Genomic DNA, 60,000 nt, shown 5'->3' with positions numbered 1-60,000 from the left:
TACTCTCATGAAATCAATTCCCCATACAAAACCCACCCACCATACCCTAATCCAAATTTTTGAATTAGATGTGGGTTTTGGCTGAAATTTTATAGGTAGTTGCATGAGGAGGAGTTTTTTGGATTGTTAATGGAGCTACGTTTGATAGGTGGCAATTTTAACACTTTTCTAGGAGCCTGAAATTTTGTCTTAACCTTTGAAATTGGTTTTTTGTGTTTTTTTCCAGTTTTTTAGAAAGTTGTTTTTTGTAGTAAATCCAAAATCATATTCTTGATTTAGTGGATTAGTTGGCAATTCATCATGCCTAGTTGGGGGCTTTTCTTGGAAAAAATTGGGATTCATAGGATGGGTTTTGGAAATTACCAAAAATGGAATTTTTTTTTTCTTCTAAAAATTTGCCAAATATGGTAACTTTTAGAATTGTAATAAGTAGGCATTTTCTTTCATTATAAGGTAGAGTAGAGCTGGAGAAGTTTAATAAAGAATCTAGTATTCTAAAAATCTATGTTGTGTTAATATTTTTGAAGTATTATTTTTGATAGGGTTTGGGCTACATCATTTGGTATCAAAGCAGGAAGATGGTGGGAGAGGAAGAGGAAGAGAAATAGAAGGTGTCACTCCAATGCAAAGATTTATGTTGAATATGTAGAGGTAGATTGAATGGCTCAATAAGAGATTGGATAGTCAAGGAATAGTAGTAGCACAAGGAGAGGATGAATCAACTAAAGATGGAAATCAAAGAGGTGTTAATCAAAATGAAAAAAATGAAGAACCCTTGGAAGAGTTGAGCTATGAAGATAGAGTACTTTAGGGTTTAGAAGAAAAAATGAAGAGATGAAGATCAAAGTCTTAGACTATGCTAGTAGTATTAAACTAGAAGAATTGATAGACTAGCTAAATGAGATGGGTAAATTTTTTGAATGGAAGTCTATGGTAGAGGGAAAGAAGATGAAGTTTTCCTGCACAAAATTAAAGGGACATGCAATGATCTAGTAGGATCACCTCCAAAAGGAACAAACTAGAAAATAAAAGGAAAAGATCAAAACATGGAGCAAGATGGAGAAAAAGATTTGAGAAAAGTTCTTATCTTTAGATTACTCACAAACCCTATTTCGTAAGTTCTATAATTTGAAGAAATTTTTTTCTTATGTACAAGAGTACACAAATGAGTTCTATAAGTTATCCGTGAGAATAAAGCATCGAGAAGATGATGAGCAAGTGGTTGCTAGATATATGAATGGCCTTAAATTCTCTATCCAAGATGAATTGAGCATGCATCATGTTAATAGTATGGAGGAAGCCTACCAATTAGCTCTAAAGGCTGAAGAAAAGAAGAATCAAAATACAATTAGAGGAATAGATGAGGAAGAAGGGGCCCCTCAACACCATTTTGAGGAGGTTCTAACTACAACAAAGGAGAAACCTCCCAAGATTTCAATAGAAATACAGATTCTAGACAAGATCCTACAAAATAGGAGAGAGGAAGGGGATTTTAGTTAGGACAAGGTTATGGTAGCATAAGATGATGGGAAAACCAAAGGAGGCCCTTTACCTATTCTAGATCTGGAGAAGAAGGATATCAAGCCCTTGAATGCTCAAATTATAACATGCTAGAAATAAATCAAGGAAGATAGCCTAGAGTGAACCTGGCTTAGCTAGAAGAAGAGGAGCAAAAAGTTTCACTAGATGTGGGAGAAATCCTCATGATGAGGGGATCAATGATCATCCCAAAAAAAGATGAAGTTCTTGTAAAGAACTTTGACAATTCATGGCTCTAGACCAACATTTCTAGAACTAGATGTAGTTCTGGTGGAACGGTAAGTCAAGTTATTATTGATGGGGGTAGTTGTGAGAATACGGTATCTAGAGAAATGGTAGAGAAATTAAATTTGCAATGTGAGAAGCACCCTGTCCATTTTCATATTGCATGGTTTAAGAAAGGGAATGAAGCAATAGCTGATAAAAGATGTTTAGTCAGATTTACCATAGGAAAATTTAATAAGGATGAGATATGGTGTGGTGTTATCCCTATAGATGTTTGTCATATGTTGTTGGGAAGACCATAGCAGCATGATAGGAAGTTCATCCATGATGGGGAGAAAAATACTTACACATGTTTGAAGGATGGCTCTAAAGTGGTTTTGTTTCCACTTAAGGATGCAAAGAAGAAAAAAACCATGTTGTCTGCAAGAGAATTTGTCAAAGAAATGAAAGTAACACTTTGTTGTTATGCACTAGTACTAAAAAGAGGAGAAGAACAAGAAAACTTGGTGCCACCCAAGGTAATGAAGGTGTTGGAGGAGTTTCCTAATGTTGATCCTAAGGGACTAGCTAATGGTCTTCCATCCAAAAGAGATATTCAACATCATCTTGATCTTATTCCTAGAGAAACTTTACCTAATCAAGCAACCTATCAATTGAATCCAACACAACATGAAGAGTTGAATAAACAAGTGACCAAGAACTAATGCAAAAGGGTCTAGTTAGGGAAATCCTGAGTCCATGTGTAGTACCAACATTTTTTACTCCAAAGAAGGATGGCACATGGACAATGTGCATTGATAGAAAACCAATCAATTTCCTATTCCTTGGATAAAGGACATGATGGATTAATTATTGGGGGCTAAGTAATTCAACAAGATTGATCTCCAAAGTGGCTATCACCAAATCTGCATTCGAGAGGGAGATGAATGGAAGACAAAATTTAAGACAAGAGACAATTTGTACGAATGGATGGTTATGCCTTTTGGGCTTTTGAACACACCTAGCACATTTATGTGGTTGATGAATATAGTGTTGTGACCTTATATTGGTAAGTTTGTTATAGTTTATTTTGATGATATTTTTAACTATAGTAGAAGCAAGGAAGAACACTTACAACACTTGAGAATCATCTTGAGTGTCTTAAGGAAGGAGAAGCTCTTTGCGAACTTGAAGAAGTGTAGGTTCATGCAAACTTGTTTGATCTTTCTAGGCTTTGTCATTTTGCAAGCTGGTGTTCAAATGGATCCAGAAAAGATAAGAGAAATCCTAAAATGGCCCAGTCCTTCTAGTATAATAAGAGTATAAAGTTTTCATGGATTGGAAACTTTGTAGTAAAAGCTTATCCAAAATTTTAGTAGTATTGTAGCACCCATAATAGACTATACTAGAGTAAGGGAGTTCACATGGACACTGGATGTTGAAGAGAGTTTTAAATTCTTGAAAAAAATGATAATTGAAGCTCCTATATTGACACTTCCAAATTTTGACAACTTTTTTGAAGTAGAGTGTGATGCTTCAGATATTGGGATAGGTGTTGTTCTTAGTCAAGTAGGTAAGTCTGTGGCCTTCTTTAGTGATAAATTGAATGAAGTAAGAAAGAATTATTCCACCTATGATCTAGAGTTTTATGCAATTGTTCAAGCATCAAGACATTGGAGGCACTATCTGGTCCCACATAAGTTTGTGTTGTTTATTGATCATATTGCTCTGAAATATCTCAATACACAAAAGAAGTTGAATATTTGACATGCCAAGTGGGTATCTTTCTTATAGGGATATAGTTTTGTCCTAAAATATAAGTTTGGAAAACAAAATTAGGTTGTTGATACCTTGAGCAGGCACGCTACACTATTAATCACAATGAAAATTGAGGTCACTAGTTTTGATGCTATTAAGGCCTTGTATGAAACTGATGATGATTTCTAGGAAATTGTAGAATAGCTAAAGGCTTCATCTTCTTGTAAGTTGGATCATGTGAAAGGTGACTATTTTATGTAGGATGGTTACCTCTTTAAGGGTAAACAACTATGTGTACAAGGCAGATCTATGCAAGAAAATATTATCATGGAATTTCATAATGGTTGACTAGCTGGACACTTTGGAAAGGAAAAACCAAAAAACTTGGTTGAAGATAAGTATTACTGGCCCAAGATAAAGAGGGACATCACTAAATATGTGGCAAGGTGTAGAATCTATCAAGTGGCTAAAGGACACTCATAGAATATAGGATTATACATGCCTTTACCAGTACCCATTGAAACATGGACTAATGTGAGTATGGATTTTGTATTGGGTCTCCCACACAGTTAGTGAGGTAATAATTCTATGTTTTCTAGTTGTTGATCACTTTATAAAAATGGTCCACTTTATTGCTTGCAAAAAGACCAATGATGCAACTAGAGTATAGCAGAACTATTCTTCTCAAAAGTTGTTTGTTTACATGGCCTTCCAAAGACCATTACCTCTAATAGAGACACTAAGTTATTGAGCCATTTTTAGAGGACTCTTTGGAGGAAATTACAAACACAATTATAGTTTAGTAGTGCTTATCATCCTCAAATAGATGGACAAACATAGGTAGTCAATCGAAGTTTCAGAAATTTGTTATGTTGCATTATGGGGGAGAAGCCTAAATAGTGGGACTTGGCATTGTCATGAGTAGAATTTTCCTATAATAGTTCTGTTAATAGATCCACCAAAAAATCTCCATGTCAAATTGTCTATGGTAGAAACCCTCAAGGTATTCTAGATCATGTGTCACTTCCCTTGGGAGATAGTATTAGTGATGATGGAGTTGTCTTCGCTGAATACATTCACCAGCTCCAACAAGATGTTAAATAGAAGTTGTAGGATAGTAATGTGGATTAAAATATTACTACAGATGCTCCTCGAAGACAACAAATATTTTCTATTAGTGACTTGTTGATGGTTTACTTGACGTGTGAACAATTTTCTACAGGCAACTATCATAAATTGAAGTATAAAAAGATTGGGCCTTACAAAATCATCAAAAAAATTAATAATAATGCTTATGAGGTCAGCTTACTAGAAAATCTTGACATTTCCCCTATTTTTAATGTTTCTAATTTATACACATTCCATAGAGATATTCCCAATGTAGATGATAGCTAGGGAGTGGATTGGAAACATCACCTCCCCAATAAGAAGAAGGAAAAGATTGCCAAAATTCTTGACAAGCAGACTACCTTCACAAGGCATGGCCATCATAACATATACCTGATATAGTGGGATGGTTTACCTAAAACAAAGAGTACATGGTTATCTAAATGGGCAATAATGTAGTTGGATCCAATAAAATTGTAGAAATTCATAGACAACCACTTGCAAGAGTTGTGTTTCTTTCAAGAAGGGGAGAATGATGTATTAACTTCTAGGAGTCATAACTTTTGACTTGGATGTGGGTTCTGGCTGAATTTTACATGCAGTTGCATGAGGAGGAGTTATTTGGATTGTTGATTGAGCTAAGCTTGATAGCTAGTTGTTTTGACATTTTTTGAAGAGCCTAAAATTTTATCTTGACCTCCAAAATTGGGTTTTCGTGTTTTTTTCTAGTTTTTTAGGAAGTTGGTTTTTTGTAATAAATCAAAAATCATATTCTTGATTTTGTGGATTAGTTGACAATTCATCTTGCCTAGTTGGGGGATTTTCTTGGGAAAAATTAGAATTCATACGATGGGTTTTTGAAATTACCAAAAATAGAAAATTCTATTTTTTCCAAAAATCTACCAAATATGGTAATATTTAGAATTGTAATAAGTGGGCATTTTCTTTCATTGTAAGGTATAGTAGAGTTGGAGAAGTTTAATGAAGAATCTGGTATTCTAAAAATTTGTGTTATGTTAATATTTTCTGAGTATTATTTTGACAGGGTTTGGACTACATCAATATATGTGTGTGTGTGTGTGTGTGTGTGTGTGTGTGTGTGTGTGTGTGTGTGTGTGTGTGTGTGTGCGTGCGCGCGCGTGCGTGTGCGTGTGCGCACAACTAGGAAACCTCAAACAAAGTTAAAAATTATCCTCTATTATGCAATTAAAATAGATCTAGATCCGATGTATTCTAAAGAGTTCCTAATGATGTAATCTACCTCATATACATATATGTATACATAGATGCACAAATATACAAATACATACACACACACATATGAAAGCATGTATAATCTATTACAATGTACTACTTACCCCATACTTGCATGTGTACAATGTGCATGTCTATCTTACATTTCTATTTGACATGTCTGATGTGGTTGAGGTCCAAAGAGTTGTAGTCATCTATGAGTCAAGATCTACACAATGTACTTCCTATCATTGTCTATGATATAGATATATATTTACATACATTCTTGTCTATTATACAGATTTATAAGTACCAGGCATCAAGTTCCTTGAATTGATAGGATGAGTGTGCTCTATCACAATATCTCAATGGTAAGAGAGGAGATAATATACAAACTCAAATCCTATCATAAACCATCATTGTCCTAAAATATGGAAATGTATTTGACTATCTACCTATCTGAACTTGTCAAGGTAAGATAAATTCATGAACCAAACCTTGAACATGATAGTCTTCTATTACATGATTATGTCATGTGAGTTTTATCACATGTTTACTTGGCAAAATAAATTTATTAAGATTAATTATAACTTAGGAATAATTAAATCTTATGACTACAAGACATTTCAGCATAAATGATTCATTAAATATCTTTATTTATTTTAAAATACTTTAAAATAAAAAATTTAATTATAAATTAAAAATATTTAGTTAATTATTAAATAAAAATTCCAAATTTAGTCATAATGATTTTTAAAATCAAGTTGCGTATTATATGTGGCTAGATTTTTTAATTATAATTATTCAATAATATTTAAAAATATTAATTCTAAATTAAGTTATAATTATATTGTTTAAATTCGTATTAATTAAATCAAAATTAATAATTAAAATTTCAAGTTAATACTTTGATTTAAGTGGTTATATTAAGTTTCATATTATAAAGTCATTAAAAATAAATAATGCAACTTAAATGATATTTATTATAAAATTTGAACTTAATATTTTCAAAATAAAGTTGAGATAACTTACTTAACTTAAGAATTAGATCATTAAAACATTATTTGTGTCATTTGAAGGTTGAATTCCATTTTTAGAAAACCTAATGAGATTTTTCTTTAAATTAGATAAGATTTTCATGTGAAAGGTAACCCAGTTCCAAGCTAAGATTATTTTTGAGATTTTCCTAGGAAAAAGAAAAAGGTAACATAGTTCTAAGCTAAGATTATTTTAGTTGAATATTTCTTCTCTCTTCCTTTCTAATTGTTTCATGGTTTAGTTAGGTTTTTTTCTTTCAAAGTTGATTTCTAATTTTTTTTTTTTTATGTATTACTTTTGAGATTTGTCTATGTGATTGTAGAAATAATTATTTTATTTTATTTAAAAAATTTGAAATTTCTATTTTCTTTTGAAAAAAAGATTGTCATGTGAAGGGTAACCTAGTTCCACGCTAAGATTATTTTTGAGATTTTCCTAGGAAAATAAAAAAAGGTAACACAGTTCTAAGCTAAGATTTTTTGTTGTTGAATATTTCTTCTCTCTTCTTTTTTAATTGCTTCATGGTTTAGTTAGTTTATTTTTTTTCAAAGTTGATTTCTAAGGTTTTTTTTGTTTTCTTAGCTTCTTCCTTTCTAATTGCTTCATGGTTTAGCTAATTTCTTTTTTTTTCAAAGTTGATTTCTAAGGATTTTTTTAGTTTTTTAAAACTTAAATAATTGTCTTCTTTGTGCCAAAATGAATTTTTATGTATTACTTTTAAGATTTGTACTTTTGAGATTTGTCTATGTGATTGTAGAAATAATTATTTTATTTTATTTAGGGTTTGTATATTATTTTAAGAAATATTTTATTTTATTTTTAAAATAGAAATTTCTATTTTCTTTTGAAAGAATTTATTTTTAGTGATTCTATTTTTAGAAAAACTATTTTTTAGAAGTTTCTATTTTTAGAAATTTTTTATTATAAAAAATTCTATTTTTAATAACTCTATTTTTTAGAAAAAATATATATATAAATAATGGGAATAATTGTATTTGAAGTTAGCAAGAGCCTACACCACAATGGTAAACTATGTGTTTCTTATTTGGGAGGCCTTAGGTTTGAGTCTACTCTAGCATAATAAATAATAAAAATAATTAATCACAACAATCTTGAACTAATTTGAACTTGTGAGAATTGTGGTTTTAAGACCCATATATATGAGAATTATAGTTGTAAGGATGGGAATGGCTTACAATAAGTGTTGGGGTCCACAAGTGGTTGGGATCACTTATTGGATCTAAATCAATAAAGTGGTAATATGATACAATGAATAAGGGGTTTTAAAATGAATTAACATGATATAAACTCCTCATCTATGTTTAAGTACTTAATTGAGGTCTTGACTAGGATGGTAGTGATAGAAGATACTTTATTGAGGTCTTGCATGGTTAGTAGCCTTGTTTGTATGAGAGGTTTATTGATGTTTTATATGGTCACTTGAGTGTTGTTGTCTAGATAAGATGAAATGTAAGGATTAGATGAAACTCAAGGATTAGCTTCCATCCATGTATTGTTCATTCTAGTTTAGTGTGTGTTGCCTATACATTTAAGTATTGATCTTGAGATTAGATAGACTAATAGGATCTCATCCTTTGATTTGTGAGATTGGTTTTGTGGTTGATATCTATATGGAGTCTATTTTTATCTCCTCAACACAAAGAGAGTGATCCTACTTTCGATTCTATGAGGTAGGGTGGATGGTAATGTAGCCTTTACTATTGAGATATATTTTGACGTCATGTACCAATACTAGATTATTCTGTAGTATTTACATTATCATGACTCATCTTTGGACTTTTTTTAATCTTCTTATCTTATTATCATGTGTTATTTTTACTTATTGATCATGACACTTTCATGAGATTTATATGTACTTTAATTTGTGTATAATACCCTACAACATGTGCAAGTGGATGTAGAGTTTTTTGTATTAATTTGGATATTGTATTGGTGAGATTTTTTAATCTCATATGTGATAATGTTCTTAGTCATTCATCTAAATTATATGAGATGTGTTTATTAATTATACTCAATGGAATTTAATTTATATCCTTGATTCTACATTTTGGAACCCTTACAAATTTGTAATCGATATTTTGAGTTGCATTTTATGCATGTATTATCTTGTCGTTACTTGCTTTGGCCTTGTCAATGAACTATATTATTTTTACATTATTATTAGTAAACTCTAAAAAAAAACTATTCAGTAAACTTAGTTGCATTATTTAGATTAATCTATGTTGGGTTCCCTAGTGGGACATTATATCATGTGGACTTCACTATGTGAACTTGAATCATAGCATGTGCATTCATGGCATATTAAAATATCCTTCAATTTTCAAAAAATATTGCCTCTAACTCCTTTTTTCTCACCCCCTCCCATATTTAGGCAATATATTGCCCCCATTTTAAACCCCCTAATATAAACCCGCACCATGTTGTATTGCCCCTTTAGTGAAGACTTTGTAGATTTTCAATTACCAATCCCATAAGATGTTGACACCAAATACTTATGAATAAGTGGTTAAGTTATTGTAACTTTATTACATGTCACATACATGGAAATGGTTAAATTTAAATAAATATTATTGGGACAAATTGGCTTCAAACCACCTTGACTTTTGATCAATTGTTTGTTAAAAATAAAAATTATATTTCACAAATTTCTTAATCTATTTTTTGTTGTGCTCTAATAGTTTGTCTTGCTTTATTTCTAATAGTTTCCCTCTCTTATTTTGTTGAACTTAATTGTTTTATCAATTTGTAACTTTGTCCTTATTATCCTACAAATTTCTTACCCCTTTCAAAATCTTTCTTTATTTTAATAAAAAATATATAATTTAATTTTTTTATCTACTTGTAAAATTTAAATATAAAAATAACTAAAATAGATTAAAAAATTACAATCTAATCTTTTAGAAAATCTAATTATTCAATAACTATTTCCATTTTTTTTAACTGTCTCATTATTTTTCATGAACTTGAAACTTTATATATATGAAGAGTAAGTGCGTCGGAATTTTATATCTAGGATCTTGTCTCTATATTATTGCATTATCTCTCATATTTAATCAACAAATTGTCTTAAAATACAAGGAGAAAAAATGGAATAAACTAATTGAGTTTTGCTGTTAGAAAATCTAATTATTCAATAACTATTTCCATTTTTTTTTAACTGTCATGTTATTTTTCATGAACTTGAAACTTCATATATACGAAGAGTAAGTGCTCAGGAATTTTATATTTATTTTATATCTAGGATCTTGTCTCTATATTATTGCATTATCTCTCATATTTAATCAATAAATTGTCTTAATATACAAGGAGAAAAGATGGAATAAACTAATTGAATTTTGCCGTTATAATCAAATAGCGATTGATGAAACCTAACCTTTTTAACACTTTCTGTTTATTCGTATTAATATGGCCATACGCATAAGTATTTCCTTGATAACAAGAAATTTGCCGTATGCATTTATCATCGTGGAGAACAAGGATTCTTGTCGTATACATTTTCAATTGCTTACAGAAATTTCCTTCGCCATTTCTATGCATTGTGAAGACCGTCTATAACGCTGCATTTCATCTTTGAACAAAATACTAAGCGGAGTTATCAAGATTGCATCAGAGTTCATCATGCTATTTATATAGGGAGTTTTATGTAGTGGTAATCATTACACTTACAATGGCCACCTTTTACATAAGCTATCTTCAGCTCTCCATGCTTTTCTTTCTGATAATAACTTATGCCCAAATGTTATGCTCTGCAGGGCAAGATGTAAAGGTATAAATTTGGAGTTTGTGATTATCTTATTTTATAATATTAGATTTATGTTTCTTATTGAAATTGTGAAAAAATTGTTTTATAATCAATATTTCAAATCACATTATATAAATAATTAGAAATTATATTCTTTATCAATTATATTTTACAAAATATGTAATACTTGTAACAATTCAGCTTTATGTGGTCTACATGGGCAGCACTCCCGCACAAGAAAATGGAGAGCCTTACACGGCAGGAGTTTCATTGCACCTTGAAATGCTTCATACTGTGCATGGAAGGTTATATTATATCTTATCTATTCTTATATGGAATTGTGATTTAAATTATACTTTTTTTTGTGTGTGGAAAGTTGTGATCTGTTAAGCTCAAACAAAACGGGGCTTCGAACCAGCCAGAAAAAACATCAAGTCATTAAAACAGTTGAAAAAAAATTGGATTTGTTATTATTATTGTATTATGACATTTAACATTCTTGATTATTTGTAGTTGTAATTGATTGTTTTATTCACCTCTTTGTGTAAGGTTTTTCGCCTCTGATTTATAACTTTGATAAAAAAATGTTTTCCATGATTAAAAAGATATTCTAAGATAATTTTATATAATTGTAATGCTGTTATTAAAGTCGGGAGGCAGCAGAGAAATCTTCGAAGCATAGTTATGGAAAGAATTTCGGTGGATTTGCTGCCGTGCTTTCTTCATCTCAGGCCAACCAGATCTCAAGTAAAAGAAACTATTAATTTATTTCAATGGCTATTTTTCTTACTATTTTGGAAAATATATACAGCCCTTTAATTAATCTACATATTTGGTGTACAGATATGGATGGCGTGGTCTCAGTGTTTGAAAGCAAGAAGCTGAAAACCTTCACAACAAGATCATGGGATTTTGTTGGCTTTCCTGCATCTGCTCAGAGCAATAATTTAGATTATCAGAATGATATCATCATTGGTGTTTTGGACACAGGTGAAATTAGCAACACAAGGAAAGATTTCTGGTTGATAGAACTTTTTATGAACATTTCAACATCCATTTTAACTAAAATTTGAATTACAAAGACTACTTTTATCATTGAAAAGACTAGTTTTAAAAAATGTTGTATTGTAGGAATATGGCCAGAATCAGAAAGTTTCAGTGATGCTGGATTTAGCCCAGCACCATCTAAATGGAAGGGTGGATATCACACAACATCAGACTTTCCTTCCTGCAACAAGTTAGACTCATTCATGCTCTCTTCTCTTTTGTTATTATAAACAGTATTAGTAATTCATTAATTTACTTATAGAATTAATGTATAATTTCTTTACATATATTGTGAATGTACATTAATATACATGTATGATTTTGGTCTTAGTTTCTACTTCAATAATAACCTCTCCTAAGTCTATATATCTCCTACTTATCAAATCTATATATATTTTTACCAACAAAAACTATACACCTTTTTAGTGCAATTTAAATTGGTTTATTACATTATTTTTCCTATGCTAAATTAAGTTTATATTATTTGTTTAAGGATTTTTTTAAAAACTATTACACAAATAATGTTTTTAATACAGAAGTCAATAAAATTCTACTGATGTAGCTGAAAATGAGACCAATTTATTAGGAAACTTGTGGGGGCAAAGTATTACCATAGTTTCTCAGATGATCCACCACCTGAAGGAGATTATTTGTCTCCAAGAGATGGAGATGGCCATGGCACACACACCTCCTCTACTGCTGCTGGAAATCATATAAACAATGCAAGTCTCTTTGGCATTGCTCAAGGAGATGCACGAGGTGGGATCCCTGGTGCAAGAATTGCAATGTACAAGGTTTGCTGGCTGGATGATTGTACTGAAGCAGACTTTCTTGCAGCATTTGATGATGCCATATATGATGGCGTAGACATTATTTCTGTCTCACTTGGCACATGAGATTTTCCTCTTGACTACTTTGAAGATGGCATTGCAATTGGATCATTTCATGCAATGAAGAGGGAAATTTTGGTATCAAATTCAGCTGGAAATTCAGGACCTTATAGGTCTACTGTTGCGAATTACTCTCCATGGTCTCTAACTGTGGCTGCAAGTACCGTGGATCGCAAAATGGATGCTAAGCTTCTTTTAGGAAACAACTTGTTTATACAAGTAAATATCTCTCTTCTATGAAAATTTCTCCTTGTCTTTGTTTTTTTAAATGGTTCTTAATGCTTAATTTCAATTGCGTTTAATCTATAGGGAATTTCTGTAAACACATATACTATGGATCAACCATGGTATCCTTTACCATATGGAGAAGACGTTGCTAATGTATCTGGAGGCTTTAGTTCTGGCGACTCTAGGTAATAAAAAAAATTTAAGTATACAAATTTTGAACGGTAAATTAAATTAAAGAATAGTATATTAATATTTTTTTTTCTCATCAATGAAAGGAAACTTTTTATTATAAATAATTTATATTTTGATAAGGAATTTATAAATATTGTTTTTGTATTTTTTAATTTTCAGCACTTGTGCATTAAGTTCTCTAGATAGCATCAAAGTGGTGTTGAAATATTAATTGTGGTTGGTCGTTTCTCCCTAGAGCCAAACGCCTACCTACCTCCCTAATAGCTTCCAGAATGATCAAATGAATTTATTGCATGGTAGGTGAAAATTTTAAAATCTGAAAAGAGGGGAAAAAATATGACAAAAGGAATGATTTGATTCATTCGACCAGACAAGAGCGAGAAGAAGAGCAGATCAGAAGTTGTAGAGAAGGAAGAAGAGAGAAGTGATTAGCAGATCCAAGCATCAGAGTGCGGAGAGAAAAGGAAGTTCATTTCGTGCCTGTAGTTGCATGTGTTTCTTCTCTGATCATTTTGTAAGTTGAATTTTTTATTGTTTCATTCATCCTGTTGAAGCAATGATTGCTCCAGGTGTTATTGTATACAACCGTTAGAGCTGCAAGTTTGAAGTTTAAAGTTTGAAGTTTTATCAATTTAAAGTTTAGGGTTATTTTAGGGTTTTCTGGTTGAAGCCGAATGTTCTCATATTTTGTAATAGTTTGAATCCAAGTTGAATAGAAAGCAAGCAGGCATACTTGAATCCATTTGTCTTCCTCTATTCATTGCATTTGAAAAGTTTTATTTGGAAGCTTCAAATACTGGCTCTCTGGTTCTAATGGTGGAAGTTGTTCACGTTATAAATCATCACTCGCTGAAGTCTTGTTAAAGTCTTTATTTTTCACAATGGTCACCGAGTTCACTCGATGCTTCCTTCTACCGAGCTCCACCCTGTAGTGGTTATCGAGCTCACTCGGTATCTTTTGGCCACCGAGTTATTGTTCTTTGGTTACCGAGTTCTCTCGGTAAGGTCTTCTGTCATTCGATTCCTTTGGTTATCGAGCAAGAAAAATTGTCACTCGGTAATAGTGTTTACCGAGTTGTTTCTTCATCTACCAAGTTGCTCTTCATTTACCGAACTAACTCGGTAAGCTCTCCTGTCACTCGGTTTCTTAAGTGCCAAGCAACTTTTTGGCACTCGGTAATAGTTGTTGCCAAGCAATTTTTTTAAGTTTAGGGTTGTGAGTTTTGAAGTTGTATTAATATTTCTCACATAGTATCAGAGCTTTGAGGGCCCACATCCAAAGTGAGTTAGGGCATTTATTTTCTTGGGATATTTATCATGGCAGGAGATGCAGGAAAGATATGGCAGCGGCCACCACCTTTCAATGGAAAAAATTATGATACATGGGCAAAGAAGATGAAGATCATTATGGTTGCTAATGATTTGTGGGAGTTTATAGTTAATGGATTCAATGATGTGACTGACCCAGTTTAGTATGTTGTCCTCACAAATGCACAAAAGACTCATTTAAAAGAGTTAAGGAGGAAGGATGCTAAGGCATTAAGTTTGATTGAAGCAGCAATGACAGAAACTATTTTTCTCAAGATTGCAACAGCAAATTATGCAAAGGAAGCTTGGGATATCCTTGAGATGAACTTCAAGGGGACTGATAAAGTTCGTACAGTAAAGCTGCAGAACATAAGGAGGGAGTTTGAGAACCTTCAGATGAAGGAAAATGAATCAATTGCAGACTTCAATTCAAGGACCTCTAATGTGATTAACCAGCTGAAGTCAAATGGAGAAGACTATCAAGAGCAGAGGATAGTGGAGAAGATATTGAAGATTTTATCTCATAAATATGAAAATTTGGTCATGACCATAGAAGAGGCAAAAGACCTCACTGTTTTGAAAATGGATGAGTAAATGGGTACACTTCAAACCCATGAGCATAGGATCAATAGATCTACTTCTTCATCTTCTCAAGAGAAAGCATTCAAGGCTCAATCAAATCCAAGAGGAAGGGGGAGAGGAGGAAATGGCTCAGGCAGAAACTCCAGAGGTAGAGGCAGAGTTAATGGAGGACAAATAAATGATGCAGCAGAAAGCTCAGGAAGAGCAAATGGAGCAAGTAGCTCACAAAATACTTCAAGAGGAGGCAAGAAAAATTACAACTCAAATAAAAGTAATGTAGAATATTACTACTGTTATAAATATGAGCATTATGCAAGTGAATGTTGGAAGAAGTAAAATAATTAGTTAGGACAAGCAAATGTGGCTGATGTGAATATGGGAAGTGGACCCAATGCTGCTACCTTCATCATGTGTAATGTTGGTGAAGAAGGAAGCCCTGAGGTTAGGTACCTCGACAGTGGATATAATAACCACATGAGTGGTAATGAAACCTTGTTTTCATTCATTAACAAGAGTTTCAAATCAAAAATTAAGATGGGTAACAATGGAACCCTACCAGTTGTGGGCAAAGGATCTATTATGGTCCACACCAAGAAAGATGAGAAGAAAGAAATACAAAATGTGGATTTCGCCCTTGGTATGAAGCACAATTTGATGAGCATTGGTCAGCTCATTCAAAATGGATACAAAGTGTCGATGGAGAATGACACGTGTGTCATTCAAGAAAATGGTAGGAGCAAGAACTTACTTGCAGTAGTTCAAATGACAAAAAATAGAATGTTTCCCTTGAGGATAGAGACATGTTTCTCATTTCAAGTTGGTGCTGCACCTCCCACACAATCAGCTCTAAGGAGAGTGATTGAAGACCCCTTATGGCTATGGCACCTCAAGTATGGTCATCTTGGCTATGCTAGTTTAAATTTATTGTCAAAGAAAAGAATAGTAGAAGGTTTGCCACGCATAAAAAATTCATGTGACAAGTGTGAGGCTTATATTTTGGGTAAGCAACATAGGCTTCCCTTTAATTCTGAAAATTTTAAGAGAGCTAGATATCCACTAGAGTTAGTGCATATTGACCTAGTCGATCTTATGCAAGTTACTTCCATTGGGGGGAGTACTTATTTTATGACATTCATAGATGATTTCAGTCGTAGGACATGGGTGTAGCTTTTAAAGAACAAATCTGAAGCATTTGATAAATTTGTAAAATTTAAAGGCTAGGCTGGAAGAGAATGTGGACATTATATAAAGGTCCATAGATCAGATAGAGGAGGGGAGTATACCTTCAATTCTTTTGTAAATTTTTGCAGGAAACATGGAATAAAGAAAGAGCTCACAGCCAGCTATACACCACAACAGAATGGAGTGGCTGAAAGAAAGAACAGGACCATTGTTGAAATGGCAAGGAGCATGATGAAAGAGAAATGTCTCCCAACTGAATTTTGGGGAGAGGCTATGGCAACAATAGTTTACCAAATTAATAGGTGTCCTACAAAGGCAATTCATGATAGAATTCCAATGGAAGTATGGTCATGAAGAAGATGGACAGTTGAACACCTAAGGGTGTTTGGATGTGTTGCATATGCATATGTGTCTAAAGAGCAAAGGCAGAACTTTGATGACAAAGGTGTAAAATGCATTTTCACATGGTACAGCCCAGAATCAAAGGCATACAAATTGTATGACCCATTGAACAAGAAGATGATGCTTTCAAGAGATGTGGAATTTCTTGAAAATAAGTTTTGGTATGGTCCAATTGATGAGTCACTGAGCACCTCAAGTAAAGTGCCACTTATGAGTGAAGAGGATGCTGATGAACAACAAGAAGAAGGAGTAGATAGAAGAAAAGGCAAGCAGCCTCAGTCATTACTGAGCTTCTTTAGGCATGACCAAGTGTCAATGCCAAGCAGTAGTAGTGAAGATTCTGATCCCACACTCTCCTCCCTATTACTAAGAAAGACCAAGAGTCTTAGGGAGATATACCAAGATGAAAGGTATGAAGATTATGATGAGAGTGTTAATTTTGCATTATTTTCTCATAGTGATCCAATTTATTTTGAAGAAGCTATTAAGGAGAAGGGATGGTGTGAGGCCATGGATGAGGAGATAGATGCCATAGAAAGGAATGAGACATGGGAGCTAACTGAATTGCCTCCCAAGAAGCAAGTGATTGGAGTTAAATGGGTCTATAAGACCAAATGCAATGTTGAAGGAAAAATTGATAGGTATAAGGCAATGCTAGTAGTCAAGGGCTACAAACAGCAATATATTAGCAACTATGATGAGACCTATACCCCGGTTGCAAGAATGGAAACCGTGCGCACTGTAATAGCAATTGTAGCTCAGCACAAGTAGAAGGTATTCCACATGGATGTGAAGTCCACCTTCCTTAATGGTGTATTGAAAGAAGAAGTGTATGTGGAGCATCCACCTATTTATGAAGTTGCAGGTGAAGAGAATAAAGTATATAGATTGAAGAGAGCTCTTTATGGGCTCAAGCAAGCTCCACGAGCATGGTATAGTAGGATTGACTCATATTTGATGAGCAATGGCTTTAGCAAAAGCAATGGTGAGCCTACTCTCTACATCAAAGCAAAAAATGGAAATGTGTTGATTATTTTCTTGTATGTAGATGATTTAATTTTTTCTGGTAATGACAAGGCTCTAATTGGTGAGTTCAAAGAGGCCATGAAAAGTTAATTTGAAATGACAGACCTAGGTCTCTTGAAGTACTTTCTAAGCATAGAAGTAAAACAAATGCATGATGGCATCTTCATCTCTCAAGAAAAGTATGCAAGGCAGATCTTGGAGAGATTTAAAATGTAGAATAGTAAGGCGGCCTCCACACCAACAGCAGTAGGTCTAATGTTGAGCAAGGAAGACTCTAGCAAGAGAGTGGATCCAAAACTATACAAGAGTATGGTTGGAAGTTTAATGTATTTGACTGCAACTCAGCTAGACCTAATGTATACAGTAAGTCTAATTTTAAAATTTATGGAAACTCTAAAGGATTTCCATTGGCAAGCGGGAAAGAGGATCCTAAAGTATGTGAAAGGTACCAAGGGATTTCAAATTTTGTATACTGCGAATAAAAATTTCAAGTTGGTTGGTTACATTGATAGTGATTGGGCTGGAAGTATAGATGATAGAAAGAGCACTTTCGGATGCATGTTTCATATGAGATCGGGTGCAATTTTATGGGCATCCAAGAAGCAACCTATTGTTGCTCAATCTATAGTAGAAGCTGAATATATAGCAGCAAATGCAGCAGCATGTCAGGCTATTTGGTTAAAGAGGATCTTGACAGATTTGAATGAAAGGAAAGAGGATGGAACCATAATTTATTGTGACAACATCTCACATATTGCATTGTCCAAGAATCCAGTTTTCCATGGGAGAAGCAAACATATAGAAATCAAATATCACTTCATCAGGGAGTTGGTGGAGAATGGGGATATCAAAATAGAATTTTGTAAGTCTGAGAAGCAGCTAACAGACATATTTACTAAGCCATTAAGCATTGGGACTTTTTTACACCTAAGAGAGTGTCTTGGTATAGTTGATTTGGATCAGTAGTGATCCTTATTTTTTGGCTCGGGATAAAGGGAGAGTGTTGGAATATTAATTGTGGCTGGTCATTTCTCCTTGGAGCCAAACGCTCACCTACCTCCCTGACAGCTTGCAAAATGATCAAATGAATTTATTGCATGGTAGGTGAAAATTTTAAAATCTGAAAAGAGGGAGAAAAGTATGACAAAAGGAATGATTTGATTCATTCGACCAGACAAGAGTGAGAAGAAGAGCAGATCAGAAGTTGCAAAGAAGGAAGAAGAGAGAAGTGATCAGCAGATCTAGACGTCAGAGTGCAGAGAAAAGGAAGTTCATTTCGTGCTCGCAGTTGCACGTGTTTCATCTCTGATCATTCTGTAAATTGAATTTTTTATTGTTTCATTCATCCTATTGAAGTAGTGATTTCTCCAGGTGTTATTGTATGTAGCCATTAGAGCTGCAAGTTTGAAGTTTAAAGTTTGAAGTTTTATTAGTTTAAAGCTTAGGGTTATTTTAGGGTTTTTTGGTTGAAGCCGAATGCTCCCAAATTTTGTAATAGTTTGAATCCAACCTGAATAGAAAGCAAGTAGGCATACTTGAATCCATTTGTCTTCCTCTATTCATTGCATTTGAAATTTTTTATTTGGAAGCTTCAAATACTGGCTCTCTGGTTTTAATGGTGGAAGTTGTTCACGTTATAAATCATCACTCAGTAAAGTCTTGGTAAAGTCTTTATTTTTTGCAGTGCTTCCTTCTACCAAGCTCCACCTTGCAGTGGTTATCGAGCTCACTCGATATCTTTTGGTCACTGAGTTGTTGTTCTTTGGTTACCCAGTTCTCTTGGTAAGGTCTTCTGTCATTGGGTTCCTTTGGTTACCAAGCAAGCAAAATTATCACTCGATAATAGTGTTTATTGAGTTGTTTCTTCATCTACCGAGTTGCTCTTCATTTATCGAGCTAACTTGGTAAGGTCTCCTGTCACTCAGTTTCTTAAGTGGCGAGAAATTTTTTGGCACTCGGTAATAGTTGTTGCCAAGCAGATTTTTTTAAGTTTAGGGTTGTGAGTTTTGAAGTTGTATTAATATTTCTCACAAGTGGAGGGAAAGATTGTGCTTTGCAACTACACTAGTGATCCACCAGACTATTCAGTTTTTATTGCTAGTGGAATTGGTACCATTATTGTCTTAGATGATTTTAATGACACGGCTTTTGTTTGGTTAAACCTTGCTACTGTGATAAACAATAAACAAGAAGAACATGTATTGTCTTACATCAACTCTACAAGGTAACTATTTCAAATGGATACTTTATATCTAATCAAATAGATATGTTGGTAACCAATGTGTTTAATAAATTATTTTGTCGTTGATTAGCTCTCCTATTGCAAGAATTCAAAAAACTACAACTCCCAAATCATTGGCACCCATTGTAGCTTCTTTCTCATCCCGCGACTTCAATCCAATTACTTTTGACATTCTCAAGGTAATTTTTTTCCATCATACTAGATTGAGTTTCAAATTTCACATTTTAGTAAAAAATTCAAATGTAAATTATAAAAATGAGATATAATTTATAGTTAATATAAATATTTTTGTCCTTGAGAGAGCTCTGCTAGGGTTTTCTTACTACATGCAAAATTTTAATTTTTTTTGCGTATAGGCCCTTCGCTTGCACTCCCCTTCTGTCGGCACTTGTCATACCGCATTTACTAAGGGAGCTTTAGGTGAAGATATAATGGCTCCGGCTAGCAGTGAACAAGATGTTTCTAGTGTTCACGCTGCTGCTTCGGACTGCTATGGTGCCGCCACCGAACAAATGCTCGCGCAAGTTTGTCCCGAAGGTTTTCCATGAGGTAATCCTGATATTATCCTTCTTTTGCAAAAATTTGATGTTGTATGTGACTGGTTAGAGAAACATACCTTGATAGGGTATTTTATTGGTAGGACTCCTCTTGAAGCTATGCTCAGAGAATGGGTCAAAAAATGCTAGACTCCTCATGGAGTTTGCCTTGATGCTGTGCAAGACCTTACCAAAGGTTTTTTTTTATTTCTCTTTGCTAACTCTTCGCAAGAAGATGTGCTCTTTAACAATGGCCTTTGGTCTGTGCATTCCTCTCTGCTTGTTTTTCAGAAATAGTCTCGAGACTTCACTATCTCAGATGATAAAAAGCTTAGGGTTCCTATATGGGTCGAATTTCTAGGTCTACCCTTGCCCTGTTGGCCTTTCATTGATTCTATTGCCCAAGCCCTTGGAAAAGTTGTTACCAAGGAGCCTAAGAAACTTTTTAATGCTCGCCCTCAACGGTGTGTTTGCGTTAAAGTTGATCTTTTCAAAGATCTCAAGGATTCTATGGAAATCTAGATTGGAACTCAAACCTTCTCACGGAAGGTGCTTTACTTGAACCTACCTAACACCTGTTATAGGTGCTAGTCTGTGAAACACAAGATCAAGGATTGCCCTTTGGCTATGCCTAGGGTCAAACTCCAGCCTAAAGCGGTGCCTACTAAATAGGCCAAAGGAAAAAAGGAAGAATGGGTTACTGTTGGGTGCAAGGGCAAGCCTGCCTTGAATCCCTTGGCCCCTAAGCCATCCTATGCGGCGATTACCGCAATTCCCCCTACTTCCAAAGAAGTGTCAATGCCTGCTAGCATGGAGATGCCAGCGGTGTAATGCCCCACCAAGGGATCCAAAAATTTTTACTAAGTTTGCCAAACAATTTTTTTTTTTACATGAAAGATAAAACCATTCATAACATTTGCGAAAGCAATAGCAACAATTCAAATGAAAATAAACATAACATATATACATAACAAGCTACATTCTTTAAAGATCTTTTAATGTTGTATCACATCTAAATTAACTATTCATCTAACATCCCATACTTATGAAATAACAATGATACATCCAATGTACTTAAACAATATACAAGTGTTCTTTTGTAATTATATTTTAGTTTAGCTCAATCATCCACTGTACATATCACAGGGTATGAAAGCTTAAAAGAATAAACATTCAAGTAAATAAAATACATCATCATCATCTAATATTAATCTATGATGCAATAACATAAATGAAACCACATATCATACATGATGTACATCATCACAAAAGATATAAACATCCATCACAAAAGATAACCATATATCACAAACAAAAATAACTAAGTGCACGGTTCCTCCCAACCGTAAATAGTATCATTAGACCATCGTGGATCCTAGCCATCCCTCTGTGCGTAACGTTCCAAAGCACCGAAGAGATCATTGGTATTAACATAGTAGGAATGTCACTCCTAAAACATCCTACTAACATGTAAAGTAAAGCATAATAAATCAACTAACATATCCAAAGTAAAGAAAATCATCAATATAAGAAACATACCAGTAAATACATCCATCATAAGGTATATTATCTATCATAATGCTCCAAGAACATAATGAAGAATAAATAGCAACCAAGGATACTCCAGTCACGGTGTCTCAGACGGATCTCAAATGATAAGAGTGAAAATACACTACCACCCAACCGCCGTGGAACCTAAGTGGTCCACTCCCACCATGCTGAGGAGATAATCTCAAGTCTCAAACAGGATAACAATTCACGAAGCACAAATCTCTATAAGTCCAAGAATCCTAAAAGTATACTAACTCAAAGGTTTCATCACACAAAATCGACATCTAATTCCTAGAGGCACACAAAGACATGTAGGAAACTTACTCTGCAAGCAAAAAAGTGTCATCGCATTTATCACATACAAGTTACCCTGGTAGTTAGCTAAACTCCATGGGTCCATACTGATCTCATGCGACCACTAGTATCCTCTCATACTGACAAGGCATACTACAGAATGCACAGTCGCAACCATGCGTTCTCACTAATCCCATCCTAGCCTGTACAAGCACTCAAGGCATGTGCGAGAACATCAAAACAATTATCTTTTTAAGTTCATTTAATCCTCATTTAGTGTATAAATGTTATCACTTATTAACCAAACTTATAATGAGTTACCCTGGCAGCCACTTAGGGCCCCGGCCCCCATTGCAAGCCACTTCCCAACACTACAAGTAGATTACCTACCCTAAGCTCATGGAATCATAAATCTCAAAATCATAAAAGATAATCCATAATAAAATCATCAAATATGCATAAAAGCATCAAATATCCATAATAAGAATCATCAAATCTTCAAGATAAGAATCATCAAATCTCCATGAGCATTTGAAAAAGCATCCATAGAAAATCATGACCACAATAGTTCTCTATTGGCAACTAAAAGCATCACTGATAATCATAAGTATCAATTGGTTCTCAATAACCAAAATATATCTCAAGATAAATGGTTCTCAACAAGCAACCAAGAATATCTCAAAATCATACTGATCGAAGACTCCAAAATGGTTGAGTCAAACATGTCACAACATGACATCATCAAGAAATAAATCCACATTTCAGTCCTATCATGGCGACTAGAAAATAATCCAAGGATAACTGATCGATGACTCAAAAATTATTAGCTCAAGTGTCTCATACACATACCTCTCAACTTCACACATGAAGACTGATGAACAATAACAATCAGTAAATACAAACATTTCATAGAGCATACGATCACATTACCATGGTTGGGCTTATAAAGATCGAGACCAAATAAGATCAACATGCTATCATATCTCATAACCCTCGAGCCTCTGGTAACATCCTAGGACTGGTCAACACTAGATAACCCAAAACCCAAAACAAGAAGCATATAGAATACACGATGCAAACACATGTTTTGGTTTACTAAATTCACATAGTTGAATAATGTGTAGAGTTTTCAGTTTTCTATTTGCAAGTATACTTCAAGTGTTTTAAGTTTCATCATTTGACCTACAAGTCAACCCAATTGTTCCCTGATAGCATTACCCTTCCATTATTAAGAATTACATTCTAAGAATAACTTAAGGATAAATATTTACTCATTAAATCATTTGCTTTATTCGCTAAGATCCATAGTACTAATTGATCAACTCTTCCTTAATGTTACTTCTACATTTCAACATAATCAAAGGATCATTATTCATTCATAAAAGAACTAATTATCAATCTTCGATTAAGAAGATTATAACTTAATTAAAATGATCAATTTAATTTACCAATTAACATAGGTCCATATTATAATAGTCTTCAATTAAATATTACTAACTCTTCACCAGCAAATATCTAAAGTCATCATTCAAGTCATAAGAATAAGACCTATCAACTTGATATCAATATTTCTACAATCTTATTAAAAGAATTATATCAATTAAATTTTCATTACTTAACTTAATTGTTAATTAAATCTAATTAACTCTTATTGATTGATTTAATTAATAATTACATAATCATAGCAACGTTCCAATTAATATCAGTTGACTAATAACTAACTATAATTTTGTAAGTTAAAAGTCATCTATAATTTAGTACACAAATATTCATATTCCTAGTTCAATAATAATAACTTGTTAATATTTAATAACAAGCTATATTGGAAATCTTATTAATAAATCTATAATGACTACATTCGTCATTTTTTCAAAGAATACCAGCATTCCCTTAACAAATTTGTATTATCATTAATCTTTTCAAATAATACTCTATCGCACAACTTAATTATTAATATCATAGTTATAATATCAACTCAATGAATATCAATTGATTAAAAAAATCAATTATAATCCAACTCCAAAAATTATTATTTTTTACCAAACTTCAATCAATAAATAATCTCCACTAGATTAACTCTAATCAAATTTGTTGATATCTATTTAAACCATTATTTATTAATAGTTTGCTAGTCCTTACAAATATTAATAAGTAATAAACTCCTCAAACTATACATACTCGATCTATAGAATCCTTCCATAAACTCATTAGTTAATATTTGGCTAACTCTTAACTCCATTAAGGTATTCAAACGTATTAACCAATAACATAATAATTTAGTCTTAATCCAATATCATTCAGAATTTTTAAATTTAAATCAACATAATATAAATTATCATCTTACAATTATTTAATCAATATTAAAATCAACCATTAAACTCCATTTTCTAATTGTTCTAATAATATTTTGTCTATATAAATGTTGTTTGAAAGAGATCCCTATCACAAACCAATAAGACTCATTGTAGATTTTAACATGAATAATCTCCTAATTCTTAACATTATCATCTTCATTAAACAACTCTAAAATTGTTTAATATATATTAAATAGCATTCAATATACATTATAAAAAGTCCACTATATAAACTATATTAAAATCTCTTTTTTTTTAAATTTTCTCTCATCCATTTACTTAGATTGACTAATAATTAATTACACTTCTTCTATTATTAATTAATCTTAATTAAATTTGATTTAATTAGATTAGATAATAAACCATATAAAATTAATGCATATTAATAAGATTCTAATAAGTGAAGATTTCAATAATATCTTTAATTCATTCCATGCTTTGATATATATTATTTTTGTGAAGTTTAAGCATAAAGAACTCTTGGTTATGGGAAATGGAGAAATATCTGTCTTTGAATAAAATAGTTTCAGTACGAAGGCCATATCTTCCTAATGAACCGTTGGATCGAGCTAAAATTGAAATATGTTGGAGAGGGCCAAGTTGCGCTAATTCTGACTAGAGCGATCGAATAAATTCGATCACGATAAAAAAGTTATGAATAACTGAGTTCGGGTCTATCCAAGGGGCAGCGACAAGATAATTAAAAATTTCTTCTTAAAAGGTAATTGTTCTCTAAATTTATCTAATAATTTCACTAATGGATTTGGCCATAAATCTTGAAACCATTTTCAAATCTATTTCAATTTGATTCTAATTCGAACCCAAACCCGTTTTCTCTTTTTTTTTAAATCCATGCATATAAAATTTCCAAATAAATTTAATTGCCCAAATTGAAAATGCATACAATAAAAATATGAAATTCCTCAGAAGACATATGGAAGACACGAAGAAGAAAGGAATGCATGATGAGGAAATAGCATAAAAAAATCATAAGAATCTACTCGAATTCTGATGCTAATTCGCTCTTTCTCAAAAAAATTCACAAAGCAAGCTCCCTTCTTCAGAGTTCTTGAATCCTCCAATGCTCCAATTGCTCTCCACCCCCCATTCCTAAGCTTCTATGAATACCTGAATATAAAGAGCTCTCAAGAAACCTTTGGATTGCTTCTTGAAACTGTTGAAAGGTGTCACCAATTAAGCATAGGTCTTTTCCAACATTTTTGATGAGTCATAGAGTTGTAGACACCTTGTGCTTAATTGATGCACTAACCTTCGTGTTGTTGACACATGTTAATTCCCATGCAAGCTTATAACTCCAATTTACTTTTTAAATAATCTCTATTTAAATTTTATAACTTTCATTTTAATTTTTATAACTTTTATTATTATTATTTTATTTATTACTTTATTATTATTTTATAATTATTATTAATTTTAATTTCTAGTTTTCTTTTATTTAATTCCTTTTCTCCAATAATTCACATTTAATTAATTACAATCAAAATATCAAAGATCATAATATTTTATTAATTTTCTCAAATAAATAATTTATTAATTAAATCTATTTATTAAGACTTAATTAATGGAAAATTCACCATAGACTTCCAAGATAAAATATGAAAACCCATCATAGAACAAATCATACAAAATAAATCTAAAGGATTAAAAATCACGAAATATGTCATCCGACATATTCGGTGGGTATTCAACTCAGATACTTGTCCTAATTTTCCAATTAGGAAAAATGGCTCAAAGGGTTGGGATTTGGACTTGAGAATTTATCTCCCCTCTCTTATCATTGAGATAATGTGATAGGGTACGCTCATCCTGGCAATTCAGGCAAGTCGATACCTGGTACCTGCAACTTGCATAAAAACTATGCATGTACAAACATAATATATACTAAACTAAACAGACAATGGTAGGAAGTGGTGCATCGTGTAGATCCCGACTAATAGGTGACTACGACTCCCTTCTTTAACCACATCAGACACGCCATACAAAAGCAAACACGCAAGGCAAACACGCACACCATACACATGCAAGTATGGGGTAAGTATCCATAAGAAGGCACATATGATAATAAATCATCTTACTAATCATCATTAATAACTGAAAGCAATGTAATAATCATCATCAATAATTGTGAACACTAAAAATAATCATCATACATACATGAAATGTAGAGTTTAAGTAATCTCATCACATAATAAACTGAATCCATAGCACAATATCTAATAATCTCAAAAGAATGTTGCTAAACAACAACATAAAACTAGTTCTAAAAGAGTTCAGCAACGATAACAAAATGTGAACCAGGGGCAGGCACTACAAGCGGCTTCCATTGTACTTGTTCTGGGGGTTTCGTAGGTTTCAAACCCTGCTGGTTCGCAAGGGATCAAGGCGGTCGCCAGGGCCTCACCCTTGGCTGGGGCTCGTACTCCTCTTGTAATTTTTTCCATAGTACCACCAGCAACAAGGCATTCTCACAGTCCTCCTGGACGTGCAGAGATATCAGGGGTAAAATGGTAGGCTGTAAGTCTAGAAGATTTCCCATCTGACTTCCACCCAGTTTCTACCTTTTTGCAGAATAGCTACTCCTCTCTGGAGGATGAGGATGATATGGAAGAGTTCTAATGAACTTCCTCTCATGGAATGTTTGAGGTCTTACAGACCTCCCCAGAAAGTTCTATGTCCGGGATACCCATCATAGATTTGGGAATTTAGATTTTTTTTGCCTGCAAGAAGTTAAGATTTCTGGTTTCATGCTTTCTGCTGCATGCCACGTCATTTGGTAGGATATCATTATGTTTTCTGCTCAGCATGAAGCTAGCTGAGGTGGTGTAGTTACTCTCCTATCATCTCGTCTTCATTCTGCTATTATCTCGCATAGTTTTGACCCCACACACCGTATTATTTAGCTTTTGCTTTCCTTTAACAATCATTCTTTCAGAGTCATTAATGTTTATGCCTCCAATGATGTTGTGGAAAGGGCACAAATGTGGGTTTGGCTTGCTGACAACTTGCCCCTAGCTACTTGGGTCCTGTGTGGGGACTTCAATATGGTTGAAGTGGCCTCTGACAAACATGGCATTCTGCCTTTCTGTTGGACAGCTGGGGAAAGAGAAGCCTGGTTTTACATGCAAAATAAATTGGGCCTTTTTGATCCCAATACAAACCGTCACCATGGTAGTGGGGCCTGGCACACTTGGTCCAATTTTTGAGCCGGTCTTGACCACATTTTGAAACGTCTTGATCGTGCTATGATCTCGACGCAATATTTTTTCTCCTTTTCTAAAAATCGTGATTTACCTGTCATTCCCTTGACAGATGTGATGTTGTCCGACCACTATCCCATTTATTTTGGCATTTCTTGGCAAACAGCTATCCCCAAGGTGGCCAAGTCTAAATTCTTCCTCAACACGTTTGTGCTGTTGCATGCTTCCACCATCTCCCACATCCAACATGTCTGAAATTTGGAGCCACGTCCACATTCTCATCAAGGTTGGATTCAATGGTGGAATGATGCCATTACCAGAACTGCTCGATTTTTGCACATCTATGGGTGTTAGCTGGCAATCTTCAAAAAATGATCTTATGAAGCCAACACCCTTGCCCTCAAAAAAGCCTCTAAAGCTCTCACCTTCAACCCCTTTGATGTGGATTTACAAATTCAGCTTGCCAAGCTTCACCATGATAAGAAAATTGATGATAACTATGTTGCCCGAGGAGCTCAAATCAAAGCCCATCTCCACTGGTTGGAGGTTGGTGACAAAGCCTCGAAGGAGTTCTTCCAAGCTCTCTGAGCCCATCATACCAATGTTGGGATTAAAAAGATAAAACAGGGAACTGATGTTCTTTCTAGTCTGCTCGACATCCTGCAAGCATTTGTTCTTCACTATGAGAACGTCTTTGCTTCATAGGGCAATTCAGTTGCTTCGGAGGAGGCTCTCAGAAAGTGTATCGTTGTTACTCCAAACTGCTTCACGGTTGAGCAACACACTTTCTGTGAGTAACTTCTTTCCCTCCGAGACCTTAAAAAGAAAGTTTACTCCATGGAGGATGAAAAATCTCCTTGATGTGATGGATTTCCTTGTGAATTTTACAAACATCTTTGAAAGCAAATTGGTCTTGATCTGCACAAAGTCTATCTTGAAGCATATCATTCTAAAAGCTTAGGAGTGATCATAAATAAAGAAAATATTAAATTTATACATAAAGCTTGTGATCCTAAGGACATCTGTAATTGGAGGCCCATCACACTCACGAATGTGTCTTATAAGATCATTGCCAAGGCCCTCTCTCTCAAAATCTGCCATATGCTACCTTTAATTATGTAGCCTGAACAAACTGGCTTCATCAAATCCAGATATATTCTTGACAACATCATTGCTATTTGGGAAGGTATGGAATGGGCCCGTAAGTCCAAGCAGTAGGCTATCTTTTTAAAGATAGATTTTGCTAAAGCCTATGATCGCATTTGAATGGCCCTTCATTTTGGCTATGCTTCAGGCTCTAGGTTTTGGCCCCAATTTCCTTCAGTCCGTGGAGATGCTCTTTGGTGATGCTAATACTTGCATCACCATCAATAATTCACAATCTGAGGCTTTTGGACTTTTTCACTCCATCAAGCAAGGTTGTCCACTAGCTCCAGCAATTTATGTCCTTGCTGCTGAAGGTTTTGGTTATATACTTGCTCACTCTGTGTCTTCAGCACTGATCCGTGGCATTTCCTTGCCTGATTTTTCCTGCTAGTTAGTCAATGGTCATTTTGCTGATGATTCTTTTCTTACTCTTCTTGAAGATGAAGAAAACATAAAAAATGCTTTAAATTGTCTGGACACTTTTTGTCAAGCCTCTGGCTTTGCCATTCAATAGCATAAAACGCTCTGTTACCACTAGTCTTTCTTGCCAACTCCACCTTGGCTCAGCCAGTTTCAATGGAAATGGGTTACTCATAGAAAAATCTTCTGCTTTCTTGGCATTCCCTTTGCTTTCCAGGCTTCTCCTGTGGAACTTTGGAATGTTGTGCTTGCAAAGATTAGCAAAAAGCTTGATTATTGGATCACTAAGCCGCTTTCTCTTGCTAGTAAATTCCAGATTTGTTCTAAGATTTTGGTTGCCACCCATGTGTACTATTCTTCCTGTTGGGCTCCCTCCAAAGCTTCCTATCTCAAACTAGAATGTTTGCTCAGAGATTTTCTTTGGGCCTCTAGTTCTAACTATCATGGTTTTCACAGAGTTGCTTGAGATTTCTGTTGTCTCCCAAGGGAATTTGGGGGTCTCGGCCTGCTTTCCACTCAAAAGCAAGGCCTTGCCCTCTGTGCTAGATGGATTATCAGAGCTATTTCTGGAGATGAAACCTAAGAGATACTAGTAAGGCATTGCATTTCTTCCAGCTTTCCTATTAATAGACCGGCATGGAAGGGGATTGGTTTTCAGACCCTTCTCACTATGCGTGAACTAGTGGTCATACAGGGCTCTTTTGTTATAAAAAGCATCTGAAAAGCCTAGGAAGCTGTTAAACCTTGGCTTCGTTGGGCTGGTGATGAGTTTCGTAATGGGCTATCCTTAAATCAACAAAACATTTGGTGGTCTCCCCTGTTTGCCATCCAGGGTACTCCTCTTGCCAAGACTCAAGGTGCCAGTGCTCTGTGTTTCTTTAAACGTGGCATCCGCAATACCAAGGATATTTTTTCAAGAGTCACCATGAATTTTAGGTCATGGGAGGATATTCAAGTTTAGTACCACCTTGTTAGTTTCGATCGCCAGACTTATGACCTTCTGTTGTCTTCCATCCCTATGCACTTAGTTCATAAAGTGGGGATTCAGTCTGTTCGTCCTTGGTGGCATGAGTGGAAGTGTTATCCTACACTCCATTTACCAATTATAAGTCCAATATGGGGTACAGATGGCTTTCACCCCACCTTCCAATGGTGGACATGCTTAATCAATGGTGGCATTTGTAATCTTCACTTTCTCAATGGAGAAAATGTTTCGACACCATTACAGAACCTAAGATTGCCCACTTTGTTTGGTGCCTTGCCTTGCAAGGTCTTCCCCTGGGGCCTCTGCTCAAGCACATTGGGGCTCCTAATACCAGATGTCGTTTCTGTGGTCAACCTGAGTCCTTGTTGCATATTTTTTTGGTTTTGCAAGCGTGCTCAGAATTATTGGCACTGGATTCATGATTTTTTCAAGCCGTTCAGGCTCAAACCTTTTCCATGGCACATGATCCTGCTAGGTGATTCCCCCAGAATTCCTTGGAAGTTCTCTCAGATTTGGCATACTTTCAAGATGGAAATTTTTTTTTCTCTATAGAAAGATAGGAATGCAATTTTATTCACTCATAGTTTTTTGGATGTTAACATTGCAATATACACTAAGGCATGCATTTGTAATAATGTCATTATGCAGATACAGCTGCAAGCTAATAAAGTTGCCCTAGAAGTTGCACACTTATAGAAATTGTTAAATCATTGGGGCAATGCTCCATGCACCATTGCTAGAGTGCTTTCGGATGCCTTGGTCGATGCCTCTTTGTCTCACGGTCGCCATTCTCGACACCAGTCCTTTGGCTGCCATTCACACACGCCGCGCTCCCAAGGTCCCCGCCACTGCGCTCCCAGTGGTGGACATGGCAGTTGGAGGCGTCGCTCCACTTCCCCACTGTGTGGTGGTTTTGGCTGGTCCCCAGCTCCTCCCCCTGGGCAGGCTTCTGGCTGGTCCCCAGCTCCTCCCCCTGGACAGGCGCACTCTGGCAAGTTTTCTCGGCTGGCCTTGGCAATTTCTCCTCTGCAGCTAGACAAGAAGGATGCAGAGACTGCGACTACCTCAAATCCTGTTGATGCTGCTAATGGCTGGACTGTTCCCAGTCCGCCCCACAATCCCATTGATGCGTGGGGATTTCCTAATAAAGACAATCCTCCCTCTGCTGGTACTGCCTTGGCAGCCTGAGGTTGTTAAATTTTTTTTGATGAATAGTGAATAGTTTCTGGCTAAGGCCATGTTGTTTTTTCCGGCTTCGGCCGTGTGAACTCATTCGCAGGGTGATCTTGTATCCCCCAGCCCCTTTTTTGTGAATTGTAAACTTAGTAAATTTTATTAATTGAAAAGGACTATTCATCAAAAAAAAAAAAAAATTTTGAATCAAAGAACATAATATGATGATCTGTTTCTTATAATATAGAATTAAATTACCATCCATAATCTTTAGTGTTTGGTAGAGATCAAAAATTGTGTATTAGCATTATGGTTCATAATTTTAATAGAAGAATATAATAGTCTCAAATATTAAAAAATTTATATAATATCTAATTATCACATATCAATTTAAATTGGATCTACAAACATAATCTAATGTATAAATTGTTGAAAAATAATTCGAGTTATATAACTTATTATATTTGTCTATGGTTAGACTGATATTACAGCACCAGGAGTGGACATTCTTGCATCATGGGCTAGAAATTCTTCACTTACTGAAAATGGAGGAGATACAAGGATCTCTGACTTCAATATAATATCTGGAACCTCCATGTCATGTCCACATGCAGCAGGAGCTGCAGGATTTGTTAAGTCATATCATCAAGATCGGTCTGCCGCTGCTATTAAATCAGCTCTAATGACTACAGGTAATATACATTGTTCACCTCTTATTATACATCTTCATTGTTCATAAGATATTAATTTTTTAAATTTTTTTTTAAAAAAATTTCCTCAAAATCAGAACTAAATCTATCTTTAACAATACGTATTATCATCGCTAGAGATCTTTGACAATAAATAGAAAAAGAAAATTACAGAAATTTTAAATAGTAAATCAAAATACTAATACATATACCTTTTTTTTAACTTGTAATGCAGCATTTGTAATGGATCCAACCGGAGATGCAGAATTTGGGTACGGGGCCGGGCAAATAAATCCAATGAAGGCCATCAATCCAGGGCTTATCTATGATGCAGGAGTAGATGATTATATCAATTTCCTTTGCAAGGAAGGTTACAATGATACCACTTTACGTTTGATTACTGGAGATTTCAGTACTTGTGACTCTATAGAACCATCTACAAATGGAGCAAGAGAACTAAACTACCCTTCAATAATGGTAGCTACTAGTCCAGGGAAAGCTTTCAAAGCTGAAATACCTAGAACTGTTACCAACGTAGGAGATACCGTAAGTACATACAAGGTCATTGTATCCGCACCCTCTGGAATAACTGTAACAGTTGTACCAGATACACTTTCATTTTCACTCCTAAGTAATAAGTTGTCATATAATGTCACAATTGAAGGTGGATCTATGCCTGCTGACACATAAGTAATAAGTTGTCATATAATGTCACAATTGAAGGTGGATCTATGCCTGCTGACACATTAGTTTCAGGTGCCCTAACTTGGAGTTATGGGAATTACACCGTCAGAAGCCCAATCTCTGTCTATGCTCTTCCCGATGACATAAGTAAATAGGTCAGCATGCTATTTTGTTCGTCAGGCAAAAATAGATTACCTATATTCGACATCCCTATTGGTCGAAATTGATTTATGTGCTCTTGCATTAATTATTTGCATTTCGAATATTATTTTCAAGAGTTGAATTGACAACTCTGTGCATTTAATGTATGGTAAAAAAAAAATTCTTCTACAAGTTTGAATAATCTGGAAAGATCGCATTATAAACTTTGTTCTATTGAATTTGTTGATGCATTTTTAAAAGTATAAAACTAAAACTTACATCTTTGAAGAATGCAATGGTTATATTGATAGTTTTACACATATGAAATGTTTGTCACTTACTACTGTTAAAGAAAGTTTGTTCATAATATTTTATGTGCACATTAAAACATTAGTAAGATTATTTTTATTTTTATTATTTTCCCTTCATACTCATGGAATCCTTATCCCTTCTCTACACGTTTCACAACTATCATTGCATTCCTTTTTATCCATAATGAACTTTATAAACTTTTCTTTCGAATGGCTTGTGCTTATCCACCAAAAAAAGGGGTACTACAGGAGCATTGACATTGTTAGTAAAGAATTATAAACTATTGTAGTGGTTTCTGTCATGATATGAGACATGGAGTGTTGGAGTATCTGAGCTGTCAAAATTGTAGACTTGGGATACCTTGCCCTTACATTGATGCACATGAATGTTAGTTTGAGACACATGAAGGTTATATAAATTTCATAGTGGTCTTGTCAAGTTCCATCTTCTACCATTTTTTTCATAGTATTTGTCAAAATTTATGTCATGTTTCCAAGAAAAGAAAGGATTCCATAATGTGCTCCACTACCATATTATGATAGACTTGGTCACCTTCAAGTTAATATGCAGGTCTCTAAAAAACAATTTCCATTTGATAGCATTTCCACCATTCTCATTTCTAATCCATTCTATTGAGCCTTAATTTCTTCTTGGCTCTCCTCCTCATTTTCTACATCATCCAACATGATGTTTATTTGAGATTTCTTGTCTTCTTCTTTGATGGACCTTTTTTATTAAGGAGGAGATGGATTGGTAAAAGAGTTCTTTAGCATATAATTCTCATAGATAATGAGATGTATAATTCAAACTAACATATAAACCACAAGAATGTAATGTTATGTTCAACTATCCTACAATGGTCTTAACCTCTGCATAAATTATCAAATTAGTTCATGTGTAATCCAAGAAAATATGAGGACAATCAATTGCTAGAAGTGAATGGGAGAGTCAAAGCCAATGCTAATACATATTTGATATATTTTTACTTGCAGTACTAAAATATACAATCTACAAGCTTCATCATGTTCACGTACATGTTCTGTTAAACAAGGTATTGCCACATTCATTATCCTTGTCACTAATTTTAATTAATTAAAATCAAAAGAATTTATAGTATAGGTGCTGAAGATATTCACATATAAAAATAATGTTATCAATAATTAATTGCATTTTATTTTAAATTCAATATAGATTCATGGACTCAAAATATTCTAATATGAAGAATAAAAATATAAAATATTATATAATTATTACAACACATTTTATAATCTGAAAAAAATAGAATTCAAAATTTGTAAGAAAACAACTTCATCAATAATCTAATAAAGATGGAATGACTTTCGGCGCCATCAGCTTTAGGTTTTTAGAGCAGAGCGAAAACAGGCTATAATTCTCTTTTCTTCTATTACAAACTTGATAAGGAATGTAAAATTTCTAGGAGACATTTCAGCTGCTCTCAGAACAATCGGTGAAGGGCCAAGTAGAGGCTTCCGAACTTAAATTCTTTTCCAGGAGAATACGATACGCTAACCCTCCTATGGTTTTAGGGCTAAAAATGTAGCTCACGCGATAGAGTCTGAGACCAAATTCCAGAATGATTTTCTAAGCCAGCTGGTAATCCTGAGTTGCTCTTTCTTTTTTATTTCCATTCTGATTCAAAATTTGGGTTAATTAAATGTAGAATTAAAGTTATTGATCTGCTTACACAACTGAAATAGAACAATTTAGTTGTATACTCCCTACTTGCTGCAACTGCAACCATTTAGGGCTCCCGCGCGGAAGAATTTCATTTGCTTAGTGTATTGGTGCAAAATTATGAAAAAGGTCGTTTATTTTAGTAAACGTTGACGATATCACGCGGCAGATCCCTTATAAAGCAGACCACATCAATTTAAAATTTAAAATCAATAGTTGTAGTATACGTCACTTTTGCCAATTAGCGCTGAAGGGAAAAAAATGGAATGCAGAGCAGTTTTAAGTTTTGGGAAACCTTTAAACTTGGGAAATAATGACATACACCATGATTTTATTAAAGGCCATGACAAGAATCCAAGGTTTTTGAGGAGATCTCAAAATCCTAAATATGTTTCCCGTTGCAAGCAGCAGGGAAAATATCTTTTTCCTTTGCCATGGAGAACTAGAGGAGAAACCAACAAGTTTGGGAAACTTTGTATTGGCAACCCTCCTGCAAAGTTGAGATATGCAGTGACGATTTTCCCCCATTTAGTAAATTTTTCTGCTAGGAAAGGATTTAAACCTAATATCATATTTTCTGGAGGCGCCTATTTTCATTTAATCCCAAGGTTATTTTAATCACAGTTGGGATTTATGAAAATGAAAATAGGCGCCTCGAGAACGATTACTCTCGGCGTAATATATATAGAGGTATATATAAGCTAGTGGCAATCGCAGTGCAATAGGAAAAGTATTTTTAATTTTTTTAAATTTTTTTTAAGTTAAGTGCTGAATTATTTATTTCTTTTTAAATACAATTGTATAAACTTACTATAAAAATGTTAGGATTAAAGTTAGGGTTAGGGTTAGAGTCTAGTTATGGTAGAGTTAGATTTAAGGTTAGAGTTAGGGATAGAGTTATGTTTATGGTTAAGTTTAGGGTTAGAGTTATGCTCATGGTTAAGGTTAGGGTTAGACTTATGGTTATGGTTAGGGTTATAGTAGGTCTAGGGTTAGGGTTAGGGTTAGGGCTTGAGTAAGGGTTAAGGTTCTAGAGTTATGGTTAGGGAAAATTTTTGAGCCAAGATTAAAGTTAGGGTTAGGGTTATGGTTAGAGTCCAATTATGGTAGAGTTAGATTTAGGGTTAGAGTTAAGGACAAATTAATGTTTATGGTTAAGGTTAGTGTTACAGTTAGGGTTATGGTTAGTCTTAGAGTTAAGGTTAGGGTTAAGGTTAGAATTAAGGTTAGGGTTAGTGTTAAGGTTAGGGTTAGGGTTAGAGTTAAAGTTAGGGTTAGCATTAGGATGAAAATTAGGGTAAGGGATAGGGTTTGAATTAGAATTAGGTTTCTTGTTAGGGTTAGAGTTACAGTTAGGGTTAGAGTTAGTGTTAGGGTTAGGGTTAGGTTTAAAATTAGAGTTAGAGTTGGGATTAGGGTTAGGGTTAGAATTAGGGTTAGAAATATAGTTAAGATTAGAGATAGAATTAGGGTTAGGGTAAGGGTAAAAATTAGGGTGAGGGTTAGAATTAGGGTTACAAATATTTTTAGGGTTAGTGTTAGGGTTAGAATAAGAGTTAGGGTTAAGGTTAGAGATAGAGTTAGAATTAGAGTTCGAATAAGGGTTGGAGTTAGAGTTAGAGTTAGAGTTAGGGTTATATTTAGGGTTAGAATTAAGGTTAGGATTAGAATTAGTGTTAGAGTTAGGGTTACAGTTAGTATTAGGGTTATAGTTAGGGTTAGCATTAGGGTTAGGGTTAGGGTTAGTGTTAGAGTTATGGTTAGGATTAGCATTAGGGTTAGGATTACAATTAGAGTTAGATTTAAAATTAGAGGTAGTGTTAGTGTTAGTGTTCATATAAGAGTTAGAGTTAGAATTAGAGTTAGAGTTAGGGTACAAGTTAGAGTTAGAGTTAAAGTTAGAGATAGAGTTGTGATCAGGGTTAGATTAGGGTTAAGGTTAAAGTTACTTGATTAGATTTAGGGTTAGGGTAAGAGTTAGGGCTAGGATTAGGATTAGAATTAGGGTTAGGGTTAGAATTAGCATTAGATTTAGGATTGTAAAGGGTTAAGGTTAGGGTTAGGGGGAGAATTAAGTTAGAGATAGAGTTAGAGGTAGAGTTAGGGTTAGGGTTAGGGTTAAAATTAGAATTATCTAGTTAGAGTTAGAGTTAGAGTTAGGGTTTGTGTTATTATTGTTGTTAATATAATTTTTGGGTTACTAATCATATTATAGCTGATAAAATTATAATTAATAAATATTATTACTCTAAATTTTAATTATAATTTAGAGTTAGGGTTAGGGTTAGGGTTAATTGTAATCACACTCTCTCTCACATGTCCCATTCTATAATTACCCCCCCCCCCCCAAATAATGTATACACTCCCCACTCCCCCTACATTGTTCTCTTTGTCCATCTCTTTCTCTACATATATACATCTCTCCCTCCATAATTATTGTCATTGTCTATCACTATCTGTCATACTCTTCCTCTCCTTCCTCTCCCCATCATTGTCTACATCTCTTTTGGGCCTTATATATTATTTTTCTTATTTAGCTCATCTCTCCCTACCCCCCTTCTATATATCTACATCTCCTGCTCCCTCTAATCATCTCTCTCTCTCTCTCTCTCTCTCTCTCTCTCTCTCTCTCTCTCTCTCTCTCTCTCTCTCTCTCTCTCTCTCTCTCTCCCTCTCCTTGCCCCTGCCCCCCCTCCCGCCCCCCGCCCCCGCCCCACTCTTTCTCCCTCCTTATTTTTCACTACATCTATCTATGTCTACCTCATGTCTCTCACTCTCTCCCCCTTGTCTCACTCTTTCTCTCTACCACATCACCTCATGTGATCTCTCTCTCTCTCTCTCTCTCTCACACACACACACACACACACCATCTTCATGTTTATATATCTCTAAAATTCTCTATGTATGTCTACCTCATTTCTCTCACCCTCTTCCCCTTCTCTCTCTCTCTCATGGCCTCTCTCTCTCCACCATCTCCATCTTCATCTATATTGGACCCTTCTTATGCTTTTTCTCTCCATGGATCATCTCTCTCCCTCTCCCCTTTTCCTTCTACCCCCTCTAAGGTTATCCTCTCTCTCTCTCTCTCTCTCTCTCTCTCTCACACACACACACACACACACACACACACACACACACATCACCTCATGTTATTTGTCTCTCTTTAAATTTCACTTCATTTCTAAAGTTTGTCCCAATTTATAATTTTTGTTTGTATTTTTATAATATAAAATCAAGTACATTTAATAGAACTTAATTATCTTTAATAGTTTTTTATACAATTAATAAATTTAGGCAAAATTTTATAATTTTAATATTTGATTTAAGTAACAATTTTATTATCTTTTCTTTCTTTAATATAAATATTATGTTAAAATTCATTTGTAAAATCTAAAATAATTTCTAAACTTCAATATTTTACAACCTCCAAAATCTTATTATTTTAATAATAAAATAAAATTACATATATAAAAATATTTATTTTTAAGATTTGAAAAAATAATAAACTTTCATATAAAATGAAAATTGCAAGCGAAACAGTAACCAAAAAAGATTTACAGAAAGTTTTTCCTTTCTACTTTACAATTCATTACCAAAATAATAGCAGATTTTCAAAAGAAAGAGAATATTTGTGAAAATAAAAACTTTCTGCAGTTATCTCAAACTGTTATTACTAAGTTTTTCTAGATTTAGTACTATTCTCTGGATGAACTCAGAGATATTAATAATCAATATTTGTAATAATAAAATTTAAAACAACATCAAGACTAACAATAATTATAAAAAAATAAAAAATAGCAGAAAAAATAATAAAAAGAAAAGAGTAATTTCTTTCAGTGTTTTGTCTCTTCCATGCACCGTTTAATCTAATAGTCATGCACCAATTCACCGAATAAGGAAGAGAATGTAACATGTAGTTTGAACTTTGAGTTTTTAGAATCATGAATTTACACATGAAATAGGGAGAATCAAGTAGTTATAAATTATTAATCACAAGTTGTACAGCTATCTATGTTTGTTATAACAACAGTTACATAGGAATCTTGGGCCAGTCTCATTCGATAAAATTAGATTAAGTACAAAGTTAGTCTTGATTGTAGTGTAGTTAAATAAGAATGTGAAAGTCCATATGAGGCATTTCTCAATATAAAATATGGCAATTGTAATCTATTTTAAGCAGATGAATTAATACAAAAATTGAATTTTTTTTCTCCATTCTCATTTTTCTGTAGCAATTGTGTTTTTGATATTTTTGATAAGTGATGTAGCATGTTATATTTAACATTAAATTAATATTTATTATTATATTTAATAATAATTTCAAACATTATTAAAAAGACTCTAAATACAACCAAATCACATAATCTAAGAACTAAAACATAAGTACCCATCACAGGAATAGTTATAATGCCCAAAATTGCTAAAATAATTGCACCTGCAACTGCCGTTACAGAAGCAATTTTGTTCCTCCAATCTGTTATCTTTCTTAGACTAAAGGAGCACAAGAAAAAGTGAGATTGATATTATGAGTTACAAAAGAAATTTGAATGTATTTATAAGCATTTTTGCTCAGAGATTTCCTATAACATTGTGTTAATACCAGATTTCCCTTTTTTTTCAATTGTATTGCTAAGAAAATCACCATGACTGCACTCTATATCCAGAGAAATTATCACATTGGACAATTCATTCAGCATTGACATAATTATCCACAACATTTTCCAATGAAGAATCCCATCAGAATGCCACATGCTAGACATCGTGACAAAATTACAAACCGGTGGGAATCAGCCAGAACCTCTCAATCAGCACTTAACCAAATTAAACCACTGAAAGAATAGGTAGCAGGAAGGAACCTATAAATTGGAGCCACAACAGAGCCAATTCCAAATGCATATCCAGATCTAGAGTCATTCGTTTACCTTTAATCCATTCCCATTCTGTCCCAGCAACGCGCTAATAGCATCAGGAAGCTCCATGCATGAATCAAAAGAAAATGTATAGATCTGGTTATGAAAGTACATATTGGACCAAAATATTTTAGAAATAAAAAAGAAGACACCCCTAAAACACTCCCATCAAGCACAATTAACAATGAAAAGTATTATAAAATATATAAATCAAATAGATTTTGAATACAAATCTAAATCTAAATCAAACATGCAAGACTAAACTATTAAATGCAAGCCTAAATAGTTATGAATAGAATTCAAAATCTAAATGAAATTAATTAAAATTGAAATCTAAATCAACATAGAATATTATAACTAATTTTGAATTTCAATTTACATCTACATCTAAATCTAAATGAAAATGTAAATAAAAAATAGAAATCTCATCTACAAAAATGTTACTCCAAAACTTCAATCTACTTCTATTCAAAAACTCCAATCTAATCCTCCAATAACCTCCACCTCTTCCTTCTTGCAAAAACATAAAATGAAAATGAAATGAGGAGCCTTGGTTTTGTAACTTCTAAGAGGCTTCTCATATCCCCCAATAGATGTCTCTTCACATTCCATGAATTTGTTTCAAATTCCCCCACTCCCCGCAAAAAAAAAAGCATGAATGTGCATGCAAAATTATATTTAACAAAAAAAAAATCATATTGAAATTATTTCGCCCCTATTTTTTCGGCCCTATTTTTTCGGGTCCTACTTTTTTGGGCCCTACTTTTTCAGGCCCTATTATTTCAGGCCTATTATTTCGGCCTCCATTTGGCTTCCTATTATTTCGGCCAGCTATTATTTTGGGAATTCTTTTTTAATATTTAATTTGGAAGTTTGTAACCGTTCCCAATTCTTTTTTATTGACAAAGAATCTTGGCATATTCCCATGCTGTGATTGTATAGAACGCCTCTCAGCATAATAAGCATGTGAAAGTCCATATGAGGCATTTCTCAATATAAAATATGGAAATTGTAATCTATTTTAAGCAGATGAATTAATACAAAAATTGATTTTTTATCTCCATTCTTGTTTTGCTGTAGCAATTGTGTTTTTAATATTTTTGATAAGTGTTGTAGCATGTTATATTTAACATTAAATTAATCTTTATTATTATATTTAATAGTACTTTCAAACATTATTAAAAAGACTCTAAATACAACCAAATCACATAATCTAAGAACTAAAACATAAGTACCTATCACAGGAATAGTTAGAATGCCCAAAATTGCTAAAATAATTGCACCTGCAACTGTCGTTACAGAAGCAATTTTGTTCCTCCAATTTGTTATCTTTCTTAGACTAAAGGAGCACAATAAAAAGTGAGATTGATATTATGAGTTACAAAAGAAATTTGAATGTATTTATAAGCATTTCTGCTCAGAGATTTCCTATAACATTGTGTTAATACCATATTTCCCTTTTTTTTCAATTGTATTGCTAAGAAAATCACCATGACCACACTCTATATCTAGAGCAATTATCACATTGGACAAGTCATTTAGCATTGACATAATTATCCGCACCATTTTTCAATGAAGAATCCCATCAGAATTCCACACGCTAGACATCGTGACAAAATTACAAACCAGTGGGAATGAGCCAAAACCTCTCAATCAGCACTTAACCAAATTAAACCACCAAAAGAATAGGTAGCAGGAAGGAACCTATAAATTGGAGCTGCAACAGAGCCAATTCCAAATGCATATCTAGATCCAGAGTCAGTCGTTTACCTTTAATCCATTCCCATTCTATCCTAGCAACGTGCTAATAGCATCAAGAAGCTCCATGCATGAATCAAAAGAAAATGGATAGATCTGGTTATGAAAGTACATATTGGACCAAAATATTTCAGAAATAGAAAAGAAGACACCCGTAAAACACTCCCATCAAGCACCATTAACAATGAAAAGTATTATAAAATATATAAATCAAATAGATTTTGAATACAAATCTAAATCTAAATCAAACATGCAAGACTAAACTATTAAATGCAAGCCTAAATAGTTATGAACAGAATTCAAAATCTAAATGAAATTAATTAAAATTGAAATATAAATCAAAGTAGAATATTATAACTAATTTTGAATTTCAATTTACATCTACATATAAATCTAAATTAAAATGTAAATAAAAAATAGAAATCTCACCTGCAAAAATGTTACTCCAAAACTTCAATCTACTCCTATTCAAAAACTCCAATCTAATCCTCCAATAACCTCCACCTCTTCCTTCCTGCAAAAACATAAAATGAAAATGAAATGAGGAGCCTTGGTTTTATAACTTCTAAGAGGCTTCTCATATCCCCCAGCAAACGTCTCTTCACATTCCATGAATTTGTTTCAAATTCCCCCACTCCCCGCAAAAAATAAGCATGAATGTGCATGCAAAATTATATTTAACAAAAAAAAAATCATATTGAAATTATTTCGCCCCTATTTTTTCGGGTCCTATTTTTTCGGGTCCTACTTTTTCAGGCCCTACGTTTTTGGGCCCTATTATTTTGGGCCTATTATTTCAGCCTCCATTTGGCTTCCTATTATTTCGGCCAGCTATTATTTCGGAAATTCTTTTTTAATATTTAATTTGGAAGTTTGTAACCGCTCCCAATTCTTTTTTATTGACAAAAAATCTTGACATATTCCCGTGCTGTGATTATATAGAACGCCTCTTGGCGTAATGAAGCACATTTCTATAAGTTTGATATCTCAATTTGCAACCTATCAAATAATCCCCCTGACACATATATCCCCCCTCACAAAAGAATTTTTTTTTTGCAAATCTCCTTAGCAACCCTGCTCTCATCCCTAAACAGCTCCTCACTTCAATATTGATATAATGAAGGAAAAGGTCCCAATTAGACATCAAAGATTGTTGGCAAGATTGCCATAATGTTGGTGTATTTGCATTTTGGAATGGGCCAAAAGATGAATTGATCAATCTCGTTAAATGGTAAGGATTTCTACCAAAATTAGGTAAGTATCTCTCACCATTTGAATAGACTAGTTTACATTCACGATGAATATTTCAAAAAAGATTTGCTTTTTGTTTGTGTATGCTATTTTAAAGGTTATGCTATTAAATTCTTAGAATGGACCCCAGATTGTAAGGAAGAAAGGCTAAATTTCTCCATCCCATTCTAGATCTCAATTCAATCCATTCCTTTAGAACTTATGCATGTAGAGATTCTCAAGAATATAGGTGCATCAATTGGTAATCTAATAGGAATAGACGATTCATATAAATATTGTAATAATATTAAATTTCTTATCAACCTATAGACTAATTATCTAGAAATCCAACCTACTAAGGTAATAACAAACAAATCTATCTATAACTTAAATTTTGATAGATTTGAAGGAAAAATTTTGAAAATAATCAGATTAGATGATGAAATACTTTCAAAACTTTTCAACCAACTTTGAACCTTAAAAAATACCTTCCCTATGATGAATATAAGAAACGAAAAATAATTCTAGGGGAAGTGCATTTGTGTTATAGCAAGAAAATAAATTTCAAATTTAGAAGAATGTGAAATAATAAATGGAAAACCAGTAGTCATATCTCTAATTTTAGAAACCAGATATAGTTCTGTTTATATCCTCAAAGATCAGAAGAAAGTGTCAAAGCTATTACAAGCGATCAAAGAAAAAGAATCTCATAGCATAGAAAAAGGAAAATCTTCAAAACATGAGAATACTAAAGAAATTATTGATCAATTAGATAGGAAGAAAATAAAGGCACTAGATCATAGTTGAAATTTGAACCTACATGCGAAGCTCAAAATTCTGATGATATCAATATAAAAGAAGGAACAAAAACAAATCTTTATTCAACCAACACTAGGATACAAAAGACAACAAATAGTTGTAGGAGGCTAAAAGGAAACCAAAAAAAGCATAAGCTAAGGCTACAATAGAAATGAGTGGGAGAGAAAATGAGTTAGAAAAGGATTCTAAATCCTAGGACAAAAATATCATGGTTGATACTAATAGTTCTCTTGCAGAAATTGAAAACAAATGTCTCTTCTCTGTTACATCTCCTAAACAAAGAAAGACTAAATACACATATGAATTAATGGAAACTCTATTGCAATAGAAAGAAGAATCAGTAAAGAAGACAATAAACTCCAATAAAGAGATAGTCAAGATGTCCACCAAATTTTGGCAAACACCAAATACCTCACAAGAATCCCCTATGCATAACCTCAGTGGGCACAATTTTTGGGAGAAGGAACAAAGTAAGAATAAGGGAACATTAACACAAGATTTTTAGGACTTCATAAATAATGATATGTCAAAGATTGATGATATGGAAAGGTTATCTTCAAATGAGGCTAGGAAAGAAAATTTTGAATTACTAACAAATGAACTAATCCAAGTTTTTGACCTCGACAATATTGACAAAAGTAGTGACTTACAGAAATAGGAACTAATGTTGCAAGTTCTAAAACTAGGAGGAGATAGCTACACCTTTGAAGATTTAAGAAAAGATTTGCTAATCATTGAGGATGGAGATAAGAGAAGTAAGGCTTTACAAATAGTCAAAGATAAAATATGTACATGACAAGGTGAGGCTAGTAATTGGGACATAACATGGAGTATTCTAGATGCAATAGGTAATATTAACACAAATGTTTAGATAACCCTTAATGTCCGATAATGAAAGAACTAGAAATTGAAGAAAAAGATGTGAATGAAGGCCAGCAATTGGAAAGTTCTTTAAATGCATAGGAGAACATAGAACAACTGGGTATTCTAATGAATCAAGAACGATTAACTACTCCCAAATATGGCATATAGAAAGCTAAGAGAGGAAGCAAGTCTCTTAAAGAACTCAGAGAAAAAGATGGGTAGGCAAAAGAACAGAAAAAGATAAGCCAATTACTTAATCTTGGGAAGGGAAATATCCTTCCCAAAGTAGCATGAAGATGACTCCCTAGAATGCTAGGGGCTTAAATGCATCTAGCAAGAAATGTTTACTAAAACATAATTTATAGCAATTTGTATCTAAAGTTATTATATTGCAAGAAAAAAAATTAAATAAGGAAGAAGGAATTAACTAGAAAGGAAACTAGGTAGTTGGAACATTAATTTACATTAATTTACATGAATTTGGAATCCTAAGAAAGTAAATTTAAAGATATTTAATTCGAACAATTCATAGATGATTAATAGAATTAATAGAATAAAGACTAATTTACTACTAATTCTAATAAACATCTATGGACCGGCGCATAACTAGATAAAAAAATGTTATGGGAAGACATAAGTCTTTTTATTAAAAACCATAGCAATGAACTCATTCTAATAGGTGGTGATTTTAATACTATTACGAGTATAGATGAAAAATTTAGAGGTATCCAACAAATTTCCCAAGCATCTTTAGAATTTAAAAAATGGATAGACCTTAACAAACTATTTGATATTCCTATTAATAATGGTAAGTTCACATGGAATAATAGAAGGAAGGAATTTTCATTTAATGCTAAGAAATTGTATAGGTTCTTTCTCGAAGGAGAACTAAGTGGATTAGATATAGATATTCAAGCTTCAATTATACCTATGGCAGGATCATAGGAAAATTTAAAGGGTCCAAAATGTTTATACTTGTCTCTAAGGTAAAAAAGATTAAAGAAAATATACTTAAGAGGGATAAAGAACATTTCAACAATATATTTAAAGAAAAAATAGACAATGAAGAAAGCTTTAAAAACTTAAACATAGTAGTAATTAAAGAAGGTATAATAATGAGAACTTCCTTCAAGAAAAAGAACTACTCACCAAGGAGGAATTCATCCTAGCAAAGGAAGCAAATTTTTTGGAGGAAAAATGAAGAGAAAAATGGCTAGAAGAGGGAGATCATAATACACAATTTTTTTCATAATAGCACTCTTTATAACAGAGCTAAAAGAAAAATTATTAAAATTAAAGATGCCTAAGGCTCCATCCCTAAGAACCCTAACAGTATAGCAAAGACTTTTGTAAGCCATTTTAATAACTTATTAAATAATTTTGATAGCTTGAATTTAATTGCATAAAGAAAAAATGCTTGAAGCCATACTAAATGTGGTTTCCAAAGAAGATAATAAAGCATTAAACTCACTTATATCTCTGGAAGAAGTCAAATTTGTGGCATTCAACATGATGCCTGATAGCTCTCTAGGTCTAGATGGATTCCAAGCTTTCTTCTACCAAAAATATTGGGATATTATCATAATTGATCTTTGGAAAGCCATTGAAGCATCAAGAAATGGAGGGTCCTATATAGCTCTTGGCAACACCATATATAAAATCATATCCAAAATTTTAGCTAATCAAATGAAACTATGTCTTCCTAAGCTTATATCAGAAGAATAGACTGGTTTTGTACCAGGAAGATCAATTCTAGATGGGATACTCATTATACAAGAAATATTACACTCATCTAATAAGAATAAAATGGCAAGCGTGTTCATGAAATTGGACATTCAAAAAGCATACAATGTGGTTGACTAGAGGTTTTTATGTAAAACTTTAGAAGCATTCAGATTCTCTCACTAATGGATTAATTTTATATATCAATGCATTTTAACAACTAAAATTCTAGTTCTTATTTATGAGTCCCCTAAAGGCTTCTTTGACTAATCAAGTGGTATAAGACAAGGAGATACTCTATCTCCTTTCCTATACATTATCATGGTAGAAACCTTTAGGAGAGCAATTACCAAAGCTCACAATGATGGCAAAATAAGTGGAATTATTGTAACTGAAAATGTCCCCAATATTACCCACCAATAATATACAAATGAGACCATTTTTCCAAGTGAAAGAACAAAAAAAGAGGCCCTAAACATCAATTCTATCATTAAATAGTATATGGAAGCCTCTAGTCAAAGAGTGAATGCTAAAAAAAAAGAAATCTTTTTCATTTACACTAAACCTGAAATTGAAAAATAGATATGTAATATTATGGGATATAAAAGAGGTACATTCCCATGTAAATACATAGGAATAGAGTTACAAAAAGGAAGTAAAACTAAAAAGGGTTGGCATTGTATTCTTAATAGAATGGATGCTAGGATAGGAGGTTGGAAAGATAAATGACTTACAAAAGCTAGTTAAGTTACCAAGATCAAAGCAGTGTTGTCCACTCTTACAACATACGCTCTATCTTGCCTACCTTTATCTAAACATATCAATAAGAAGCTTGAGGCAAAAATTAGAAGCTTCCTTTGGAATGACTTTGATGATAAGAAAAAACTAGCTCTCATAAAATGGGATAATGTATGTAAACCAAAGGAATTAGGAGGCCTAGGTATCAAAAACTTAAGCTAGCAAAATGAAGCTCTAGGGGCCAAATTGACATGGCGACTTTTTCTAGAAAGAGAACAAAAATGGGAAAAAATTATGTATAACAAATATCTAAATATTGTTAATCCTTACTCCTTGTTTAGAATGTGGACCCTTCCTAAAGGATTTGAAAGCTAGAATCTTATGGTTAAAAGCAGGGCATTGATAAGTAATTATCTCACTTGGAAAGGTGGTAATGGTGGTGAAGCTCTCTTCTGGGAGAATTTGTGGGATGGGCAACCCCTAATTGATAGCATGGGTGTTTATCCTTAAGTAATAACTAGTCAAACTTTGGGGGCGTAACGTTAGTAATTATAAAACTAAAAAAGACATTAATGACATTATTAGCGGGGAATGGAAAACACTAGACAAGATTGAACTTGATCTAATAGTAAAAAGGGTTTATGAAAAAATAAGTTGTAATAGGAAAACTAAGCAATTAGAGAGAAATGAAAAACTCATATGGGCAGCATCAAAAGATGGTAGATATACTATTAAATCTGGATATAGAGTAATCGTTAACTCCCAAAGGTGGGAAGAAGTAAATATACCCCTTAAACTTTGTTGAGACTCTTCTTGTATGCTAAAGGAAGGATTCTTGCAGTGGATTGTCATATAGAATAGGATTTTATTTGCTGATAGACTCAGATAGTTTGGCATTGACGGTCCTTCTAGATGCATGATTTGTAAACATGACAATGAAGATGTTGGGGATTTGTTATTTAAATGCCCATGTTCTCAATATTGTTGGGAATGGCTCCATCATATGCTAGGTTGGACAACTCCTCTACTAGAATCTTTGGATGACTTTCTTAAGGGTTGGCCAACTATTAAGAATGGAAGTATATATTGGAAACTCTGGAATATTTGTCCAACCATCCTTGTCTAGGAAATATGGAAAGAAAGAAACATAAGAATATTTCATGATCAAGACATGAGTACTCTTGTGCTTACTAATAAAATCAAGACTTGTATTGTGGAAACCTTAAATTCTCACCTTAGGAAAACTCTGAAAGAGGAAGGAATATTTTCAAAATGTGATGGTCTAATAAAAAAGAGCTACGAAAATCTTATTAATCCTCCACTTATGTATAAAAAATAAAAAAATAAAAAGATGCAAGGGACAAGTGTAGATAGATTCCTCCCCCTAGTGGTGGGACAAATTAAATTTTTATGGGGCCTCAAGAGGCAATCCTAGTATGGTGGGAATAGGATGCATTACTAATAATGATTCTAGCAAGTGGATAGCTAAAAGAACCAACTTTATTGGATCAACCACTAATAACTTTGCTCAACTAGAAGCTCTTCAAGAAGGCCTACAAATGTGTTGAAACTTAAGTATCTCTAAACTTATCATTGAAGGAGATTCATAGATCATCCTAAATACCATTAGAAAAAGGGAAACACCAAACTATGTTTTAACTTCTAAATTGGAAGAAATCCTAAAACTCATGGACCTCTTTGAAGATATTTAGATTCTCCATATTTTTTGGGAAGGTAATAAAGCAACAGATAAGATAGAAAATTTAGGTGCTAATGATGAAAATATACTAATCTATAATCATAATTAACTTAAGCATAAAATGAAGAGTCTAAGTGTTAATCAAAACTAGATAATGCAACTTTCATTTGTAATAACTTAATTAGATCTAACAAATAATTTATCTAATAAGGGGTTTATCAATTATCTCTTATAGCTACATCATAACTTTTAGATATCTTTGTACATACATACATACATACATACATACATGCATACATACATATTTGTCATTTAACAGGAGTAATCTAATTTACACAAGGTAGACTAATTTTAAATTAAGTCACTTCTAATTTCCAGTGCTTAAATGGTTAAAGATTGGATTATATTCTTAGTATTGCATAAGCTATGTTGGTCTTGTATCCTTTTTTAATACCATGCATTATATATGAATAGTTTTAGTTGCTGATTGGGTGGCCTAATCAAGATATGTTCTAGTAGAAGTTTGTGATGCTTTTTTGATTTAAAATTACTTTGATTCTAATTCCTATGGTTTTAGTCTTAACCTTGTTGGAAGCAAAAGATTTGATTTGGTTCTTTTTGGCAACCTAGTGTTGTACATGGCAAAGATTTTTCAATGAAACAAAGTGGAAGCCAGTATCTTCACTCCCCTTTCTTCGCTTCGATTGGCCACAACACTATATTTGTGTTAGTTGTGGAAATGCATAATGTAATCAATGTAAAACATTAACATGTTGATGAGCCCAAGCTCATAGAGATATTCTAAGTTGTAAGCAATAAACTGGGGAATGCCTTTTAAAATTTTGTATAATAAAGGACTATGTCCTAGGCAAAATTAGAGGTTTTCTATCCCCATTCTTTCCTACCAATGCCCATTTGAATGGAGGACTTATAACTTCTTTTATTTATTTAATAATATAATGAAAGGCTTTGGTTGTTTACTGATAAAAAAAATTGTAAGAAAAAATAATCACATCTAATCTATAACACAATGCTTGCAACAATTACTTTTGTAAATAGTAGCTTCATATTTAAAATATTTCTTTTTCAATTAAAAGAATATAAATTTAAAATATAAATATAATTATTAAAATATATTTGATAAGCTTAAAAATATATTACAATTTTTTATCATAAAGTAATATTTACAACAATAGAAGATTTCATAGATGTCAAAGATCACCAAATCTTTAAGAACATAAATTTGACTAACTAAAAAAATCTGATTCTAATCTATCAATAATCTTAATTAAGATAAAAATAAAAAGAATTTAAAACTTGAATTAAAAAGAAAATCACACTTCAAAAAGTGATATTAATATAATTAATCTCATAAGTACTATGTTCTTCTTTTAAATTTATTTCATTCTACTTTAATTACATGAATCTACCTTTGTAGTTGAAGCAAGTGTAACATGCAATAGTGAAGAATTTCCATAGGGTGACACAAATTTTCAAACGTCTTAATGTGTAATGCTAGAAATTCATAGTCTATCTTTTATAAATACTACAATGGCTTCTGCAAAGCACTTCGACAAAGCAATTCACTATAGGATAGGTTAATCTCTAGACAAAATCCACTAATTTTTTTTCCATTTTTTGTTGTTGTTGTTTTCACTACAAACTATTGTAGAAACTAAAAGTAGCTACACAAAGCAAATAGAATAAGACAAAGAGTTTTTACACAAGCCTAGCTCTGCCAAGTGTTGTGGTCTCCACAACACACGCCCCATTCCTAGTAAGGAATGGGGACCCCATATTTTTTTTAACTCCCAGACTCACAATTCGGGAGTCAGGAGAAGAATAGTTTTATTAGACCGTAGAATTTTAGAGTCAAAAATTGGAAAATCACAAAAAAAATAAAGTTGAAAAAAATTTAAAAAATCAAAAATTGAAAAAACACAAATTAAAAAATAATTTAATAAAAAAAAATTTAAAATAATAATAATAATTTCAAATGCACTGCTGAGGGGGCACGCGCCCCGCCAAGGGCAGCGCTCGCGCGCCCCTAAAGGCCGCACGCGACGCCAAGAGGAGAGTGTGGGTGCCCATAAAGGCCGCACACGCCACCAAAGGGTAGCGTGCGCCCATAAAGACCGCGCGTGCGCCACCAAGAGGAGCGCATGCTGCCAAGAAGGGTCGCACGCCCAAAGTGTGCGCACATGACCAAAGGCTCCTCATGCGCATTCGCGCCATCGTGCTCCCAAGGGCCTTGTGTGCTTGTCAAGCTATTTTTTTTTCACCTTCATGTATATTTAATTTCTTATACTTAAGATATATTTTAATATATGCGATGAATCTTTTGAGATAGGTTTCAGACCTCCCGAAGATAAGGTAAAGATTTTAGAAAATTTCAGGGCTTCAAAAATCCAGACTTAGCCAAATTCTAGGGCTTCAAGAATCTAGACTTAGCCAAATTTCAGGGCTTCAAAATTTCAGACTTAGCCAGATTTCAAGATTCACCTCCAGTTTTGTTTGAATGGCTAGTGTGGTTTTGCTATGCATTGTTAACTCTACGAACTAATGCTAGCTTCTTTTGTAGGTAAAAATTGCATCCTCAACTTGTCGAGATCATAAATTTTAACTTGAGCCTTGGAATTTAGAACTGCTTACACTGTTAGAAAGAAGAATTGAAGATCTAATTTTAGTCCCTAAAATAGTGAGCCTTTAGCTGCCCAATTTTAGGGACCGATGAAAGTTTCAACTTGAAATTTTGAGCAGAAGACCTCCAAAAAGGTCATTTAAAAATGCCTAGAAAATTTGTGAAAAAATATAAAAAAGTTGCAAACATTTGATTGTCTTGGATAATTTGGATCACTTGGTCTCTCGCCGGGAAGGATTGGACAGGTGGAGAGAAGACAAAGGTCAAAGATACAGAGGTTGGACACATGAAGCAAATCAGGTTCCTCATCTTATGCAGCTATTGGGGACAAGATTCAACGTAGGTGCCTTGAGATTTTCGATTGAAGAAGTAGAGAGAGTGCAAGTTTATGAGAGTAATTAGTTATAAAGAGGGTGTAAATCATCAAAAAAAGGGCATGGAGTGTATACAAAAAGTGATCTAAAACCTCATTTGAGCAAAACCCAGAAACCATTTTCAAAATTGAGAACTTTGATTTTTTGGCGAATTGAGCTCCGTAGCTCCTTAGGTATGCAGGTCTGCAGCTCCGTAAGTCCACAGTTCCGCAGGTCTGCAGCTCCGTAAGTCCACAGTTCCGCAGGTCTGCAGCTCCACATTTTCATGTAGCTCTACAATTCAGAGGTGCACTGACAGTTGACTGCTAGTTCCAAAAATATCACTTTCCATGCATTGGGAGTGCATTCTGATGGCAAGTTTAACACTGACACACGCCTAGTGAAGGGGAAACTTCTATTTTTTGTGTCTCCATGCACTTCCACTTCAACTAATGGCTTCCTCCTACTTTCTCTCTCATGCTTTCATTGTTTTTGACATGTAAAGGGCTCATGCATCCAATTAATGAATAAAATATGGATGGAGTCCCTCTAAGCACCAGTTAGATTACCAGTTTGTATATATTTAGTTTGTTTTAATGTTTTAAAAGAATTTTATTGCATTAAGATATCTCTCACTCTCAACACAAATTGAGGAGATGATTTCTTATAAATACCCCATTGTAAAATGTAAAAAGGGCCGCTGTTATTATGCAATAAAATTATGCTTTGGTGCTAGTATTCAAAGTGTAGTTATTCTTTCTTGAATGTGTCATTATTTTGTGAATTTTATTCATGAGATCATGATTGAGCCAAAGGTTTATTGCGTTGTTTCTGGTCGTGCGATCTTTTAGTTCTGGTGTTTGCTACAGATATATGAATTCCATTGACGTAACAATCTTGAGAAGAGATCACCCAATTGTGTCTACATAGCTTTTTGTCTCACATGAGCGCACTTCTTGTGGCCTTGTGATTTGATGAAGAGTGAAACATCATTCAATTTGTTAAAGATTCTCACCGATGATTGCATCAGTGGATTCTAGGAAGTGCTGCTCCTATTTTCATTAGTTTCCTACCAATTTCTTTGAAGGTTTAACTCACAGCGTGTTGTGTTCTTTAGCTTATGTCCATTTAGGAATTTCAATTTCAAGTTATTTGATTTCATGTTATTTTCTTTTAGTTTCATTATTTGCTTTGCTAACTCCCCTGTTAGATTAGGACCTCATACTAGTTGCATTGTTAGAATTGCATTCATTGAAACACAAAAAATACAAAAACATTGTTCTTTTGGTGCAATATTTTGAGACAACGAACAGATTTTACTTGATTCCAAGGTAAAAGAGTTTTTGGAACCAGCAAAGGCCTCCTCATGAACATTCACATTTATCTTCTACTGAGCAGATTTTGGTACGTCGCAAGACAAACACTAAACCTTGGACTGGATCCTTAAAAATATTTACTTTTCAAGAGAGGAATTATACTATGGATTCCTGCCATTGACCTCATGCAAAATGAATGCCCAACACCAAGTAGAGACCAATTTCTTTTATTCCATAGACAATAATTAATCTGATTACATTACCTCTTTATATTACATAGGATTGCATATTATTCATCATAATTTTATCATCTAAACTAATTCTCCAATTCTGCAATCATAGATATCACTCTACTAGAAGCAACTCAAACAAATACAAATTGCTAAGTTCTCAATTTGATCTTCTTGCATAGGCATCCCATTTGGAGAAGACTCAAACACAACTCTTTCTAATTGATACATTAACTAGCATAAATGGTGGAGATAATCTTGGATTTACATTTTCTTTAATTAGTCCTTGTTACTATGCAATGAACTACCAGATCACACTCAATGATGGAATTGGAGTCAAGTAGCAGTAATCTACATACTCCCTCTTGATGCTAAGACTCTCAATTTAGTCTCAAGGCACTCAAACCTAACTCTTGCATCTTATAATGCATCTCTTTCTCATTAAAGTCTTATAGACTTGCATGGTACTTCTAATAAAAGTAAACCATCTCTTTATCAATTTCTCTCTTTTCTCATCACTAGAATCTTATAGACTCACATAGAACTTCTAGTAGAAGTGAACTATCTCTTTCTTAATTTCTCTCTTTCATGAGACATCACAAGGTTTAGTCTTCCCTTCGTTTCTCTGACATAGACAAGACTCATGACACATCCATGTGCCAATCAAAACAAGTAGTCATCAACTACTTCACTCACATATCTAAACCTTGATCAACCACTACCACTTTTAACATGCAAACTTGGAGGTTTGTACAACCTTCTCAACATTTTTATAACTTTCTACCAATAGGATCCATCAATCCATCCATAATCAATTTGTATACAACCTTTTGAAGATTTTCCAATGCAATCTTTATTCCAACATGACTCTTCACTATGACTCTTTGACCCACAGATGCTACAAAGGTGAAGATCCTAACATTTATCCTCTATATGTCCATCTCTACTACAATGGGAACATGAAATACATTCCTTACTTGAATGTGATTTGTTTGAACCTATTGTACTACCAACATTAGATCCATCAAAAGAAACATTAGATCTCTCTCTTTTACCAAATTCAAAGCCTTCAAATTTTGACCTCCAAATGGGTTTGATGAGCTCCTTCATGCATTGCCCATGCTTTCCTTATTCACTTCCTTGAAAACACATTTTCTGCATAATCTTTAAGCCAATATTATTCTTAAAACAACATTTGTCACTATCTAGATAAATTTCATCCATACTTGTACATGGCTACTTACCTTTTATCTTCAACTGACAAAATAGGAGAACAAACCAAATCTTGTGTGCTAAAAGCAACATCACAAACAAATGGCTTTGATTTCAACATTTATTTTTCTTCTCTCAAAACTTTTAACTTCTTACTCAAATCTTAATTCTCTTTCTTGATTTCATCAACTAACATTAAATTATTTTTCAATTAAACATTTTCCATTTTAACATTTTCTAATTCTTTTTCAAGCTTCTCAATTTGCAATAGATATTCATATCTCTACTTCTCAAACTTTTTAAAATGCTATAAGTATTATGAGTTACACATCTCTAACTATCTCAATTCATCATTCAAAATATCTTATTTACAAATAAGACTTTCCTTCTCCTTCTTGACCTTCTTACCTAATTTTCACATTAATTCAAAGAATTTCTTTACAAAAATAAATTACCCGAGAACAATCTTCTCTCTACTACAATTTTTCTTTGGAGCTACAATCATAGTTTCTTCAAAAAAAAAAACCAATCTCAACTACGAACCTTCAATTTCCTTCTCTCATTGCTTCATCTCAATCTTCTATGAACACGTCCAAGATCTTATCTACGTATCTGATACCAATTGTAGAAACTGAATGTAGCCACACAAAGAAAATAGAATAAAATAGAGATTTTTTACACAAGCCTAGCTCTACTAAGCTGACACCAATTTCTTTTATTCCATAGAAACTAATTAATCTGATTACATTACCTCTTTATATTACAGAGGATTGCATATTATTCAGCCTAATTTTCTCATCTAAACTAATTGTCTAATTCTACAATCATGAATATCACTCCATTGGAAGTAGCTTAAACAAATGCAAATTGCTAAGTTCTCAAATTGATCTTCTTGCATGGGCGTACCATTTAGAGAAGACTCAAATGTAACTCTTTCTAATTGATACATTAACTAACATAAATAGTGGAGATAATCTTGGATTTATGTTTTCTTTAAGTAGTCCTTGTTGATGTGCAAGGAACTACCAGATCACTCTCAATGATGGAATTGGAGTCAAGTAGCAGTAATCTGGAACTATGTTGATCATGAATTGATGAAATTTTTGGAAAAATCCATGATTTTTTAATTTTTTGAAAATTGGTCTAACTATACAGTTTGTAGGGAGGATAGTTGTGTCCCTTCACTATATCTACTTTGCACACCTAGGGAAACACATCAAAGCATCCATTCAAAATGAGTGTGTTTTCCACAATAGGAGATGTTCTCTTAGACATAAACATATTAGAGTTAATAATGGGTTTCCTAGGGAGAGAGGAAAGTTCCATTAAATACATAATTGGTCCAAGGTCCAACAAGTTTTTATTATCAATAAGCACTTAAAATGGGAGTTAAATATTCAATTTTTTAAAATAAAATTTGGACTATAATTATTATTATTTTTATTAAATTACAAAAGAAAAATTAACCATTGAATTTAATGTGTGTCTACAACTATTTATTTTCAAAGAGGGGTAAATGCTTTGACCTGGAGCTATGAACCAGTGAAGCCACAAATGGGGGACCTAATCCCCATGAGATTTGAACCTTGATGGCAATGATAACAACACAACAACTTAACCATCAGAACATGCCACTATTGGCTATGTGTGTCTACAACTATCCATTTAATAAATACATTAAAATTTAGTGATAAGTTCTTCAGTCACATAAAGGACCTTAAAACTATGAAGAGTAAAAATTGGTGAAAAACCAAAAATTGTGAAAATCGTGTAATTTTCTAAGACATTAATTGTTTCATTAACTAATGTAACAATAGAATTTTATTATTTATTTGAACTGGATAGTTGACATGGTGTATAAATAGCATGTAACCAATTTTAAATGGTATATAGGATCATATTATAATTCTTTGCCGTATATTATTTTGGTGTAAGTTCTTTAAAAAAAAATTATGTTTTTTTTCTCTCACAAACCTTCTACTAATCTTTTTCTAAGATTTTACACCTTGATTTTGTTTTATCAAAAAATTTGGTGCTTGGGTGAACAAGTGCAATCACCCAACTAGACAATCACTCTTCATTAACAATATGCCAAGGAGGGATTTGTGATTATGTGCTTTCTATTTTAAATATTTTGAACTAAAAATGTGATTTCTTACATCAAACAATTATTATGCTAAGAGGCATATACAATAGGAGCAACAATTTCTAGTGCAACAATATTCCAAGGAATAATCTGTGTGAGGAAAAAAGATTTGGTGAATGCTACAAATGAAAATCACTTTTAAAAATAAATTTAAATAATGATTCCATTTGGCATCCACAAACATGTTGAAAACCAAATTAAATTATGGAATGTCATTTCACAATCATAATTATTAACAAATATAAATAGAAAATAAATTTGATGGGAGTTACAAACAAAATTTAGTTTTAAAGCTAAATTTAAAATAGAAAATGTCATTTGGCATTCACAAAAAAATTAAAAATCAAATTAAAATGTGTAATACCATTTGGCAATCATAATTATTAACAAATAGAAATAAAAAATAAATTTGATGGGAGTTACAAATGAGATTTATATTTAAAAATTAATTTAAAATAGACAATAAGAAATAAAATGGAGTAGTTACAAAGTATTTCCAAAATAATAGTTGGCCAAAATAATAGGCCCAAAAAAATAGGGGCCGAAAAAAAATTTGCATGCACATTCATGCTATTTTTTGGAGACTGGTTGGATTTTAATCAAATTTGTGGAATGTGAAGAGACATCTATTAGGGGATATGAGAAGCCTCTCACAAGTTATAAAAAAGGTTCATCACTTCACTTTCATTTTGTGTTTAGAGGGAGGAAGTGTATTTAGAGGGAGGAAGAGGTGGAGATCACTAGAGTAGATTAAAGTTTTTGAAAACTTTTTTTGTAGGTGAGATTTCTACTTCTATTTTTTCATTTAGTTTTGCATTTAGCTTTAGATTTAGTTATGTATTCAGATTTAGATTTAGATTTATTTTTAAAATTAGTTGTAGTATTTTACTTTGATTTAGACTTCAATTTCAATTAGTTTCATTTAGATTTAGAATTGCATTCAAAATTATTTAGATTTGCATATAGTAGTTTAGCCTTGCATGTTTGATTTAGATTTAGAGTTGCATTCAAAATCTATTTGATTTATGTATTTGATAATTATTTTCATTTTCATGTTACATGTTTCAAATTAGTTTTAGGTTTTCATGTTTCATATTAGTTTTAGATTTGCATATTTCAAAATGATTTTGGTTTGCATGTTTTAGATTTGTATGTTTCATAGTAGTTTTAGATTTACATGTTTCAGAGAATCTATATTTTCATGTTTCATAATTAAATGATATCATTAATGTAGATGGAAATGTTGCCAAATCAATGAAATTTATATTTTATTAAATTTAATAATTTATTTAAAATAAACAAATCATATATTTAATTTTTATTTTTTCATTATTAAACTAGATTATATATGTAATTTATTTAAGTATTTTTTATTAAAAAAAATGTATATAATGTTTGAAAACTAGAAGGCAATGCCACCATATTTCAAACATCACAATCTAAATATTTCATTCAAAATAGTTTTGAGTTTTATTTATCTTGTTTTGAACATTATTCATTTGAAAGAATTTATTTTAATTCTAATACTTTTTTTATTTTGATTATTTCTATATGTTAATGTTTCCTTATAAGTTTGTAGGTTAATATTTGAGTTATGATATCTTGAATAGAGAATCAAACATTATTGATACTAGCCTAACAACTTTAGTGGTGTCAAATAATTTGTTGGATACAAAGTTTGATAAATGCTAAAAAATAATTAAAGAGTCACACACAAATATAATTAAAGTTGTGGAGAAAGCAATATTGTCAATTGAGTATGTTTAGGAAATAGAAGTAATGCAGGTGAAAGATGTCAAAAAATTCATGCATGATACATATGCAAAAATGGATGGGTTTCCCTCAATGACAAAAGAAGTCTTTCACAATCATTGTTTAAATAAAGGTTACAATAAAATCCTAATCATTGAGGAATGTGGCATGTATTTACACCATTATGGATAAATGTTATGCATATTGTTCATTCTTTTCTCTAGTTTTAGACATTTTACTTCTTCTAATTACTTGTAGTAGGAGTTGTGTTTTTCCATTGTTCTATGTAACTTTCATCAAGAAGAGAACAAGAAAAAATAAATTTATATAGCTAATCTTAACCTTATATCTACTACTAAATAGAAATAATATTAAATTTTTAATAGGGGGAATACACACACACACACACACACACACACACACACACACACACACACACACACACACACACAGAGAGAGAGAGAGAGAGAGAGAGAGAGAGATTGATTATGGGGTGTATCTAAAGAGTGGGGAGATATAGATAATTGGGTGTATCTAGATATTAGAGTGGGGGAGGGAGGGAAATGTATCTAGATAGTAGAGAGAGAGAGGGGGGGGGGGTAGGAGGGAGGGAAAGATTATGGGGTGTATCTAAAGAATAGGGAGAGAGAGAGATAATGGGGTGTATCTAGATATTAGAGAGAGAGAGAGAGAGAGAGAGAGAGAGAGAGAGAGAGTAGTAATTAGAGGAAATCTCTACAGAGAGTGGGAAGGGATGGGAGGAGTGAGTACATTATAAAAATATATAATAATATGCGTCACTATAGCACTAATGATTATTATTTTAGTAGGACCAACCCACATAAATTATTAACCTAATATTTATCATAACACTAACTTAAATTGTAATAATAGCACTAACATCAATTGTGATATTAATAGTAAACCCAAAAATAAACTCAACCACAATAATAATACAAAACCTAACTCTAACTCTAATTCTAACCCTAAGTCTAACTCTAATTGTAACCCTTATAACCACAACCCTAACCTTAGCCCTAACCCTAAATCTAACTCTACCCCTAACTCTAACTCTAATTCTAGCCCTAATCCTAACCCTAATCCTATATAACCCTAATGCTAATACTAATTCTAACCCTAATCTTAATTCTAAGATTAACCCTAACTCTAACTACTCTAACCCTAACTTTAACTCTAACTATAACTCTAACTCTAACTCTAATAGTTATTGTAACCCTAACCCTAACTCTAACTTGAATTTGAACCATAACTCTAACTCTAACTCAAATTCTAACCATAATCCTAATAGTAATTCTAACTCTAATTCTAACCCTAATCCTAATCCAAAATCTAACTCTAACCCTAACTCTAACTCTAACTTTAACTCTAATTGTAATCCTAATTCTAACTCTAACACTAACACTAACCCTAACCCTAACTCTAACCCTAACTTTTACTCTAATTCTATACATAACCATAACCCTCTATGTAACCCTAACTCTAATCCTAATTCTAATCAAGTAAACCTAACCCTAACCCTAACCCTAACTCTAACTCTAACTCTAAATCTATCTCTAACTCTAACTTAAACTTAACTCTAACCCTATATTTTATAACCCTAACCCTAATGCTAACCAAAAATTTAACTATAGCCCTAATTCTGACCCTAAC

The 60,000-nt window shown here is 33.1% G+C and overlaps 1 pseudogene; it reads left to right on the top strand.

The window, feature by feature from the left end:
- The first annotated feature begins 10,305 nt into the window (after positions 1 to 10,305).
- On the top strand, positions 10,306 to 32,946 carry LOC149538176 (cucumisin-like; annotated as a pseudogene).
- Positions 32,947 to 60,000: the final 27,054 nt, after the last annotated feature.

This window comes from Cupressus sempervirens, chromosome 9 (assembly GCF_028749045.1).
Source record: "Cupressus sempervirens isolate cs-2001-9-10 chromosome 9, ASM2874904v1, whole genome shotgun sequence".
Classification (NCBI taxonomy): Eukaryota; Viridiplantae; Streptophyta; class Pinopsida; order Cupressales; family Cupressaceae; genus Cupressus; species Cupressus sempervirens.
Note: the sequence above shows the minus strand (reverse complement) of the source record. Positions and strands in the feature narration are given on the sequence as shown.